The following is a 70,710-nucleotide window of genomic DNA, read 5'->3' as shown; positions in this document are numbered from 1 at the left end:
ACTCCACAAAAATTTCTGCGTTATGATGATATGCATAGTTATATTGCCAAAGCCAGTTCATGTTGATCAGTCCACTTGGTGCATAGCTGTGTGGATAGCCATCTTCAGGTCAATCATTACTGAGCACATTTTTCCCCAACGCTTCATCAAGAATTTGTGTTGAATAAATTTGGCAGTGAGTCCCTGTCATTGTTATCATTGGCCAAATAGCGGTCCTTCATGACATGTGGTCGGAACTGATTCACTGCCCCCCTCCTCTCTCTCTCTCTCTCTCTCTCTCTCTCTCTCTCTCTCTCTCTCTCTCTCTCTCTCTCTCTCTCTCTCTCTCTCTCTCTCTCTCTCTCTCTCTCTCTCTCTCTCTCTCTCTCTCTCTCTCTCTCCACAAAGATTCCTGTTCTCTTGTCTTCCGTGTGAGTTATGATAGTATTGTTCCCAGCACCATACGTACGTACCTCAGGCTTGGCCAAGCGTGAGGCGAGTGAGCCAAACGACTGAGTGAATGAGCAGAGGAGGGGGACAGGACAGGGTGTGCTATATTATTGTCTGGGTCGCGCTCAGGACAGAAACATCAGCAACAACAGCAGCAGTGGAATCGAGTGGAGTGGAGGGATTGCATAACATCAAGGAAGGCAGCCAGCCAGCCCAGCCCAGCTCAGCTCAGCATGACAATAACAGCAGCAACAGCCACACGAGCAGTCCCAGCTACAGCATCTGCTTCCAGCCTGCCTGTGCATATTCATGCATCTTAGATTATGCTGATTTAATTCTGCAGTGTGCGCTAATGAGTTTGTGGACAGGGACGGGACAGCGCAGTTGGGGTTGGGGTGGGGTGGGGTATGTGGGGGTGTCGGCTGTGGAGAAGTTTGGGCTGGGTTGGCAAGGAGAGGGGGGTTATGATGTAACAGGGGAGAGGACTACAGGGAGAGAGGGTGGGGGGTGGCGGATCTGTTTGGCTTTGAAGTATCCATTTTTAGAAAGAACAAAACAGAGTCCCCAAAAGCCCTGTGTGGTCAGAAATGCTGTGTTTCTTTGGTGGAGGACTGCTGGTGTTTTCTGCTTAGTCATGCACTTACTCCTTAGTACAATGCCTCTGGAAAAGAACTCTGGCCAGCCACTCTGAGGGCGAAACTAAACCCAATCCAGGGAAGGGGGCTGGCCTGTCTCTGGCACATACTGTATTGTCCTCGGGGTCTGTCAGCATCCATACAGTACACATGGCACAAAGTACTGTACCATGTGAAACTTGCATGTAACGTCTGTGTAACGTCACTGTTGGGCTTTTTGGACATCCTTCCAGTGGCACAATTACTCCGTGGGTCAATTAGGTTATTGTGGATGAATGCGGGACCACCGCAAATAGTTTAGTTCATGTTGCGTAACTCAATCGAATAACATCAAAAAAGCCATCACAAGTGATTATGCAGACGCAAGTGCACGTGTGTGTGTGTGCGTGCGTGCGTGTGTGTCATGATCGTGTCCAATTTGCATCAGTCAATAAGCCTAATTCACTCAAGGTTACCATAGCGGCATTGTTACCATAGAAACTGAAATTGGCAGACTGTTTTGTCCAGCTGCCACGGACGGGCTTGCTTGCGCTAATGATGAGTTGGCATAAGCGAAAGAGAGATGGAGAGATATTTGAAGACTCTTTTTCTGCTGGCTTTCATATAATGTGACTCCATGTCTGGTGCCAATGCACTCGATGTTCTGAACTCTATTTTTACACTGTCTAGGCTGAACAATGTTATAATTAATTATATTGGCCCATTACCAATTTAAAATGCTAATTTGCCAATTAACTGTAATTAGGCACTATAAATTGTACCTCTGATCAATAAGCTTGGAGCAAAGGAACTTTATTGTCTGATTATAATTCACTGTATTTTGTATACAATTTTATATAACCATCTTATAACTAATTATTATTAACCATTCCATATTCTATACTCAACTTTTTATATCTCACTTCTCAGTTGACAAACTTATTTTGCGGTGCAGACAATTAGCCATAAAGATATTGAGGTGTTGAAATGCCTTTACTGGTTATTTAATTACATCATAAATACCTCAGTGTTTAGCTAATATTTTACCTTTGCTTGTGCAACCAGTATCATGGTAACATACTGCTTTGTGCATCTTTATATGTTGCCGGAGCTAATGTTTTACCTTTGGCTGAGCCACCTGAATGCCTGCAGCACATGTATGCGTACATATGTGTTGCCTGGGTCCTCTAGCTAATGTTTTACCTATGCCTTGTAGCAAACCAGGGCAGTATTCCAAGAGCTTGGTTAACCAGGTTAAAAACCTTGAGGTAGTGGTAAATCATCCAATAGAGGAGCCTAGAGGAACCTAGAGTCCTCATTCTTGGGTAAATGACACCTGTGGATTGTAGTAGCAGCTTCACCACCTCCTGTTGGGTAGCCCCTGACCAGACACCGTCCGGCCACTGGGACGTTGTAATAGTCATTGAAAAAATGTAACTGCCATTGTAGCCTACTACACCACTGTGACAGTGCACAGGGCCTTCAGTAATACATTACGACTTGGTCATTGTTGTGGGTTGCAGGGGACTGGCTCCTCGGAAATGCGTATTAAGCTAATGTTTTACCTATAGGTGCCTTAGCAAACCTGTATGCTAACATGCAGCTGTTGTGTGTTGTGTGTTGCAGGGGCCTGGCTCCTCTGAATAAGCCGGAGCTGCAGAAGGTGATGGAGAAGAGGAAGAGGGACCAGGTGCTGAAGGCCCAGAAGGAGGAGCAGGAGGCCCACAAGAAGAGGTCCGACCTGGAGATCGAGCTCATGAAGAGGCAACAGAAACTTGAACAGGTCGGTAAATACGTAGTGTATCAACCATAAAAGTGGTGATAAGAATACTTAGTAAAAACAATGAAAACAGGTGGGATGCCTGCCATTGTAGGAAGCCTCCAAAATGTAATCAGTTCATGTAGACCCCCAAGATTTGGTACAAATCCTTCCGTCCATTCAAAACCTACAGTATAGCGCAAAGAAAAATCTTTGATGGACGCACGCACGCACCTGCGGCCAAACAAGTGGACAATAGTTTGCCGACAGCTGGCACCTCCATTCGGCAGAGGCATGAGGAGTACTCTGCACTGAATAGTATGATGAATTCAGGTAAATTGGGCCACTTTTGGCCATTCACTTATATGCAAAAAAGTGGCCCAATTTACCTGAATTCACTATAAATGTGTTCAGTTTCATCATGTTCTGTTTTGCTTGTTATTAATCTTTTCCCCGTTGTGTTGTAGCTGGAGCTGGATCAGCATAAGAACGAGGAGGAGCAGGAGAACACGCCCGAGTTTGTGAAGATGAAGAGCAACCTGCGGAGAACCAAACAGGAGGTGGAGGAGGAGGACCACACCCCTTAGGCAAGCTGCATGGAGACCACCACGGCCACGACAAGAGGAAGACACGACATAGGAGAAGTCCTTCAGGCACATGGCAACTAGGCATGGCAACTCGGACTGCAGTCTAGGGGGGATTTCCTGGTGTTCCTTTCCCCTGTGTGTCCCCTGTGAAACCAGTGACTCTTGATTGAAAGGTTCCTCCTCCTCCTCCTCCTCCTCCTCCACAAAGGGGTTTCACACCAGTATTCACTCTCTCACCTCTTTCACCAAAACACTGGCTACGAGGAAGGGGCAACCACAACACAAACACATGTGGGCACGCATGCACACATGCATGTACACACACACACACGCACACAAACACGCGCGCGCGCGCGCACACACACACACACACACACACACACACACACACACACACACACACACACACACACACACACACACACACACATACACGCACACACACCAGAGAAAACACAGGATATCTTGTTCACACACAGTTACAGACATTCATGCGTAGCTGTCACAGGCTGACTGGCTTTAGTGGACGTGTACAGTGGAACAGATCATTTTTCGTTTTCCTTGATGTTTATCTTTTAAGTTTTGGATTGCCACTGAGAAGCTTATTTTTTATGTTCTACCACGGAGAATTGAAAGAAGTGGACACTGGATGGACTTTTGAAGCTGCATTTGGCCAAAATATTGTACTTTTATTTATGTTCTGTATTGAAATGGCTTGAGTCAGTGAAACCTCTCTTTTTTTATTTGTTTATTTTTTAAATTTTATTTTAGTTTTCTTTTTCAACTGATGGCTTCCCCCCCCATTTTGTGACTGTTCAAAGCTTAGCCTGTGGCACACCCACGCTATTGTATTTTTTTAAGTATTGTGTACTTCCTTAGCTAAAGCTCTTTCAAGCAATATTAGATTTTTGGTGTGTGTGGGCGTGTATATTATTTTCTTTATACATATATATTTGTTGTTGTTTTTTATGACAGAACAAAAAATAATATCTTTTAGTTGTATGTGTTAATAGGTCAACAAGGTAAGATATTTTTCTCTCTGCCAGACCTCTTATTTTCCTGTGACTGAGCTTTGGGCATTTTGGGAAAACCTTTGTTAAGTATTGAAGGGAAACAAGCTCTTTGGCTCACCTAAACCCAGCCACATTATATAACCCCGTTTTTTTTCTTTTAATAAATGTTATTTTACCATGTTAACATTTGAACACCTGTGTTCCTCTTGTCTGATGTGTGCAGTCAGCATGCAGCCTACTGAATGGGCGTGTGTGTGTGTGAGAGAGAGAGAGAGAGAGAGAGAGAGAGAGAGAGAGAGAGAGAGAGAGAGAGAGAGAGAGAGAGAGAGAGAGAGAGAGAGAGAGAGAGAGAGAGAGAGAGATGAATAATTAGAGGCAAGGGTGCTGAAAGACGCAGACATAAACTAAGGCCAGATGACAAGATTGACATGTGATGAACAGATGAAGGAGAAAGAGGGCAAAGAGAGACCCAGACCACAGCAACTCTACAGTCACATTCCAATGATGTAACATGCTATAGCAGGGATTCCCAAACTTAACCATGACAAGGCTCCCCATATCCCAGAAGATAACAACCAAGCCCCCCCTTACATGGGTCAAGGCACATTGTTTTTTCTGTGCACGCCTCTCACAACTGGTCTGTGTCTGTGTGTCATTGCCCCACGTATAAAATAATAATGATAATAGTAGTCATTTTCAGAGATGCAGTTGATTACACTGTCATAATAATACCGTTCTTAACTAAAGGGAATATTGTTTCGCTTATTTTTGATTTATTTTGGCGTACTTGGATAATTAATTTACGTATTCAATTATTTATTCTGTTTCTTCCTGCCAAACCTGCCTTGGCCCCCCTTCGGGTCCCCTGCCCCGACTTAGAAAACCACTGTGCTACAGTATGCAAAGTGTGTGGGGAAAGGTGGGGCCTAGAATTGGGTTCTCATTACATTGTATGTCTTGAATGTGGGGCCCATTCAGATGAATTTGGTCCTGGGCCCGGAAAAAGCTGTCAGCGTCCCTGCGACATGGTATGCCTATCGGTGACTGACCACCATAGATGATTTTACCTCTATACTCAGGAGAATTGGAAGCAGCAGATGGCTAACCCTAATCACAGCACCCTGATGAAGTTGAGTGGGGCATGACGTAACGGGTCATTCAAATGTCCCTTGAAGTCAACTGATCGGGTGCAGGGACAGTTTATTCTTTCCTCTTTATAATTTCATTTAGAATTCATGTAAGTTTTACGTAAGAGGAAAAAGGATGACTTCAATTTTGTCATCTAACAACGTCTATGGATAAAAGCATTATGCAACTTGGTGAAATACTCCAAGTATGAGATGAGCAAAGTGAGCATAAAGATTAACTGTGTTGAAGAACAAGGTATCCAAGCACTAACCTGATTTACATCATCTGGCTGGATTCAGCTACAGTACTACACGCAGGGCGTTCCCTATGCGAAAGCGCATCAGAGGGCAATAGTCAGGTAATCCAACCACTGTATTGAGGACAAATGATAAGGCAGAGGTTCCTGACTGTCTGCAGACAGTGAAATGCCTCTCAAGCCCTGTTCTATACAGGCTTATCCTTTAATACTATTTCAACGTTTCGTTTTAATTATATTCACATACCTTGGATGTTTAAGCAATGGGATGTGCAAGACAACATCCCATTCATGTCCTCGAAATGACCTGAAACTTTGACCCAAATTTGATTTGTTTACCTTCAATACGAAGTTAAATGGCTTGTATCAAATTCAATCTGTGAACATCAAAGCGTCCTAAGATGACCTTGAATTTATATGGGATCGCTAAATCCAATCCATTCATCTCCAAGTCCTGTATTTAAAAAAACAAGTCTTGAGCTATCCCCTTTGTGTTGATGCATGTAAACAAAAATTGAAGAAATGTCAACACATTTTTAAAGGTAGCCATACAATAGGGTATAGGGTAACTACTGTAGATGACCAATAGCTCTGTGCATTGGGGTTCTGTTGTTCTGTGTGTTGACATGAGCACATCTAAATGCTAAGTACTAAAATAGTTAGCATGTTTACATCTAAATACCCTCCATGCAACATACAGAAGTACTTTATTCTTCTTCATGATGATGACTTCATTTGACTTTGACTTCCTTTGACTGTCCTTTGACATCCCTTGCACATGACTGGCCTCTTGGAAACCAGCAACTGAGCAAAACAACCACCATCTAAAGAACTCGATCAGGCATCAAATGACTTCAGAGAACTCTGTACCTACCCTGCATCAACATTTCCTCTGACCACACCCATAAAGATTTAGAATAGATTGCAACTTGCCAGTAAATATTGGCGGGAATGGGAATGGTTTGCTGTAAAAATGAGACAAACTGGGCTGCACTCTCTCGGGAAGTTTCGTTAGAAACACGCCTCCCATTTTAAAAAATTTGAAAAAATATGGGAAATATAGGTGTACAACCTTGTTGCACTTTTATTTGTGCATGTAAACATGGGGAAGTAGTTATGGGATACAGATGATACAGAATGTTAAACATAAAAAGGTGGCATATACGTATGCCTATTTATTTGTAATTACAGTATACATTAAAAATGATTTCAGGGCATCAGTTTGATTTTAGGCCCACCAACAATAGGCTACTGGCAATGAATGGAATAATTCACACAGGCTTGGGAACAACATGGGTGGCAGCCTTTTGAAGCTATGTTTAATGAATGCATTATTGACATTCCTGAGGTCCTCTGTGACCTGTGTGGTATGGCCTTATTGGCACAGGCGAATGGGCATGTTGTGAAGACCACACTGGTTATACTGTATCGAAGAGAGACATCGGCATATTGATCGGTTAGTAATTTATTCCAACCAATGCTGAGAAAATCTAAGATGTGAATAATCATTTCGAATGTATTATTCTTGACCAACCTCATTAGAAATGTCTACTTTATATACATAGGCTCAGGAAAGCCATCTTGCATTTTAAAATATTTATAGTATACATTTACATGATTTACAGGTGCTTTTATGTCTGCGCTTCTATCCAGAGGTGTTATACGTATACCCCCCACAATCCTCACTTTCCACAGCACACGTCAGGACAAAAACAGAGGCAGAGCTAAACAATTGCTGGAAGTCATGCATACAATGTGGAACACCGAAGCACATGGCACAAGAACACAAACAAACAAAAAGCGCATGGCCTAGGAATACAATGAGGCACCCACAGACCACAGCACACACACAAATCAGACAGACACACAATCTTGCAGTTAATTTTTGAATCTACTTACAGTATGTAACTATAATGTTATCTCATAACATTAATCCTAAACCTAACCTGATGCTAAGAACGCACTTGTCCAACATAAATGGTGTGACAAGCACAGCAAGTATAACCAATGTTTACAATTTCAGTCCGTACAGCTGATTTTTTTTCTGCATGTCATAAGAACATAGAACAAAGCTTTAATAAAGATAGTACATTATGATCTTTGGCTCCTGCCAGAATATCAAATTATATTGCATACTGTGTCCATCAATGGCAGCGGCAATTGTGCTGTACATACCAAACCAAATTCAATGTAATTGCTAATTACAGGTTTTTTGTGTGGTTTGTTTTTGTTGAGGCTGCACTGCCACAGAGACATCCACCGGTATGATCTTCAAGGGGCAGCGTTCACAGTAATTGCTGAAGTAGGGGAAGACTCTCTCTTTGAAGGCATGGCTGAAGGTGTGCAGAGGTACATTACCAATGGGGTCTGAAAACAACACATTTCCCCCATCCCTGTCTAGGTGCACTCTTATCCTCTGGAGTTTGGAGCTCACAGTGATGGGCGTTGGAGGGTCGACGGAAGAACTCGCCCCATATTCACCGTTGTAGTAGCCCACGCCCCAGACGCCACTCTTGAACAGCGTCTCACCCTTCCGCTGGACCGACTCGTTGGTCACCCCCAAGGCCCAGAGTGTGCTCTCGCCCACCTCCACTTCCCAGCCGTGTTGACCTGAGGTGTAGCCCTCGGAGCCCAGCACAAACTCCCAGTAGTTAAACCTCTCTGGGTTGTCGGGGATCTGCTGGCCTTTGTCGCTGTAGCTGATGGAGGTCAGATCCTCAGAGACGAACACGCAAGGGTTGGCCGTGTTTGGGTCCAGAGTCACAGGGCCTGAAACCACAGAAGAAGAGAGGTGAGAGCAGTGGATGGAAAAAAAGAAGAGAGAACATTTGCCCCAAGAACAAATATCACTTTCAGATATCATACCACATGCATCAGCTTTCTTTCTTTCAACTTCAGTTTTAAGGTGTTATCATTGAATTGTGATGGGATTGGAATAAAGAGTTGCACTGAATTGAATTAAAGATCAAAGGGAGAAATCTGTAATCTGTAATCTGCAACACAAAAAGTACCACAGTTAGGATACTCACTGTATTGGACTATGTCCTGCATCTTCTGCCAGATTCTAAACCTCAGATTTCCAAGATACTTTGCCACATTGACGAGGGCGCCAGGAATTGGTGTAGGAGCAGGAAGCGTGCACTGGATTCTGGAATGATAACGAAGGATTAAGCCTATAGCATTTTTTTTGCTTCAACCAAAGTCACCATGGAAATAACATCAGAAGGATACTCACTGCTTTGTTAGGCCCCTGTAGTTCTGGAAAACAAGCATTAGGGTTTCAATCAAAACAAAAAACTGCAACATATGTAATTGTAACTTTTGCATAGTTGTGTATCCATTGCAGTAGAGATGATATCCTTTACCTTCAACAATGTGATGTCTTCTCCATCCATTTCTTTTTCAATGGCTTTAATGGTTTCCGCCAGACTCAGTATGTCTTTGTTGATCTCCTCAGTTTTTTTCCTCATCATCTGACTTTTAAGCTCTTCCTCCTCCTTAAGCACAGCCATGTTGGCAGCCTCCTCATCCCGCAAAAACTGATGAAGGCTCTCAAACTCCTCCTTAATCTGCTTTTCCGCCTGCTTGGCCTGACACTTCAAGGACGAGAGGAATTTATGGGAGAAGCATGATATTACAGTGAGCTGACACTTTCATCCAAAGTGATGTACATTTACTTAGGTACAGGGTATTAGCTACAGTCCCTGCAGCAATGTGGGGTGTGGGGGCACTTCAGCTCCAGGGCACTGCAGCCATGGAGGGGGAGAAGGATTCATACAACCCTCTGATCCTAAATCCAACCCTCTAACCATCGTCCACAATTCATAACACAAGTGGCATATGCTGTTGCAACAACAGTTTTATAACTTGGTTTTATCTCACCTTTATGTGCTTTGCCGTTTGGTCAAACATCACCTTGGCATCTCTGTAGGTCTTCAGCTTGTCCTGCAGGGGCCTGAGTTTACTCTTGAGCTCCTCCTGAGGAGAGAGGAGAGCCACTATTTACTTCCAGCCCATTTTTTTTTATCGCCCGTGTCTCTTTTGTTTATATGTAAACAGAAGCACAGCCTCATTGGCCTCGATTCAGTCATGACCATCAACATCAACAAACACTTATCCAGGGCAATGGGCGTGACCATAGACGCTTTTAACACATGATTTTAACACATTTTTTATTTTTGGTCTTTTTCGACTTCATTTGATAGGACAGTGTCAAGTTCAAGTTCAAGTACTTTTATTTGTCACATACATGGTAATTGTAGTGAAATGATGATGGGGTCATCAGCTCTGCATCTTAAAAATTAAAAATTAAAGATTAAAGAAGTAAAGTAAAAAAGGAAATAAAAGGTGAGAAATAAGTTAAAGTGTGTGAGGTGGACAGGAAGCGAATTGGGAGAGAGACAGGGAGGGGTCGGCAAAGGACCCGGGCAGGGAATCGAACCCGGGTCAGCCGCATGGTAGGAGAGTGCCCTACCGGTTGGTCACGGCAGGGCCTTAACACATTATTTTAAGCATTTAGCTGATTCAAAATCATTGAATGGGCTTTGCACACAACCACATACACTCTGATCACATGATCATTCCATAATATTCTCTCACCTTGACATCCGTAGCTGCCTCATCAATGGGCTGAAAATCATGGTGGCTATGTTTTCTTGAGTCTCGACATACCACACACACAGGCTGCTGGTCCTGCAGACAAAACAGTTTGAGCTTCTCCCCGTGTATACTGCACTGCCCCTCCACATCTCCTGGAGTCTTCTTCCCACACGTGCTCTCCGCTCCCACTGGCAACTTGCATGAAGACTCTGTTGGACTCGGTGGCCCTACTACTGACTGACGTCTCTGATCTTTTTCCTTCAAGATTGTCTCACACAGGTTCCTCAAGACCAGGTTGGTGGCGGGGACATTCCTGGAGGATCTTCTCCGGCACACAGGGCACTCACGGATTCCTTTCTGCTTCCAGAACTGGTACAAGCAACCTCTGCAGAAGCTGTGGCTGCACAGGAGGATGACAGGGTCCCTGTAGATGTCACAGCACACAGGGCAGGAGAAATCCTCCTCTGAGATAGATGTTGGGGAGGCCATTTCCACCTCAAAGGCATGAAGCTGTGTGCTCTGATGGTGTCCTGGTATACGTCTGTGTCCAAGTGTTTTTGTATCCCGGTTACATAGAGCGGGTCACCAGATGAAGTCGACGGACAGGTTTGTTCCAAATGTTTACCCAAAATACAGGTGAGCGCTAACGAAGGTGGGGTATGATGGAAAGGGCTTCAGGTGCTTCCCCAAGCATGTGCATTATTCTGCACGTTTCAAGTTCAAATGTAGGCCACCCTTTCAAAAACAAGGGCAGCAGATCTGTGTGGAAATGTGGAAAATAAAGGCCTGCCAACAGGGGTATGTTGTCCCGGGCCCAGGGAGATAGGGGGACCCAGAATTGGGTCCCCATTACATTGTTTCAGATGACTCTGTCCTGGGCCCAGCGAAAGCTGTCAGCAGCCCTGAACATAAGATAGGCCTACAGATAATTACAATACAGACAGATAATACATACAGACAATTTAACTGTGGATAGTTGTTGGAAAAAGACGACAAGACATAATAAAAACAAGATATCAGTAATAAAAACAGCATAATAAAAGCAGATAAACACAGAAACAACAACAGCAACCTCAATGAACAAAGAACAGCAATAAAGTAGGCTATGTGAATCACCAAAGCTGTGATGGCAGCTTTGATTTAGTGGCCTACATTATGGGTGTTACAGTATTTCTCAATTGGTTTTGTACATTTCTCGAATCTCTCTCGCAATTTTCAAAACACAGTATTCATTCTCAAAACAGCTTTAACAAATGGCAAAACACCATGGATGACCTGCAAAACCAAGTCTCTTCCTCAAAATCCTTAGTTTGTCTTTCAAAACCAAGTTTTTGTGTCAATGAACGCGTCAGTGCCAGCAGAATGGTTAGTCATTGTGTCATAGTGTATGGACAAGCTAGTCAAATCGATTTGTCATGTTGTCAATTGACTAGTACACTCTTGAGGATGTTTTCTGAAGCGAAATGTTGTTTAGAATGGATGGAAAATGTTGTAAATTCGACTTTATATTACATAGATCAGGTAAGATTGTACTAGATATACATTTAGAGTATGACATATTTATTGAAAGGTTTTCTCATTGTGTTTTCTCATTTTTGTGTATTCAGTGACAATGCTTTTTGAGTGATATGACAAAAGCAATTGCTAATGTACAAAAAAGCTGAGAATTGTACACAACCATATGCATGGTGATGAAAGCATTTGCTAAATGCTGAAAACTATGAGAAACGTATTTTACCATGTGCACAGATAACAGCAGGAAGTCACAATTGAACAAGACGTTTTGAGAATGATTATTCTGTTGTGAGAAATGTACAAAACCAATTGAGAAATACTGTAAGTTAACAGAGGTAGGTGAACTTTGGCACCTGAACCTGAACCTGAACCTGAGCTGTATTTGGATCTTGAACATCTTGGCCGGGCCTAAGCAAAGTCATCTGAAAGGTCACCCCAATCAATATGTAAAGTACAACTACATCAACAAATGATTGAATTGATTGAATTGAATGTCTCCATTTCAGACATTTACAATGTAGCCTATGTGATTTGCACAGCAATATAGTCTAACAGTGGACAACAGAACTCAAGAGCCCTTTCCAGAACTTAGCTCACAGTGCCCTCTTATGGTGGATCTCTCTCATAGCCTGGCAGCTGATGGATTTGATCAGATAAACTCTATTATATGGTCTGTTTGCACAGAATTTTTTCTTGTATGACACTTCTCCACAATCCCCATATAAACGCACATTAAAAACACATAAAGCACAATATGGCCAGGCCAATAGCCTACAGTCTGGTCCTCTGGCAGAGCACCATAATTTTCGTCTGTTCAGAGTAGACCCAAGACTCTTCTGGCTGGCGGGCGCTTTGGGTTGCCAGATGTACAAAAATATTCGACGAGTTTCCGTTGAACAAGTGCTTTGAAAACAGCTCAAAATACTAAAAGATAAATCAACATATTATTATAGTTGGGTATCTACAATAATACACGCCTGACGTTTTGTCATGCGCAGAACAAATTATTGTGCAAAACGAGACAATTTGGCAACATCATCAAAAATGCTACGTGACACTACGTAAGACGTAAGCAGGAAGTATCCGAAGCACTAACACATGCGGACGTGAAATGTGTTTAATTTTGTGATAAAATGTTACCAGTGGATAAAATCACGCAACTTTGTTACGATCATTTCCGCGACTTGCCCAAACGAGGCAAACCAGAATTAGGCCGAGAATGGACACTTCTAGCTGCGGTTGTGGAAGTGCGACAAAAACTTAAAGAAAACATTGGTGTGTATCTCATTCTCTACCATACATTCAGCCCAAAAGCCTATACAGCCACAGCTGGTGTTTCCGTTGTGTTTCGGCAGGTCTTGTTCATCTTATATATTTCCCCTAACAGAGATGAAGGTTGTGTCTTTGGGAACTGGAACGAAATGCATCGGACGTGCTGCAATGAGTCCCAAGGGTAGGTAGGTGTGTGTGTGTGTGTGTGTGTGTGTGTGTGTGTGTGTGTGTGTGTGTGAAAGAGAGAGAGAGGGGGGGTGGGGGGTGGGGGGTCATCAGACTGTTATGCAGGGTGTTTATTGAATTTAATATGAACTTTATAATCATCATTAGCTATTATCTCCATTGACAACTATTTCATTTCATTCAGCTTTAAATAATTTCACAAATACCTGCCTTGTTCATCCATCTTTGGGATTTTTTTTTTTCAAGTCATTCCCAACTTTTCTCTAACCAACCCCATATATTAACAGATAAAAACAATTACCACACCATTCTTTTTGTTACATTGCATTGCCACACTACATTCCCCACCCCAGTCATTCCATCAATAGGAATGTCTCTCTGTTTAAAACAATTTCTGTTACGGTACAAAAGCACATCTGAAAAATAAATGTAGGCTATACACAGTCAACTGTTCATTGTGTCATTATGAATATAGTTTCATATTTTGGTGTATAGATTAAGGATAGACCGATATATATATCGGTATCGGTATCGGGCCGATATTTGCATTTTTTAAGTGTATCGTATCGGCCGATACGCGTGTGGTTTTGGCCGATACGCAATATTTATTATTTTATGTCATTCTGGGTTTTTTAAAAGCACCAAGACACTTTATTTTTTTATTACTTGATTGTTAGACATTACTTGATTGTTAGAGTGGGTGTTTAAATGTTACAAGTTCTACCTCAATTTGATAATGTTAAAGGAATGTTTACTTATTTTTAACTTGAGACCTGGAATATTTGCCATTTTTTAACCTTTTTTACCCATATCGGCCCCAAATATCAGGTATCGGAAATCGGGTATCGGCCAAGGGTAATGGAGAAAAAAAATCAGTATCGCATCGGCCATTAAAAAACCTGTATTGGTCAACCCCTAGTATAGATGCAAGGAAGTTAATGTCATGGCACATTGAGACCACAGTGTGGCACAGTGTTACAATTTTTGCATCTATTGGGCATTGATCTTGTCACCTAGCCACACACGTTCTCAGTTTTGGGTCATACTAACTTCCTTGCAAAAGTTAAAAAAGAAAGTTATATCCCACTCTGTCTGGGTGATACCACCTGCATCAGAGTTTTCTCATTTCTTTGAAATATTGATGCCAAACACCTGAATGGCCACTCGGTCACCACTCTTTATTTGGGAGGAAAGTGAAGAGTTGACAGGAAATGAGTGGGATAGAGAGGTGGACTTGGTTTGGGAAATGATTCGGACAAGATTCAAACCTGGATCCTCATGGGCCCGTATGGTGGCAGCCGTGCCCTTGTGGTTAAGAAGATGGGCTTTAGATCAGAGGGTTGTCGGTTCGAATCTCACCCTTCCACTTCCTCTCTCACTGCATGGCTGAGGTGCCCTTAAGCAAATCACCTAATCCCACACCGTTCCAGGGACTGTAATCAATGCCCTGTACTGATAATGATTGTAAATTGCTTTGGATGAAAGCATCAGCCAAGTATAATATAATCTGATGTGATATGGTCTGGGTGTATTAGGCTAATATAACCCACATGGCCTGACTTCTGAAACAGAGGATTTAAGACAATTTGCTTGTAACTGAAAGTGCAGTTTACGCTTCCTTTTTTGGCAGACAAAGACTCCGATGAAGCTGTTTACTTGAGCAGCATGTCATGACTCCAGCTTACTTCATGGATCCAGCTTACTTCACCATGAAATTGCCACAAAGCCAGAGTTTAGCCAAAGCTTGATGCATTTGCCAAATTCGCATTTTAAGTTAGGTTAGCTATGCTTGTGAGTAATGTATTGGTTAAAACATCATTCCTATTCTGTTGTTTTGTCCTTTGTGGTTTGGCTGGCGGACAAAAGCATGTTGGTGCAGGTGTGTGATGGCCACTCATTTTCAAGACAGCTGTCAGGGCATGTGTCAGTCACCTCTGAGCTTAATGATTGACTGTAATGACGATGGTGAGGGTGATGCAAAAACCTCGATCTTTTATGATATGATGCATCAAGCCTGCCATGTTTTCTATTCTACCCTACTGATGAATTAACAGGCATTGATGTTTAATTATAGTTGCTGGTTCAATGGTTCACACAGTAAAGCTAAAATACTATTCTTAATGATGTGAAAAGTGAGTGTGGGCAGACGTGGCCTAGTGGTTAGAGGATTGGTCTTTCAGCCTAGGGGTAACCGGTTCGAATCCCCCCTGACCTCTCCCTACATCTCCATCCATGGCTGAAGTGCCCTTGAGCAAGGCACCTAACGCCACATTGCTCCAGGGACTGTAACCAATACCCTCATTAATAATAGTTGTAAGTCGCTTTGAATAAATGAAAGTGTAATGTAATGTAATGTAATGAATCCAAAACGTCCTCAAAGCCACCTGATCGAATATCTTGGCTCTAGGACAGTGGTTGTCGACCTTATTTGAACAAGCCCTTGACCTCATCACAAGCCTGTCAACCTTTAGAGCCCCCAGTTGAGAAACACTGTTCTATGATAATGTATGAAGTGAACTCACATCTGGGATTAGATTTCTTTTAGTCAGACCAAGCTGGGCCACACTTGAGCACTGACCTCAGCCATCTTCTGGATGACATATACTGCTTCAGTTCACAAATCTAGGGTTGATAAAATCATGGCAATAGGATGCAGTAGTCACACACATCAAGGCATCCAGTAAATCCAACACACTTTCCATTGATGATGATGACCGATGACACTGTTTCCTTGTTTTGCAGGAGATGTCTTGAATGACAGCCATGCTGAAGTTATTGCCCGGAGAGGGGCTGTCAGGTGGGACTGTCAATCTATATTCACTCAGCCAAATGTTTGACAGTAAATAGATGGCCAGGTTAGCCAAACAAAAATTAGCAGTACATGTTTTTTAGCAAACAAAGGAAAGAGGTTGCTCCAGTTCAAGTACAAATATTTGATCACAAAACCGCAGACAACATTTTTAACAAAGCTGGACCTTGAATGTGTTATCTGTGGTCTACAGTAACCGGTAAACTGTTTTTGTTGCCACTGTACGATTCTGACACAATGACAGCTACTTACAGTAGTAGTGACACTTGTCTTTTATATGGAACAGGTCCCAGATTCTCCTGTGTCAAACAAACGAATATCATGTCACTCTTTGATGTCATATGGGTGAAGATTTTCATTCATCCAGGTCAAAAGAGGTCATCATTTTGGTCAAAAGAGTTTAGCTTAAAGCAACTTGACTTGTTTCTGGAGCTTGGCTCTTTGGAACATGGAAGTTCCAGCTCCAAAAAGAAGCCCAGCTGCCGCCTTTTAATCTCCATACTTGTGATGCGTTTTGTGTGAGACCCTGGTTTGTTGAATGTTTCCTGTTTTTTATATATATGTATATATTTGGGGGGGTTTCAACTTTATTTAGACAAGACAGTGAAGGCAGTGAGGGCAGGAAATTAGTGGGAGAGAGAGAAGTGGGAGGATCAGGAAATGAACCGGGTTGGGAATTGAACCCGGGTCGGGAATTGAACCCGGGTCGCCCGCGTAGCAATCCAGTGTCCAGCCGACAAAGCCACGGCTGGACCTTGAATGTGTCCTGTTAATGAAGTTTGATCCCTCTAACCCTCTTCAGGTACCTGGCTGAGCAGCTCCGGCTGGCCGTGAGTGGGGCCAACAGCTCCGTGTTCTGCCCCTCAGAGGAGATGGGCAAGTGGAGGCTGCAGCCAGAAGTGTCCTTTGTCTTCTTCACCAGCCACACGCCATGTGAGTTCAGAATCCGAAACAACATCTCTTTCATTGGCTAAGTGTACTTGTGAATTTTATTCTGGTCCATGCATCTAAGGCAGTAGTAGTATACAGATGTCATAGATATACAGATACACCATAAAATTAAAATAATTAAAAAAGACAATAATACAGATGAGGCACAGTGCCACACAGTCTAGTTGTGTGCCTTAAAGAAATTGGCCAATTTCTCACTGGCTAATAGTTTACGAAGCAGGCACTGTTCAATTATGCATCTTCTGGTTTATTTAGCCTTGTAACAGTCTACCAACCGTGTCATGCACTGTTTTTGGGTGGGGTGGGGGCCCTCAGATGGACCTCAACATTAAACCTCTAACATAACATTTAAAAGTATTTTAATTGTGTATTTGATAATCAACCAACTTGTGCAACCACACTCCTTTTTTCATTAGGTGGAGATGCCTCCATTATTCCCATGGACGGCAGCCCAGCCCAGGTCTGTCCCCCACTCAGGCCCGAGGGTAGCGGGGACAAAGACCGCAGTAGTATAGCACCAGAGATGGCCCTAAAACGCAGAGCAGAGGAGCCAGAGGACCAGGCCAGCAAACGCCTCAGGGTAGAGGGAGAACCACACCTGGATACAGCTGCACCCGACACAGAGGACACCACTGGTTCTGCTCCACAGCCAGAGAACAATCATCCTGTTGATGATGATGACCCATGTCAGCCATCAGCCACAGAGGCTCAGGACACGCCACAGGCTGACGGGGAGACCGGTGTCGATCAACAACAGGCCCGAGACATCCATCGCACCGGCGCCAAGTGCGTGCCGGGGGAGACGTGCGACCCGAAGGAGCCCGGCGCCGGGTACCACAGCACGGGGGTGCTGAGGGTGAAGCCGGGCCGCGGGGAGCCCACGCTCTCCCTCTCCTGCAGCGACAAGATGGCCCGCTGGACGGTGCTGGGCTTCCAGGGAGCCCTCCTCAGCCACTACCTGCAGGGGGCCGTCTACTTCAGGGCCGTGGTCACCGGGAAGTGCCCTTACAGCCATGGGGCCATGCAGCGGGCGCTATGCCATCGGTGAGCTACCCTAATAGATAGTAGTAGACTATCCCAAAATATCCTATGCACCCCCTATGCAGTGTTAATTGAAAATAGGTAGAACTCGGCGCTGTGACTCAGCGCGCTAAGCCCCACACATTTGGGTTTGCATGCCCACCGGGACCTTGGTTCGAGTCCCACCAGGGTTATTTCCCGATCCCACCCCCGTCTCTCTGTCCCACTTGCTCCCTGTCACCATCTCAGACTGTCATTATATAAAGGCATAAAAGCCCCTAAAAATATATTTAAAAAAGAAAGAAAGAAAATAGGTAGAACTCAATGCCAAATCTGATGCCTCCATCATGGTCATCCAAAAGGTAATCAGCTCATTTACCTTTTAGTGTACAATAGCTCACAAGATGTGGTTCAAATTCATCTATCCATTCAAAGGTTGTCACAAAATATATTCTGTGATTAACCCATTTACGTAAGGACACATGGGGAAGTATACATCTCTGGCACCTTCAGTAGGTGGAGGAGTAATGACATACATAGTGTTTGCTTTTAACCTAAGCCTTCATCCTTGTTGTAATATCTGTTCAAAAGTTATTACGCATTCAAATAAAGGTGTGACGCACGCATTTACAGGACGCGTGCAGAACAACATGCGTCTGGGACATTGACGTGCATTATACATCGTCAATGGTCTGGGACCACCAGGAGGTGGAGGAATACTGACGTAGAGAGTATGCTTCTAACCTAAACCTTCATCCTTGTTATAATGTCCTACATCCTTGAATTGGGTAAACAGTGGGAAAACTAAGGTTGATGGTTCATTTGATAGAAGGGATTTCGAGGGTTGGATATGGCGGTGACTAACAAAGACATTTGTTCAACATCAGGTTTTGTGTGGTTAACATCCTGCATGTCAGAAAATAATGGGTGTGGGTTGTGTTAGCTGTGTTCATAAGGGTTTAGCAGTGATCATAAAGATTGTGGATTTCAAAAAGAAAACACTCTCCCATGACTTTGCTGTTTTGTAGCTTGCTTAATGTTAATCTTGTTAATAATCCTGTCAATTATATACATAAAACTGAAGGAATTATCCATTCCGTACAAGTGACACTCAATACAATTCTACCATGTGGAAACATTGGAAAGGCCAGTTGTATGTATCCAATCTGATTTTCGAATGTAAGGGTGTGTGTGTTGTGCGTGTGCGTGTGTGTGTGTGTTTGACATCTCTGGCAGTGTGACAACTCAATATCCGAATAGGTACTGCACTTTGCCTTTGTATAGGATTCCTAACCAATATGATATAATATGGGATGATTTCTGACCAGTTCGGTCCAATCAAAAGAGTTAACGTAATTTAAAACTGCAGTTACGTGCAGGGAATATAGCAGTTTTAAACAGAATGCTGGTGAAATGTATTCAGTTGGTGCACGAGTCTTACTATCCGGGGCCTTAATTAGCAAAAATTTTGACCACCAGCCAAAATGACTGTTTGGCTGTTAAGATTAACATCTACCACACACTCACTAATCGTCAAATTGGCGAGTAAGTTGTTTTTTTCTACCAGGCAAACTGGAATTTTCCCATCAGTTGGATGGTTGGATGATGTTAATTTATAGCCCTGCATACAATACAACACAATACAACATGTATTTATATAGCGTAGTATCACACCTATGGATTTGACTCAAAGTGCTTTGTGCTTTGCTCTGTGTGTTTTTCTCAGGGTGTCCCATGTGAGTGGGCTCCCAGCAGGCTTCTCAGTGCACCCCCCGGAGCTGTTGCAGTCCAGCCTGGAGTTCAGCCACAGCCATCCCCAGACACAGAGCCAGCACGGCCACCAGACCAGCAAGGGACGAGTCTCGCCCTGTGGAGCAGGTGACATACTAGTAGACACATCCTGTCTGTCTCTCTGTCTGTCTGTCTGTCTCTCTGTCTGTATGCCTGTCTGTTGCTCACTCTCACTCTTAGAGTGCGTTTTAATATGTGACCTTGCCTCCTCCACTTGCCTCCTCCACTCGCTTTTCGTCATGATGACATCACTGACAACAGCATTATATTTCAATATCTTGCAAAAGCTCAATTGTAAAGTCTTTTTCTCATTTGCAATTGGGATGGTGAATGAAAAACAGTCCCTCAAAAGTTGTTGTGGCGAGGCTGACAGCTGGGAAACTTTATCGTTTTCTCCACGGAGGAGGGGCCAGGAGGCGGGACGAGGAGACAAGCACAAGTGGAGGAGGCAAGGTCACATATTGGGATGTACCCTTACTCTTTAATATACACACACACACACACACACACACACACACACAATGCCAAAGATTCATATCCAGTTATTGTTGTGTTTTCACTCTGCTGTGGCTCAACATTCATTTTGGCAGACATATGGTAGGCAGCATTATTTTCCATTTTGGTGATGTGGTGGGAATATTCCTTCTGATGGTAGATTATAAAAATGTCACAGAAGCGTTAAGGGTGGATAAGATTCCATACAGTGCAAGTTATATTAAATACTATAATGTTGGTGTGTGAGCTAGTGAAGTGGTGTTCTCACTAGATTTGGCAGGAGGCCACAAACCATTCAATCTCACACCATACATACACCAAAGAAACACCTCTTACCACTCACACAATAAAGCTATATCAATCATCCTGAAGTCGCAATAGTACAATGATTAATCCTTTAATCACTTAGAAAGAAATACTTTTCTCTTAATGTTTTGCTTCATTTCCTTTCCATAAACCCCTTAGCCTTGTGTCAATATCTCCATTGGACAACAAAGACGGTGTCACCATAGAGGTGACTTTGCGATGGCCTTTCAGTGGTTAATGTTTTAAAGGAGTCAGTCGACCCAGAGCTTTCTTTCTTCTAAGACAGCTGAGTGGCTGAAGAGGATGGGGACAATGGCAGATTTCCATGTCAAGGGTCAAGCTGATAATGATTTGCCCAACATGAAGTGTATAAGAGACAGACCTCTCCTCCAGTGACCAGGAAAATCTTGTGTGATATTATACAGGGTAATTCAAATTCAGAAGGTCTGAAGCTCGCACTCAGAAAGAACTAAGAGAGATGCCCATAAAAAAGTGGGTTTTTAATGATCTCACATATGCCGTGCTATTTACAAAAGTGCAAACGTTTCGGGTGACCCCATCCTCAGACCTTCTGAATTTGAATTACTCTATATGCAAAGCTCACGCACCACCACAAAACCACAGCCACCTTGAAAGGTGCTGGCCCTATCTTTGATTACATTGATATTATACTGGGGCATGAATGATTTCAGATTCAGCCAGGCAAGACAAGGATACAAGGATGTTTAGTCTTCATATACACAGAGACACTTTTTTGCAATGAATGGCCAGTGCAAAAAAGTGTGTGTGTGTGTGTGTGCGCGCGTGTGTGTTTTTTCAGTCAAATCATTAGATGGAGTTTAATAAACGGCTTGGAATAGAATGCTGTCAGGATAATTCTAATTTAGGTTGACTTTTCCTAATAATCACCACCTGCATTTCTTTATAATGTGTTGTGTGTTTTATGTCCATGTTAAGTCATTTGTGATGTGTAGGTATTTAAAGCTTTATACCCTCTCAATAGGTTGCTCGCAGACATGCTTACTGGCCATTTTGGCTGGTGATGAAAAAAATAATGTAGAGCCCTGCATGTGAATAATAACAGTCATCTCTTTGTTTCAGCTATTAGCTGGTGTGCCGTTCCCAACCTGCCGCTAGATGTCACTGCAAATGGTTACAAGCAAGGGATCACTAAGAAGGTCCTAGGCACGCCACAAGCAAGGTCACGACTCACACTCATTGTGGAAATGTCTGCATTTTGCATTTTCATTCACCTTTATTTAACTTTCTCAGAGTGAAATTAAGGGTAACCTTCGTTTTCAATTCAGCCAAGAACAAGTATGTATGGTAGACCATACCTGGCTAGCACAACAAAGTAATTAGTCCAAAACATTCATGTACGTACATAAATACCCACATAATACACATTTAATGTATCACACCCACGAACACACAAATCACATACTGTACAAAGATACCCGATTTTGAAACATCTACAACTACATCTACATGTTACGGTTGGTGCCTGTGCGTGCGTGCACGTACAGTGAGCGAGAGAGAGAGAGAGAGAGATTTGATCGAAATGTGCCCCTTTTGTATCTTTTCCGTGTTTGTGTGCAGGTCCCTTATCTGTAAAGTCGAGCTGTTTCGTGCCTTCCAGACTGTGGTGACCTCCACTCCAAACACGCACCTGCCAGCCTCTCTCAGGTGAGATCCTGCTTGAGCCCACACGTGCAAGGGTGTGTGTGTGTGCGTGTGTGCATGTGTGTCAGTGTGTGAGCACGTTTGAAAAATAGCCAAATTCTCAGCTTGTATAACAGAGTGCCTTTGTTGCACAAATCTCCCCCCACGCTCTCTCTATAATTTGATACTACCCCCCCCCCCCCCCCTCCTTCCACCCCAAACATCCCTACTCCCGTCTCTACTCTGCCTTATGGCCAAGGATTAAACCAGCCAGTAGCTGCCTGTTACACAATCCCATCTCAGTGCTTCGTGACGGCTGAATGCCATGACCCTTTCATTTCTTGAGGAGATAAAGAAGTTATTTTTCAAATGAATGTAGAGCCCAGATAACATAGTCAAATCCGATAGTTTAGTAAACTAGCCTAGGTATAGAGGGTTTTTGCCCGTTTTGCTGTTCGCAAGTTTCAAGTTTGGTACTCTCTTATTTAAAAATACTTTGGTCCCTCTTTCGAAAACATACTAGGCCTAGTAGAAGTAGTAATAGTTCAGGTCAGGTCAGGTTAGGTCAAACAGCGAAATGGTCAAATTGTCATTGTAATTCTGCAAAACACGACACCTCATCAATTAGCGAGAGGCTCAACAATGCGCGCCTCCTCCCCAGCCTAAACAAACCCTGAGGGAAGGGATCAGGACAGGGTGCCTATACTGCTAATTGCACCTTATAGCTACTGTCAGTCATGTGTTAATGCATAGCCACTCAATCGAAATATTCAAAGATATTTGTGAGTCAAAAGCAAACTAAATGTCATACAAAAAATGTCTCCTTCGTTTTAGTGCCCCCGCTGAGACAGCGCCCATATGCAACGCATATAGTGCATACATATACCCCCTTTTTGCACCCCTGGTAGTAGTAGCGGTAGTGGTGGTTGTAGTACATGTATAAGTGGTTAGCAGTAAATGTAGTAGTGATAGCAGTAGTAGTAGTAGTCGTCGTAGTAGTATCAGCAGAGAAGCCGACAGAGGGGACAAAGGGGTTACTTGTCCCGGGCCCAGGGAGAGAGGGGGCCCAGATTTGGATCCTCATTACATTGTATGGATTGTGTTTCGGGCCCTTTCATATGTTTTTGTCCTGTACCCAGCCAAAGCTGTCAGCGGCCCTGAGTATCAGTAGTACTGTGTAGTAATTGTATACCAGTAGAGTTAAGACACTGATCTGGAATGACATTAAGGAATAGTTATTGTACACGTCAATGGGCTGGCAGATGGAGGAAATGACAGTGCCGGTGTCCAGTGTCCAGTGCAGCCATGGCAGATGAGATGAATAACATTAAAAATTACAATGTGTTGAGGGAGACTTTCTCCACATGCATTCTGCACTCCCCTTATTTCCCTTTGGTCGCGTCTTCTCAGGGCGTGGTGATGACACTTCAAAGTGGGCCCACGAGGTTTAAAAGCTACCGGTATACAAAAGGATAAAAACAAGTCATCTGTTTAGTCTTTCTCTCTCTCTCTCTCTCTCTCTCTCTCTCTCTCTCTCTCTCTCTCTCTCTCTCTCTCTCTCTTTCTCTCTCTCTCTCTCTTCCCCGTGTCCCCATTGAACCTTGTCTCTCAGGGTGCTGTGACGCAGCGCGTTAACACACCGTACCATATGTGGGCGACCCGGGTTTGAGTCCGGCCTGGGTCAATTCCCAACCCTAGCCCGTCTCTCTCTCTCCTGCTTCCTGTCATCTCTTCTACTGTCCTATCTAAATAAAGGCTAAAAAGCCCCAAACATTTTTGTCTCTCAAAGATGTGCAATTTTGAACCACCTAAAGGCTGCATGGAAACATGAAGCAAAATCAACACTGTGTTTTGGCTCTCCTATCGCTACACAGTAACGTTGTCAATGCTGAGATGCTGCAAGGTTTACCTGTCCCCGATAGGCCTAGTAATCGAATCCAGACAAGGGAACACAAAGCTTATATTACGGTGCCATTGCGGTGGTTTACTCAGTTCGTCAAATCGAATTCCAAAAGCTAGTAAGATGGATTAAGTGCCGTAAAAAAAAAAATGACAAGATTTTTTGGAACCATCAGCATTTCATATCTGTAGGAAAATGGAAGAAATAAAACACCCATGTATTAAGCGTCTCCAGATCACCCCTCCACTCCACCAACCCCATTTCCCTATTGATCCCCTGGCCTGTCACCTGAGACCTGCCCTTGGAGACACTCCACCAGCTGGGAGGTGGAGACCTCACCCTCCCATGTTGGAGCAGATCCAGACAACCATGTTACATGGTCAAATGTTATCAAAAATACATGACTCGGCCCTACCGTGGCACAAATAGTGGGGCACCCTTCCCCATCTCTCTCTCCCCACTCGCTTCCTGTCATAACCTCCACTATCCTGTCAAAATAAAGGCAAAAATGCCCCCAATTTTTTTTTTTTTAAACATGACTCCACAACTTTGTATTTAAAATGTAATCTATGGTCAAGGCTGCTGGAGCTCTTGCATTTTCTTAGTATTGTTTCCTTCTATCCATCCAAATGCGATGACCTTTTCACCTTCAAAACTAACAGGGCTGAATGATTCCATACATGACACTTGAACAAGATTGACAAGATACACCAACACTCAATATCTTTTCTAAATTAGTTTTCAACCTTCAACATGGTCATGGTCATTATTACGTCCTCAACTGGTTCATCAACTTCTAGATCAGATTGACAGCCAATCATAGCTTAGTAAACCAGTGCCACCCGCATCCAGTCTCACATTTAGGCTGGTTTATCAGGCTAAGCCATTTTTGAATTTGCTTTGCAGCTTTGCCTGACCTGATCATAACCTCATAATAAGTAATGGGTTATATAACAACTTTGTAGGAGTGGAGTGGAACGCACTTCGAGTAAGAGTCAATTCCGCCTCCGACTTGTAGGGAGATTATTTATTGTATGTTGGCTTATGTAACTTTTGTCGGCACTGTATACTTAAACTTATCCACATTAACACGTTGTCTCGCCCAACTAGATATTGTTCCTCCATCCTCCTGACTGCCACCTCCATTCACTCATTACAATAGAGAGCAGTTGGGTCACGGCTCTGGAACTCTCTCTGGAACTCTATTTGGACCACTTATACTTGGACCACTTGTATTTCACTGGCATTTGATAAGTGTCCTTGGGGTTGCTTAGAAATGTGCTTCTAAATAAAACAAGAGCAATCAATTTGTTAGGCGTGTATTCGCACATTCCTTGTTCATTGTCAATAAAGCCTTTATTGATATAGCCATGAGAAGGACCTGGTAGGCTCTTGATTTTGCTTATGTCTATATATATATATATATATATATATATATATATATATATATATATATATATATATATGTGTGTGTGTGTATATATATGTATGTGTATATATATATATATATATATATATATATATGTGTGTGTGTGTGTGTGTGTGTGTGTGTGTATATATATATATATATATATATATATATATATATATATATATATATATATATATATATATATATATATTATATTTATACATTACTATTACCATTGTCCCCCAGGGAGGGGGATCTGCAGACGTATTGGGACTACAAGCAGGCGTCCGGAGCGTACCAGCAGGCCTGGCAGCAGCTGCGACAGCAAGCCTTCCCGTCCTGGCTCCGCAGCCCACGAGACCTGCTGGGGTTCCACTGACACTACACTGCACATGAGGAGATTTCCCCTGGACGTGTCTGTGTCTGTGTGTGCACGTGCGTGCGTGTGTGCACGTGAGTGCGCGCAGGCTGCTAACAGCCTTGGCCGGGCCTGAGACAAAGTCCCCTGCAAATACATACATTGTAATAAGGACTCATTTCTGGGCCCACTCTCTCTCTGTGGGCCCGGGACAACTGTCGTCCCAACCCCCCCTCCCTCGTCATCTTCCTTGTTAGTGTGTGTAAGGGGTGATGGGGCCAGTGACCCTTCACAGTTGGACTGGGGGGGTTGATGTTGGGGCTGGAAGCTGAGCCTGAGAGGGGACGCGAGGACACGGCCAAACACAGATGTGCGAGAGAGGGGGCATTGGAGGTCCACGTCAGATAAGGCCAACCTCAGATGTGACACGAGGACACGGCTGGCTGAGCTAAGAGCCAGGAAAAGAGCTGAGGATAACGTCAAAAATATCAGCACTACTACTACTAGTACTGTACAGTATCCCTCCTACTTAGACATTTTCATAACTCTGTGGACAGGGTCACTCCTTCAACATACAGCGGTGTTTTCCCTAAAAAGACCCTATTTGCTTTTACGTCTACTCCAAATATGGAGGGATTATATATGGATATTGCCTGCAAACAACACATCCCTTACAAGACATTGACAAAGTTTACCTTTTAAATGGTTAAGTTTACTTAGAGGCAATCAAGACCAGGGGCATTCCAGGGGCATTCCAGACTGTAGGTTTAGTCACTCACTGGTGACGGTATTTGACGCAGAGGGCATACCACCAATCGTGTTTCATGTAATATGTTGACGTGGTCATCTAGACCTAGACGCTCCCCTTAAATCTAACCATCAGGTAGCCCCGTAATGCATGCCGCACCACGTGTGGAACGCTGTAATAGTCCTCATTAATAATAATAATAATAATACTTTCGTTTTATATAGCGCCTTTCAAAACACCCAAGGACGCTTCACAGTGTTGATCATTACCATAGTATTACTAATTACTCTACTATGACATAACAGAGGACCTCAAGTAATGCACTATGACTCGGTCATTGCCATTCTGTTAACAGCTCATTTATAGGCCATCTTTTAATGAGTTAAGTCCTGTTGCCCCAAGGGTGTGGGTTTGTGTGCCGTTATATGCCAAGGACATACTTGTGACGTCAAATATTGCTGCCATGTCGTGATGTGACGTGTGGGGATGGTACTATGTTATTTTAACACTAATAGAGTGCCCAGTAGTTTTCTTTTAACTGCAAAAAACTTTGAAGGAAATTTTTGGAATAGGCCCGTGGTAGAATGAGGATGGCAACCGTGTGGAATGCCTTTGGAATTCTTGCCTACGTTTGGAACAAATAAGGTTCTGTTCCATGCTCCGCCTCCGTCTGGCTTACCTGTCATCCCAACACTCTTCAGCTCTCCCTCCCAACTCCAGACATTTGCTTGCTCTATTTTTGTATTATGGATTATTGTATTACACATTAAAGAGCCCAGCATAGTGTGTTGTGTACTGTCTGTTTTTGATCAATTCTGTTTGTTGCAGCTTTTGAACTAAGGATGCAGCAGAGAATAAGGCCATTCAACAAATGCACTGGACACACAATGGTGGGGATTATTTTTATGTCGCTTTTTTATTGGTTAGGTCATCCAGCTACCTCCCATTTTTATACTTTTTTTAAATATACTATTCAAAGCAATAACAACAACAAAAGAAAACGAAAATTGATTCATAAATTAATATATTTAAAACAGTTTATATATGAAATGGCTGTAAAGGATGTTAACGACCTTATTGAATACTAGGTTGATGCCATTCACACAACAAAAAGTTTTTGATTTCTTCTGTCAGATTTGAACAGACTATTCGTTTTCACTCTAACTCATGTTTTTTTTTGTCTCCATGATACAATAAGATACACATGACACTAATGACAAACAGACAAACCCATGACATGGCTAATGCAAGGTAAGGTGTGTGTGTGTGTGTGTGTGTGTGTGTGTGTGTGTGTGTGTGTGTGTGTGTGTGTGTGTGTGTGTGTGTGTGTGTGTGTGTGTGTGTGTGTGTGTGTGTGTGTGTGTGTGGTGGCTGTGAAGTATTGGGAGAGTTTCCACTTCCCGTTACAACCACCTTCTCAGCAGCACAATCAAGCTCTCAGAAAATATAGTGAAGAATGGATAGGTGTGTGGATGAAGATGTATGTGTGGGGGGTGTGGGTGACATGTTTGTGGTGGAAAGTGGAAAGGTGCGTGTGATCAGATGGTGGTGTGTGTTGTGTGAGTGTGACAGTAATGTAAAGCGAAGGCCTTTTATGATCCAAATGTGTTCTCTCCACTGTAGGCCACGTACAAAAAGCCATCCTCGTCCTTCTCCTTCTCGTACAGCTGTCCCATTGTCAGGCTGTAGGGGGCGACAGTGAGAGAGAGAGAGAGAGAGAGAGAGAGATGGGACAAATCATCATCATTGTCATCATCATATACAGCTCCTTTCCAAAAAAATAATTATAATAGCATGGAAAAGTGCATTTATTTAAATAATTCCATTAAAACCTTCATAGATTATAGATTCATTACCCACAATGTAAGCCATTTCAAGTAACCTATTTCAAGTATTTGATTACTTGTACATAATTTACATATACACTCACGGCCACTTTATTAGGAACACCTGATACAAGTGTTCATTTAGACAAAATTATAATCAGCCAATCACATGGTGGCAACCCCATGCATTTATGCATGTAGACATGGTCAAGCCGATTTGATGCAGTTCATACCGAGCATCATAATGGGTAAGAAAGGCTATTTAAATAACTTTGAACAAGGCATGGCTGTTGGTGCCGAAAGGGCTTGATTTGAGTATTTCAGAAAAGACTGATCTGCTGGGACATTCACACACAACCATCTCTATGGTTTACAAAGAATGGTCCAAAAAAGAAAAAAAATACAGGGAGCGGCGATTCTATGGGCAAAAATGCCTTGCTGATGGCAGAGGAGAATGGGCAAATTTCTGTACAGACAGACAATGAAAGTTTATCTTATCTTATCAGACTGGTTTGAGCTGATACAAAGGCAACATTAAGTCAAATAACCACTCATTACAACCGGGGTATGCATAAGAGAATCTATGACTAGTGTCCTACCCTAATATGTAAACCTTTGCTAGTCTGTTTCTCCCTTAATATTGGTGTCAGATTCACACAAATGCAGTTCTGGGGTGCTACCTTGCTACTAAACAGGCACACCAAGTATGATTGAAATCTGTGTCGGTCGGGTCCCAACGTGTCTGATTTCACGTGAAATGACCCATTTTCTTAGCACAATTTGGGCCCATTAGTACCAATTTATCTTTGTTGGATTGCCACAGCCTCCCCTAGTATTGTTGCAGGCAGTTCAGGCAGTTCTGATTGAAAAAAGCGAGTCCAACCCAGCACTAGAGGTGTTCCTAATAAAGTGGCCGGTGACTGTACATATCCAGCTCAGAAAAAACATGACAAACGTATTTCTGAAATTAGAATACTGTATAGAAGTCACTGGCCATTTTCTTCTATTACCAAACCTGGTTTCATGCTTAAAACTTGACTGTGGCAGATTGCCTGTGTGGTATTGCATGGGACTTACGGAAGCCCAGATTACCGGTCAGCTTTTGGTTGCTGTCAGCTCTTCTTTATTTTTGAGTTTGGTGTCCCTCTCAAATTCATCTTGACAATAACCTAACCCCACTGATTCTCGATTGGGGTCTGGTGAGTTAGATTGCCCATACCCCCAAAGCACCAAAATCTGTTATGCCAATCTACAGCTCCAGGCCATTTTATTAGAATAGCATGAAAAAGTTTATTTATTTCCATAATTCCATCAATAATGTTAAACTGCCATGGATTATAGATTCATGGGCTTCCATAACTCCCATGCACAGTTTCTGCCATTGACTTCAATGTTAAACGCATCATGGCCGTTATTCAGACAGAGAGAGTTCTAACCCAGTATTGAACATTGCATGTTATGTAGAAAGTACCAAATTTCAACTGATTTGATGTGAAACGAATTTTGATGAAGAAAATTGTGATTTTATTACAATATTCTAATGATGCGAATTCCCCAATTCATGTTTTTTTTTAGCTGGAAGGCCAAAATATGTAAAAAGAAAAAATTGAATGATTGGAATAGTTGAACAACTGGGTCATGAATCTACAATCCATGACAGTTTAACATTATTGATGGAATTATGGAAATTAATCAACTTTTTCATGCTATTCTAATAAAGTGGCCTGGAGCCTGGAGTATGGGGTATAATCAAGAGGGGGATGAGGGTCACTCACCAGACCCCAAAACAAGTAAGAGCTGACTAAAAGCATCAAGGATGTTCAGGCCTCCACAGCTCCATGGAATGCCACTGCCATTGGCCTCAATGTTATGCCGCATCATGGAAGGGATTCAGGCAGACATTCATAACCAAGTATTGAGCATTGGCATGTAGTTTAGACAGTACAATATTTTTATAATGAAAAAAAAAATGTGATAATCACAGTATAATTGTAATCCTGTTTTCATGGTGTTGATTAAGCTAGAAGCTTAAGTGGAGTTATCAAAATAACCTTCTCCATGATATTACAGTGGTATCGATACAGCGGCAACATGATACCCAAACATCTGCACACATGTCCACTGTTTTTGAGATTCAGACTGAAACATTTCTGATGTTGATTTCTGTGCTATACTGCATTCAAAGCAAGCTTGTCAGAAGCTGACAGTGAGACCTAGTAAACATCCAGCCCAGCAGCATTTTTGCCGTGTCAATAGAAATAGTTTCCTCATATTTGGCTGAATGTTGCCAGTGGTGTGGTGCCCGTGTCAGTGAAAGTTTCTGCATTGTTAAGTACACAGTGATCTACTGTGCAAGAAGATGCAGGAAACAGTTGCATGAAAGTGAAAATATGCCTTCTGAAATCTTCCCTGTTTAATCCCTATTTCTCATTTGGCTGTGTTTGGCATGTGTCCACAAACACACCCTCAAAGCAAACTGCACTTTCTTGGGGCTGTATTTCAAACGCATCTCTTCTCCACTCACAAACGGTCCAACTATAAAGGTGGAACACTTGATCCACCTCGATCCTTCAGGTCAGTCAGTCAGGATTCCACAAACAGACCTCTTTCCACATGTCCTGCATAAAAGAGCCTTAATCATATCAATCTTGCCTGGCTGCAGCAACCCCCGTGCATTTACGCTCAACAACCATCTGTGCAAGAGCCAGGTAATCCTTAATCAAGACAGAGTCCCGTTTAAGCCTGTCACGATATCCGATAAGTCAATAAATCGGACGGTAACTTTTTACAAGGACGATCACTTTTCTGGCCCCGATAAGTAACGATAAGTTATTTGCGTGGTGTTTTGTTTCCCCTCTCTCCCTTTCTCTACCGTAGCCGTAAGACTAGGCTGGCGCGTTATAGGCCAACGCAGCGCAATGACGCTTAAATGTTGGTGTAATTTTAAGTTTCAGTGCAATTCTGGTTGAAAAGGGTGCATTGATCTGGCTACTTGCGTCTTTAAAAAAGAACGCTGGTGTTCCCGCGCGTCGCTTATAAGCCTCGACAAAGAATCAGCGCTAGAGACTAGGAGCGCAATATTCTTCCAGTCTCTGTCAGCGCATCTGCAACGTTCCTCAGAGAGGGGAATGAACAGCTCCAACACGGAGGCAAATGTTCATTTTGAAACATGCGCAGCAACCCAATATCCACGACGAAGACGTGTTTGTGCAAACATGAAATAGTGGTACCGTCGCGACAAACTTGCTCTGAGGCTGTTATTTTAAACCTCGCCGAGTTTCCCCTATTATTTCAATGCGCCTCCTACCCCGACGGTCGTTGTCTGTTCTTTTTGTGATTTTCGCTATATTTCTTGTTTATTTAGACCTAACAATATGAGTAGGCAGTCCGCAAGCAAATAATGAAGATAAGATTTGTGGATTTAAATCAGCCACACCAGGAGAATGTGAACGCTTGAGCGCGCTACAGGGGAAAACAGAGGCATGGCGACTCATAACTCATAAGATTCAATGTATGGGCGTTCATAAAGGACTTTAAAGTGCGCAGAATTGCAACTTGTTCCAGTCGAGGGTATCCGGGAGGGAGAGAGCGAGAGAGAGAGAGCGCTGCCTGCACCTGGAACTTGTGCATCTGTTCATGCTCTTTTGCTTTTTGCTGATGTTGAAATGCCTTTAACAGGGCTGATTTGGGTTTTGACTGACAATTAGCTAGTAACAACGTGCATTTTGGTGAAATAAGCTGTCTAAGTAATAATTTGTGAATTAACAATACCCCACCAGTAGGTTATTTTACATCACCCCATGGATAGGCCTATAAGCCATTCAGTGTGCTTGAGAAAGATAAATAACAGAAAATATTAAAGTAAGACTATAACTTACCCTAATAATAAATACAAAAAAGCCTATTTAGAGCCTATTGTGCTCCATGAGGATGTAGGCTAATTAAAAACACATATATACATCCCGCCGTGATGCTTTACAAATGTGAAGGGGTGTAGGCACATTTTTATTGCATTTTTACGTCATTATATTGTTTGACACATTTCTTCTTGGAGCAGGCGTCAATCTTAATTAGGCCTATTTAAACCTCTGAGGGTGCTGGCCCAAATGTTAAATTCAATGTTTCAAGAAGGAGGCCGCACCTTGCATAGCAGTGTTTTTTATTGCACATTATATTGTTTGAAAATGGCGAGAGAGACAATATTATCGATTATCGCAATAATTTCTTGTTATCGTTATCGTCTGGCAAAAATTGTTATCGTGACAGGCCTAGTCCCGTTCTTATCATCACTCCGAGTGATATTTACACTGATGGGTTTTATAAAGTGATTACGTGTGTGTTAGGTTGCTGGGAGCAAGTCTGGGTATTAGATGCCTATTATGAGATTGGTGAAACTGAATCATCACATCAAGATTAGTAATATATTCTTTGAAAGAAAGACTTAAGGATCACCTCTGATATTCACCCTTCCGATATTATTTTATTCAACATTTATTTGAGGGGTGTATGTAAATAGTGTTTCTCAACAGGGGCGGTACAGCACCCCCAGGGGGTGTAGGAGAGCTCGGGGGGGGTGTTGAGAAGGATACAGCTGAGAGGGGGCGGTTCTTAGCTACCAATCGGGGCATTAGTCCATTATTTAATTTTGTAATACTAAGGGGAGTGTTGTCAGTCTTATGATGATGTCAAGGGGGCGTTGGGAAGCTTGAGATAAGGCCAAGGGGGCATTTCTTAAAAAAAGATTGAGAACCACTTATCTAAAAGATTCTGAAACAAAACAGCTACTACAGATGTGTGATACGTGAGGTCCCCTTCAATATACTGCAAGTTCTGAAATAAGCAGTTCTTCAGCTATTCCTGACATTATTCTTAGATCAACAATGCTGTGTTTTGTATATAAAATGTCAATATAATTTCAAATGGAAGTCCTCCATAATAAAGGAATCCTCTTTCATGCAGAGGGGGGAAAATGTGACTCACATGGTCATCCACACAGAGCTACTCTTCCAGAAAAGAACAATGTGTACAGAGAGTTGAGAGAGAGAGAGAGAGAGAGAGAGAGGAGGGAGAGGGGGATGCCTTCCAGGGCGAGTCTAGACATGTGCAGACTTCCGCGAGCAGTGGGGGGCATCCAAATGAGATGAGAACCTGACCGGGGCCTGTAGCCATGACCGGGGACTGTGGCAATGTACATGGATTTCCGATGTTGTCACACAATTCGTGCGCACGCAGACAAGAATCCCAAGGTGGCTAGGTGTTTAACATTGGAAGTCCCATTGGAGCAGTGTAGTGCGTGGTTAGAACCGGTTTTCTAGTCGCCTGGATGTTGTAGACGTTTCAGTGTTTTTTTCCTCCATGACCTTACCGTGTGTACATCAGAATCGTTTTATATGCTCTGTCAATTAAGTTATATTGTATCAAGCCAATCACATGTGAGCGCTGCGTTTGAGTGACAGCAGCTTCCAAACAATCAGAGGCTGTGCCTGATCCCAACAACTTGCCTTGTCACCAGTGGCTACCGCTTGGACAATATAGGCCCTCGATACGCTTGCTGCAGGATACGCGTGCGCAGGCACGTTTGGTGCATGAACGCGTTGCCATGTGTATATAATGTCAATTTTGCTAGCGTTAGATACCACACATGTGCGTGTGTTCGATCTCATCAAAATCGCTAGGAGCGATCGCAAGAAAGGGTGGCTTTGTCCCGATGGCTTTGTCCCGGGCCCAGTAAAGGCTGTCAGCGACCCTGTGGATGTGTGTATGAACTGTATGTGTGTAGGTGATTTTTGTCATTGTCTTATATGTATTTAACTGCACATTGGAGACTGGTCAAGCGCAATTTCAAACTTCTATGCAAACCTTGTTACATAGATTTTTGACAATAAATTACACCTGATTTGACATAGTCCTATACCAGTGGTCTACAAATGGCAGCGTGTGGGCCCGATCCGGCCCAGGCATGGCAAACATTTGGCCCGTCGGGTTGGAACAAATGAAAACATATATGTGTGTTGTAGGGATGTTAACCGGTAACCGGTTAACCGATAATCGACCGGATCAACTTTAACCGGTTAAAATTTTCTGCCATCGGTTAACCGGTTGTAGGGATGCACCGATACCGACACTGGTACTGACACCAGCTACGAGTACTACTATTACTCAAAACAATGCAAAATCTTGTCATGTTCTGTGGACTTGAAATCAGCATGGAAAAAAGTGCCACCTCATACATTTACTAACATTTAAATCTACATGGAAATGGACAATAAAAATATCACAGGTGGAAAAAAACAAGGCCATGCATTTATTTTCATTGTATTTTGGTGGTAAAAGGTATCGGTATTGGTACTCGGTATCGGCAAGTACACACATTAATGTATCGGTGGTATCGGTGCATCCCTAACCGGTTGTAATAATATTAATAATTATAATAATAATTTCCTCCCAAAAAACGATAATTTTGAGATTCAATTGATAATTCAGCACTTTCCATCTGGCAACAATGGCTGGACATGGCAGGTCCTGTCTGCGCAGCAAAAAAAAAGGCTTATGTGAAAAATAAAAATGAAAAAAATCAGTGCTGTGCATATCAGGCACGCGAACGTTTTAAAATTTAAGATTACCGGTTAACCACCGGTTAATGAGTCTCAGTAACCGGTTAAGAGTTTTTTCAATTTTCGCCATCCCTAGTGTGTTATAATGGGACCAAACGGTGGGGTGATTTGTTTAGCCCCCAGCCTCATTTGCACTTCATAATTTTGCCCTTGGGGAAAAGAAATTGGAGGCCACTGTCCTATACAGTACATAGACAGATAGCACGGCTTCCTGACTGAAACCGATAGTCATATACTATAACAGCTTCGCTTCAAACCGGAACTTGTCTGTCTTCATGGTGAAAAAGGCTAATTAGAGCTGTATAAGCTGCCCCATTCATTCAGCCCAGGGTTCCTGGATTAGAGCAGTAGATAGAGATTTGCTGTTTTCTAGGACTAGCCAGGAGGAAGGAGTGTTGTGGAGTGGAGCGCAGCACACGGATGATGACTGATGGCAAGGGAGTGGCCCAGCATTGTGTGTGTGTGTGTGTGTGTGTGTGTGTGTGTGTGTGTGTGTGTGTGTGTGTGTGTGTGTGTGTGTGTGTGTGCAAGGTGCATATGGAGCAAGTGGTCATTTTCTCAGGAGAATTCCCTTTCAGCTGAGCAGAGTGTGTACAGGGGCACAGTGGGCTCTCAGGTTACCGGAATGGCCAAGTACACGTTGCACAGAAGGAAGCGTTTAGGACAACGTAACGGTGCCAGAAAATAGCCTGATTATCATCTACGTTCAAATTTCTTTGAGACTTGGTCTGACCAAGACCAGAACAAAAAACATTTCCCAAACGGCATGGTTGACCCGTCTCCCTTGATTTGCTTATGGTTGTTTGCTTACCGACAAAGTGGGAGTAGTTCCCGTATTTTCAGGAACTCAGAAAGTACTTGCATTTGCTCTTGACCTGACTGGTTGCAACACTGAAAGTGTTGCGTCACTAGGAGGGCACAGCCTGACTAGCCAGAAAAGGGACTGGCAGGTGGAAATACAGTATAAGCAAAGCAAATACCAATTGTGAGTCATTTTCATGAAGAGCTTTGAAGAAATCATGAATGGATCACAGCATCGCTAACACATTTTCACAATGTCACTGCCTCAGACTGAGATATAAATTAAGCTACCGGTAATTACTTTATCATTCTGCGATCCTACAATGCGATAAGATACAAAAGCGATGTTGACAGTGATTATTACAGGAATATATTGTACAAGCTGAAGCCACCCTTTTATGACAAAATTTTGCAAGACATGTATACAGAACTTTTCCTACTACGTGCTTGTGCGGCACCTTTTTTTTACCAGTTATGGCTTTGTAATGGCTAGGGGCGGTGCAATGAACCTGCTCTAATGGCAAATAAAGGCTTTTACAACTTCCTTCCGCTAAATGTGAACAATGTTTCTCCTTTGGTTTTTACTGTCCTTACCTACAGATAGAATAACCTTAACAGCCGTCAATAGCCTGCATGCATGTTTGTGACACTTCTCATTCATTAATTCAAAAGTAGGCTGTGTGCAACTTGAAATAGAAGTGGGACTGCAGATGGGTCAAAGACGTCCAAAAAGGAACTGTCATTCAGTGTAACGGATACCTTCTGCTGACTGTAACTGTAAAAAAACATGCTTTTTAAATTGTTTCAAGTGAATGGATGACAGCCAAGGCTTTCATGAATTCACTGGAAAAAAATAAAATAAAAAGAGTCATGTTTCTTACAGTTACAGTCAGTAGAAGGTATCCATTACACTGAATGACAATTCCTTTTTGCACGTCTTTGACCCAGATGTAAAATTAGCCTGAGGCTAACTCTGGTACATCAGAGAGAAATGAAGAGTCTTCGTCACCCGCTTATGCACCCCAGAGGACAAAAGGGCTCAGGTCAAATAAGTCAAGTGAATGGTACAATACATGAACATTTGTGTTCATTGAAATGTAAAAGAAAGTAATAGGTGTGGTTGCCTTCCACATAGCATTCAGGTGTCCACTATGTGACAGATCATGAAATGATGCGTGGCCATACGTACGTACCTGGACTGCGGCACTGTTTTGTCAACAAAGAGGAAGATGGCTTTCTCCGAGGGCAGCTGGATGCGCTTCCTGATGATCCACATGAACTGCGCCACCGTGATGTCGGAAGGCACCAGGTACTTCCTCTTATCGATATCCACAATCTGTGAGCCCGACACCTTCTCCACGATGACCTGAAAAGAACACGGCACACAATACACCTTAAGCACACTTACCTAAACTAACCTAACCCCACTAAAGACAGCATTGTACAGGGAATGAAAGAGGAACAGACAATGAATGCACACACCCTTGGCGAGAAGAAAACAAAAGAGGGGGGCCAGCATTGTCGCAACACTATTCGTTTCAATAATGCATCTGTGACTTGTAGGTCAGCTTACATCCTATTCTGCAGATGACAAAAGCACTGATATCTATAAGCGTTGCCAATTATGTGACCTCGGAGTCGCACAAAAGGGATCAGAGTACTTAAGGTCTCCGTGGAAGAATGTGTCAGGTATTCACCCTTTTGCATCCCCCTCACCCACCTCTGACCTCCTCTGCTTGTGGGGGGAGGGTTGGGGGATGATGCTACATTAAGAGAGGCAGAGCGCCGGCAAGAATCTTGCACCAGTGCCGACAGGTTGAGGCCCACGGGGCGTCAAAGGAAAAGAATTCGGAGCTCAAGAGTCGGCACATGAAGTAAGGGAAGTAAGAAAGACAGACATGGGCGCGGTGTTGTTGTTGTTGTTGTAGTACAGTGGTTCTCAAGCTTTTTTGAACAAACGCCCCCTTGGCCTCATCACAAGCCTCCCAATGCCCCCTTGACCTCATCACAAGCATGACAACACCCCCCTTAGGATTAAACAATTAAATAGACGAATGCCCCCCAATGGCAACTAGGCACCACCCCTTTCAGCTGTATCCTTCTCAATGCCCCCCTAGAGTTCCCTAACGCCCCCTGGGGGGCTGTATCGACCCCGTTGAGAAACACTATTGTAGAACGACATGCCCCATAACACAGAACATAAAGTCTGTCAGACTTCGAGCCGCAGATACTTACCGGAACTCTGTCGGGGTATTTGTTGCGGATTTTGGCAGACTCCACACATCGGTGCTCTGTGTATGCGCAGCAGGAGAGATAAGAGAAGGAAAACAAGAGATAGATTTAATATTGTTAGTTTGGTCACCTGTGGAATGCGCCCACAGACCAAAACAAATCCTATCACATTTTGTGACAGTGAAAGGTATGTGTGTGAAAGGTGGCAAATGCATATTCCATAAATCCAGAGAAATTTTGTGGTGGCTCTTTTATTTGACATCCACACTCTGCTCAGCAAGCACGCGGTGATGATGGTACACTTTCCCTGCTTAGCCAAACCATGTTAATAGCTGTTAGTGCAGTAATGTAGTATACAGTGCCCAGATGTGAACACCTGCATTATTTGAATTTGTAGGGGGATCGTTGAGTTTTAGGTGACATGCATTCATTTTTTTCTTCTAGCTCGCTCGCTCGCTCACTCATGGCTAATAATTCTCCTCAGCGCTAATCATCACTGAGGTTAGATGTTGGAACACTTCCCTAATTAACCCACATAGGGGTGCTACTTTTGGAAACAGCGTCAGGCAGCAGCAAGTAAGCGCTGTACTGCACGTACGAGACACAGACACAGGCACTGCGCTCACTGTGCTGTTTAACAAAAAAAAGTGATGATTTTCCTTAAATGACAAATATTTATGTGCCTGTTTATAGTCCAGCTGTAAAATCTTAATTCCTAATCCCATTGTTGTCCTTAATTACTCTGGAATTTCTGGGTCTTGTAAAGCACTGTGCACATGATGTAAGGGTACTCTCCTGCTCAGATGCAGAGCAGACAGACAGCGACCAGGCACTTAGCCATTACCAACATTATGCGATCAATAAGGAGATCTCTGCAATGGTGTTCCCCACTGCAGCATGCGCTTTAAAACTATGACAAGTTTGGCTAGCACAGAGGGACATGCAGTAAATAAGCAAGCACCCTTGGCTCACTTGAGAGATTTTATGGCACTGTGTTACTGACGTTATGCATTTGAGGAGGGGCAGGATATTGCAATCTTCAACGAGAAGTGACAGCTCTCTTCATGGTTAACTGTTGCAGACTGTGATTAAGCAATGAACATACATCAGTTGCATCACCACTAGTTTATAAAATACAGGATAATGCATGTGCAGGAGAGCTAAATTTCTAGTTGTACCCTATGTCAGATGGTGGCTAGCAGCATAACAAAAGATGTTGCAATGCTATGATTACAATAACCTAGTCTACTAACCATAGCATATCCCTGCTATAAACAAGTTCACTACTTTTACTTGACCACAACATGCTAGGGAACCACGACATGACGTGTGCTCATAGCAGAAGGGAAGGGTTAAAACAGGGTGTCCTTCGGCATATTTTTGTACCAGTAAAACTGCGGCTGCTGTCGGGCGTTAGTTAGCAGCTATCTTGTTGTCACCATTGTCGATGCAAAATCGATTCTAGTGAATGCTAGCATGTAGAGCTACTAGGGAAGCCCAAAGCAAACCTAACGTAGCTGCCAGCGTTCCCAACATGTAAACATCAGGCTCAGGCTATGGCTAGCAGCAGCAGCACACTCCTCAAAAGGTCAAAGTGTGTGGTTGCAAATCACTTACATTTAATGGCAAGACCTCAGACTTGTAAACATGTAAATGGTATGCGGAGGGAAAACCCCAAAGAGAACACAATGTTAACTGCTATAACTAGATGGACTGCATCTAGCCGCTAATGTTAGCTCAATGACTAGGGAAAGCTAGCTAGGAACCATTAGCCAGCAGTTTTACAGTAGTACAAAACCTATGACATAACCATCAAATTTCCCTTTACCTAAGGAATGGTCTTCTTTGAACATCCATTTCATTTTGGCAAACTGCTTGAGCTGTCAGCGTGTCCAAATGACTAAATATTTGCTAGTGCACCGAGCACAGCAACGGAGCGTTAGCGATGTGATCTAATATTACTCAGTACAATGAAAATAAAACTGAAACGTCAACAATGTACGAGTAGTTCCGAGCTGGCTAGCACAAGACATCCAAGTCCTTCGGTTCAGCCCAACGATGACGTCAGTCCTTTGAACATTTGGATATGGGGGACTAGCAATTGAATTCTTATTTTGCAGACATAATTTAATTTGGGTGCAATTCAAATAAATACGCATGTGATATTGTATTTGCAGGTGGACCGATGGTGGTGGGTTGATTTTCATTTTCATTTGTGAAAATGTAATAATTTGCCTGCCTCGCCTTGCACATACTTTTGCATTTCAATGTAAATGCTTTGGAACACGATGTTACTATACCATACCTTGGCATTATAATTTATAATCATTTTCATGTGCAAAAGGGACACGCTCCTGTGGTGTGATGATGGAGGAGGAGGAGGAGGAGGAGGGAAATAGCTTGTTGCTATGGATAATCGCAGCCATGGTAACGTTAAGACGCCAGTCTACACAGGAAGTTGGGGATAAACGCGGCTGGATCTTTGGAAGACAGAAAGTTAGCTGAGTAACCAGACCTTTTCGCGTTCCTTCATGGCACATTTTAAACTATGTTCGTGTCGAAAGGGTAAAGTAACGATAGAGTACAAAGTAAATGTTTGCCTGGGTGTATTTGGATTGCCCTGAGATAGTGCTGCTGGCTGGATGCAACGTGACAGTTGACTGAGCTATCTACCTTGTTAGCCTAGCAGTAGTTAGCTGCTGTCTCTACAGTTCTGTTGTCAAGCACAGGTCATCAGAGTAATACCCCCAAGCCGTACTTTTGCAGTTATGGGATTTTTCGAAGTATACTCTCACCCTGCGTTGATTCGTTACAAAACGAGCGTGTGTACAAAAGCGACACTGTTTGCCATAGCTGTTCTGTGTCTTACCTACATTCCCCCTCTCCTGGTTGCATACAGAAGCCAAGGTAAAGCATCACATCGGCTGGTGTGAAACATTGTCTTTTATATAAACGCATTTCTTTCAGAAACTAGCCACGGATCACGTCAGGTCATGTGCATCATCAGACAGCCAAGTCACAGTCTTGCTGTGTTTGTTCTGTGCAGGATTCTGGCTGAAACGTAGTACCTATGAAGAACAGCCCGTTATCAGGTTTCAGTATCAGATGCTTCTGGTGGCTGCAACCAGCTCAAGAGGCGACTACGTCGCGTGGAGCACATACCCCAATTTGAATAATTTATTAGGAAGCAACCTGCGAATCCCCATGGTCTCGGTAAGGTCAGATCCATGCACATGGAACAGCTAAGTTCACTGTTTTACACACAGATATAATTGCCCCTTTCATTCGCAGTGGCATATTGAATATGAATAAATGTACTCCTTGTGTATATGTTTTGCTGCTTCATTAGGCAAGAGAAGAGGATCAGAATCAGGATGGGAAGATGGACCTGTTGAACCTCCAACTGGAGATTCCTCTCTTGGCCGAGGAGCAAGTCTACAGCGTCCAGCTGCTGCTCACTTTTTCATACCAGCTCTTTGTAAGACCTGAGACCACACATCAACACATTCAGATCTTTTCATCAATCTGAGCCAGTGATGGGCAACCTGAATAGAGCTCTTCCAGAGAACGTTTTCTTTATTACCGGAAAAGAACTTTGGCTCTTCAGCGTTGACGTCAACTTGTATGCGGCGTTTGGACTACCGGTTCCATGGCGATTTTTTACATTGCAAAACGCCATAGAGATTCAGGTTTGGCAAAAATATAAGTTGCACGGCAACAACGAACATTAGCGTGTCCCCGCATCCCTTTCTCATTAGTGGAAGGGATCGTATCACCATGTTGGTGTATTCACATGTTAGATCACGACGATTATAATTCAATATTGCTAACCCCTTTCTGATCATTAAAACTTCCGAACTACATACTTTCCTTTGGTTGCCATGGGTACAACCTTCCGCACATACATGCCGTTAGATACAGGCGCCGCTTCTGTAGTCACCAAAAGCTTCCGGGTTTAGCATATGGACGCAACATCGTATTTATGTCGAAGTTTGACACAAAATGATCAACCATGTCATACCTACAGCCTATTTTTAACACCCTCGACAGTTTGCGGGGGTTCGCTAAGCGCGTGCTTGCACTCGGAGCTTATTTGAAATTTACCCCTATTCATTCCCAATGGAGGCCGGAAGCCGATAGGAACCAGGACGTCCTTAAATGCTAACATGAAAGACTACAATCTACTACATGCTTCCGCTTCCGCTGAAGAACTCTATTCATATTCTATAATCCACTGCCACTTATTCCAAATGATTTACCTGTGCAAATGAATAAATGGCTCTGGATTGTAGAGTCTCCATCATGGTTGCCCATCACTGTCTGAGACTGCATAATACCCACTGAGGTTCAGTCATTGGGTGCTTTCCGATATACGGACCCCCGTCCTCCCTTGCATGTTTGTTCCCTTGCAATGACGTCACTGACGGCAGAGGTCTGTTTCAATATTTAGCAAAAGCGCAATTCTATGTCATTTTCTCATTTGCAATCGGTATAATGAATGAAGAATAGCCCACCAATAGTTGTTGTGGCTAGGCTGACAGCGGGGAAACTTTTGTTATCTCCCCGGGTCAGGGCGTCAGCAAAACACGAGGCCACAAGCACAGGCCGAGGACAGGAGTCTACATATTGGAAAGCACTCATTGTGTGTTTTTTTATATGCTTGTGCCAATCTCTTCCTTTTAGAGGATGTCTACTGTGGTGATGCAGAATCTGGCGTTTGTGCAGCACTCATCTGCTGTTCCGGGGTCTCAGCTTTTTGTGAGCGGAGACCTGCGCCTGGAGCAGCGAAGCCCCCTCCCGCACCGAGGCCTCCACACCACGTACAATGTGAGCTTTCACGAAGACAGAGGAGTCAGGACCAACGGCATTCCTTCAGTGGCACACCGACACAGGGCACACTCACTGACTGATACCACAGCACAAGCTTGCCTAACATTGTTAGGATTTTGCCAGTGTTGAGTTACAATATACAAATTCAGGGCCGGCCCGAGACATAGGCGAACTATGCGGTGGCTTAGGGCCCTGTGAGAGCACCGAAGTTCCAGGATGAAATGAATGTTCCTCTAGTTTCCCTAGTCATATTTTTATGTGCCATTTACTACAATGAATGAAAGAGGAGCCTCTATATATCAGGTATGGGGGATCCCGGATGAAATTTTGCTTAGGTCCCCGTAAAGGCTTGGGCCAGCCCTGTACAAAGTTGACGACGTGTTGCTGTTGTATAGAAACCAATGACTGTGTACGTGTATGTACTGTGCACAGCTTGGATTCATGGTACACTGATGCAGTGGTCTGTTATTTAAACAACTACAGTATAGGCTGTGGGCCTGTAAGATGTAGGGATTTTTCTCTTCTAGGGGTATTGCAGTGCCTGTCACTGCTCATTTATGAACATTTACATTATCTCTGCTGGTTTCTCTAAAACTTGCGTGTGCCTGTACGTGTGCGTGTGTGTGTGTATAGTGTGTGTGTGTGTTTTAACTATATAAACAGAACACCCTTTTGTGTCCCTCTGTTTCTCTTGTAGGTGTCCGTTATAGATGGCAGCAGTCCTTTTGCTAGCAGCTATGATCTGGCCAACATCATTGGAGAATACCAAAAAAGAAACCGTAAGAAAACATTGTTATTTTTAGGGGCCAAGCAGCGAAGCTGGCGAAGGCCCCTAGAGTATTAGTAGGTTTTCTTATTATTCCGAAACGTCTTTCTTCACCTTAGTAAGTCTATGGCAGCCCATAGAACCGTGCGTAGGAAAATGCTGTAAATCGGCACACATATTTGGGCCACCAGTCTCAGCATTACCCACAGCGATTTATAGGACCCACTCCCAACCCTCTAGCGCCACCAGCAGGTCAAATTTGCAGGTAAATTTCTGCTAGTAACTTGAACTGCTGGTCCAGTTTTCAAAATCCCTGGAATCCTTGGGCCAAGACGAATCCAACACACACTATGACGTAATTTTCCACCAGGATAGTTTTCCCGCCATTTTGAATTTTGTGAAAATGCTACTTGTCAGACAATTTTTTACATTTTTTTCTGAAAATCGGTATATAGCTTCTGTGGACTGAGTCTCACAAAAGTTGTCAAGGAATTTAAATCGCTTGGACCTGCCAGCCAATCAAAAAAACAAAACTGTTTCCTGACAACGTTTTTCAACTTTTTTGGGTACATTAGAGTGTGGAGTGATTAAGTTTATTATTTTCTGTTCAGAAAATAGTAAGCAACATGCATTTTTACCCCATTTTTACCCATAAAATGTCATTCAGTGTAATACGGTATAATACAGTTGGTAATGCAAAAAAATATGGATGACGTTAAAAAACTGAAATAAGCTACATAACATAGTAAAGGGCTATATTTAAGGTCTTCATCAAACCTAAAATTTTGTAGTTAGAGGCATTTGGAAATATTTTTTACAGTGTTGGTAGTCTTTCACCAAGTGCATTTTACCCATTTGGCTGTAAGAAGTTTTTCCACCGAAGAGAAAATCAGTTTAAAATACACAATTATTCATTTGTTGTATGCCCCCGCATGTGTTGTGCCAAACAAATACGTTTCGTAAGAATTTTTACTTTATTTTCACATTAAAATGTGTATTTCACTGAATGACCACAAATATTACACTGAATGACGCTTTGGTAAAAAAGCCTATATAAACAGCTACTATTCATTACTATCATATTGTTACCATCATACTACAGTACTCAACGTCTTGAATGAGTGACAACAGAAATAAATATTGTCAAATAATTGGTATTTTACTTCATATTGGGGCATTAAAGCATGTTTTGAAGAACTTCCAAGATTACAAGCTTAGAGGTAGGCTACTACTTAGGCCTAAAACAATAAAAAAGAAAATATTGGCTTACTAAGGATGTTCTGATAATTCATGTACAACTTCCAAAATCCCAGAATCGAACCAGTAGTATGGTTGCTACATGGTAATAACAATGTTGTAATGGTAATAACAATAAAAGTCATAATTTCAAGTAGTATCATCATTATTATTAAGCAGGATTGCAGAGCAAATCCCGATTCTAGTAATCTCTAAGTACAGTTTATTATTATTATGCTTGCTTGATTCTCTTGTGCAGGACAGTAAAACTAGAAAATGGATCACCTCCTGACCTAGGCCTTTCGAGATAGAGACACCGTTCAAACACTAAAACGACCGGCTCGGCTTGGAGATCATTTGTTCTGATATAGCGTGTCCATGTCTCTTGTCGTTTTTCCGTTTTTTGCGATTTTGTGCAAGTTTGAAAACAATGGTAGAACCCTCAGGAGACAGTGCTCCGTCACTACAGATCAGAGTGAGGCTTTTTCGGTCATAAAACATCAACACTTTCACCTAGAAATTTAGTTGACGCGTTGTTAGCGAGCTCTATGAGATGATTCCAAACTGTGAAAGTATCATGTCCCAACTCCCATTACTTTTTAAATGGCAGGTGTGTGAAAACTGCAGCACTGGCCCAATGGCTTTTCCCATTGACTCTTGAAGTGCCTTTCTGAAGAGGTCAGCACATCTTCCACAAGAGGTCCATTTGTGACTGAACCGTTTAACCTATAAACTTCATTCAAAGACTGTTAGAAAGATCACATGTATGACTCCAATCTGTGAGCAAGACTAGCCAATTCTTTTTAGTTTTTTTAACAACTGCAATCTAAGAAACTAGAAACTGTTTTTGATTCTGCCCTTTGCCTTAGAGCAGTGTTTCTCAACCAGGGTGCCGGGGCACCCTGGGGTGCCGCAGGCCCCTCTCAGGGGTGCCGTGGAAACGTGACTGATAAATAAATTGTGTAAATTAATATATATTTGTCTAAATTAATAAGCTAGTGGGATCTTTCGTCTGCCATTTACGCACGATAAAGTAAATTTAGGTTGCCCCAATAAGCTGCAACTTCAATCGTAGGTTGTGTGACGTTACGTCTGCAAATGTGTTACTTTTCTAAGCTTGTGTGGTATCGGATGCTTGTTAGTTTGGGGTGCCTTGACATTTTTCATGAATTGAAAGGGTGCCTCGCCTAAAAAAAGGTTGAGAAACACTGCCTTAGAGCACCATACTAACTGCCATACAGTCAATCAGAACAGGTGCTGCCAATAAAAGGTTCCATCTCAACTGTCACTTTCTCTCAACATTCTATTCTTAACGAGCACCTGCAACTACCATTCTAGAAGTCTATTGTTCAGCTCTTCAATGCAATCTGATATTGTCTTGCTGGAATGTTTATGACAGCCAGCTGCTTGGCTCAATGGTAAAGGTGCTGGATTAGAGATATGGAGGTTGTGAGTTCGAATCCCACTCGGACCCATGTTGATTTTCAAAATTATATCATATGCAGTGTTCCTTGGCCAACTTAAAATACCATGTATGTCATTTAGTATCAATGGCAAAGGTGCTGGATTAGAAATATGGAGGTTGTGAGTTCGAATCCCACTCGGACCCATGTTGATTTTCAAAATTATATCATATGCAGTGTTCCTTAGCCAACTTAAAATACCATGTATGTCATTTAGTTTATCCCCAAAACGCGGAGCTACAACACTTTCAAGATGGCTGAATCCAAGATGGCTGAATTGTTTGGCACATAACTTCTGACTGGGTGGATGGATGATTTTTTCCAACATTTCTTTTAGCTCTGTTTTCTCAATAGTAGTTTGTTTTTAATTTAGGGATAGAGATATCAAAAATAAAACTGCTCATCTCTGCCCCAAAAGGCAAGCCCACTTCCAGCATTTTCTGTGAGAATGCAATCTAGTTATTATCATCATTCTACTTCCTTCATGTTATATTTCTGTTATTTTCATTAATTTACTTTATTTAATTAATTATCATTTTTGTATTATTATTACTTCAGACTGAATACTGTAATGGAGAGTCAACTGGTTCACTTCAAAAAAGACTAGGCCAGGGATGACTGGAGCACTCAGATACTTTTTAGTTATTTTATTGTGGTGCAAACATAATGACTGACGTTTCGACGCAGTGTGCGTCTTCTTCAGAGGCACTCTGAACTTTAAGCATTTAAAATGACGGAGAGAATCAATCAAACTGAAATATCCAAATTCCATGACTTGCTCATGAATTCACCTTCAGAGATATAGATGAATAGATATAGGTGGCTCTAAATCACCCACTCTAAAGGAAAAAGGAACTAGAATTGGAATCCTAAAAGAGGTTTATGTGACTTCCAAAGGTCAGTCCATGGTTAAATGGTGTTGAAACAGGAAATAAAAGGCAAGACCAGGAGGTACGTTTAAACACACCGGTTTTGTTGGGTGAGCTGTCGTCAGCTGGCCTGTAAAATGTAGAGTTCATCCTACAGCAGCCATTTTTAACGAATTTGGTTTAAACTTCTACACTGTTGCCTATTATACAGTATCTAACACCCACAACTGACCGTATTTAACTTTGAACTTATCTATCTTTTTGATGCCTTATTTTTTTTTCTCACACCCAAAATGCTTTCTGGTTTCCCTCCACTCTTGACATTTGACCTGCTGTGTCTTTGTCCAATGCTCTCCACAGTGACAACGGTGTTCTCTTGCCCGAGCCCGGTGTGGACTGTGGGGCGGGCTGCTGAAGCTCCCTTCAAGATAAGTGCAGTGGTGCGCTACCCCGTGGAGCTCATCAGATATCCTTTTGTGTGTGTGTCTGTCTGTCTGTCTGTCTGTCTGTCTGTCTGTGGCTGTATCTGTGTGTGTGTGTGTGTGTGTGTGTGTGTGTGTGAGAGAGAGATGGCGGAGCAGATGGTATGCAAGCATGAACATTGGCACACATGTTAATTAGAATGCACTCTTGCAGCACAGGGCGTTTGCCACGTATAAATCCAAGATGGCCGCCATTTTTTCAAGATCGTGCCGCGGCGCCCTCTCTCTCCTCTGCTCACCCACTCAGTCACACGCAAACACAGGAAACTATAGACCAGAAGTTGCTCTGTTCGGTTTTGTTTCACAGTGCCTCAAGGTAAGCCTCAAAAGAATAGGCCTATTGTGCTTTAAAATTAGGCTAATGTATGAAGAAATTAGTTACCATTGTAACATGTAGGTAAGGAGCTTCCGAACCTTTTTGACACTTCATGTTTTCTATTCGAATTTCTCGACTGTCAAGAGACCGCACGCCTATGTGAGGGATTTTTTCCCTCGCTGCACGAAAGGGAGGAAAGGACTTGCCTCTTCTGTGGTTTGCTAGATTGAAATATGACAAAAATATCAACTGACGCGGTTTGAAATTGTAACCAAGGTGGTGGAAAGTGTTGCCACAGTGACGGCTTGCAACCTGTGAACCAATGGTCTTGGCACAATGTGTTGAGAGTGCGTTTAACACCTAATAACGGACTCTTCTAATAGACCTGTGCAAGGTGCATAACTTTGTCATGAATGAACTCAAAGATGAAAGATTTCAATGAATGAATGAATCCGACTTCTTATGAGAGAGAGAGAGAGAGAGAGAGAGAGAGATTGCGTGCCGGTCTGCATGAGTGACTTTTTTTCGCCTCGCTGCAGGTAGGGAAGGGAACAGTGGAATGCAGCGTCCTTTACTTTCAAGTGTCACAGTGGGTTATTTTTTCAGTAATAAGTCAATATTCAAAATAGAGAGACAGAGATGTAGAGTGAATGTGTGGGTTTGCACATTAGAACACTATTGTTAAAGTGATACTGTGCCATTTTTGGAAATAGGCTCATATTACACCTCCCCTTCAGTTAAATAATTGAGTTATACCTTTCTCTTGTACTTTCAACCGTTCTCTGAGTATGGCAGTGCAAATTTTACCTCCATGCTAGCAGTTAACATTGAGTCCTATGAGACCAGCTGGCGGCTAACTGGTCTCATAGGACTCAATGTTAACTGCTAGCTTGGGAGTAAAATGTGCACTACCGTACTCAAAAACGGCAGGAAGTACAGGAGAAAGGTAAAAGTTTTAAGCTTAATTATTTAGCTAAAGGGGAGGTGTAATATGAGCTCATTTCCAAAAATGGGACAGTATCACTTTAAGTGACCATATTCTTGTCATTATTTGGTCACACCAAGATACCAATGTGTGTCAATCTATTACACATTAAGTTATACAACTCATTGAGTGAAAATGGGCCAGATATTGTTCTCTTTCGGTGTAGGAGTTACTACAAAAGCACTGTTGTTACATGATTAAAGACCTGTGTCTTTTTCTCTCCCTCAGTTATGTTATCCATACCGGCATGCTGCGACATTGTGCTCAACAACAGCTCTCATAATGCATCTTTTTTAGCTTTTTTTCTCTCTCAACGCTGAAGACACAACACAACAGGTGGAAGGAGAAACCAAATTCTTCCCACCTCTTGTAACGTGATAGTGTAGCTTGTCTACTTCAAGCCACCTGATACTTCCCAGCTGGGAGTCGAGCAGTATGTGAGAATGGATGGATGGATGGATGCTTGTATGAATTTGTGCTGCCTGAATGTAAAGCTTTATAGCTGTTGATGATGAGCTACACTAGGGAACTTTTTTCAGCAATGTTTTGAAGCACTTATACTACAATGAACAATGAAGAGGACGGCAGCAAACAACCGGTCTTAACCCACTTTAGCCTGGAGCGACATATACGCTGCATTCAAGCTCTTGAGATTCGAGTTTTTAAAATTAAGAATGTGGGTGTTAGAGCTGACTGAATACATTCTAATGCAAAATGAGGGCCCTAGCTTTTAAATGCAACTAATTTCATATTTTTATGTGCTTCGGAGGCTGATATTTAGGTCTTAATAGACAGAGAGCACCCTTTCTCAAAAAGGGCTTAGGCTAAAATGGGTTAATCATTCCATCAAAAATGTTAGGACTCGTGCCAATTATGTTGTTCCCTTGCAACCAATTGCTAAAAAGTATCATCACCTTTTTAGTTTTTAAAAAAGTAGGAATAAAAGTGTGTATGGATGTGGATGAAGGTAGAACTTTACGGCTGTTGTGTTTCTAAATGTTATTATTGTTTATTTATATTCCTTGACGTTGAGCTCACTTACCGGCCGGGCTTCTGGGAGATGATCAAGTTTGCGTGGATCCAGTACGTCAGCGTCTTGCTCATCTTCTTATGGGTCTTCCGTCGCATCCAGGACTTTGTCTACGAGAACCAGGTCTTGCCCACCGTGCCTCTGCTGCCCTTTAAACAGCACAAGACTTGAGACTGTCTGCTGCACATCATCAAACATAAAACGACCCAAATGATCATGTGTGGAGGGATGTCCTGTAAATGGGACAGGAACTGACATTGTTTCATCAAGGATCAATGTGTTTAGTTTCAATGAGCACTGGAGTTATCACATTTTCACTATTTGTATAGGTTTGTTTGTTTGAGCTGTACTTTTGATACATTAAAATCGGTTTGTATAAATGACTGTATTCATTTAATTGCTTTTTTTATATCTTTTGTTTTTGTGTTATGTTGCCATTTCCAGGACAATGTACCCTCATACAACTTAGTTGAAGGTGAAGATTGTGCACATCCCAGGAAAAGGTGCAGGACAAAGGCTGACTGTAGCTTCGAAGTGAAAGGTCCGCACACTTGAAATCCTTTTTGTTTTCTTTAATTATTTCATGGCTATATTACGTTTCGACTTCACAGTCTTCATCAGATTCTTCTGAAAACTGAAGTCGAAACGTAATACAGCCATGAAATAATAAAAGAAAACAAAAAGGATTTTTTGCGGATCCCTCATACAACTTAACCATTGCCGTTCTGGTAATAGCTCAGTTATAACAGGTACCGTGTTTTTTTTTTTTTAAAAAGAAAGAAAGAAAAATTGCATACCGGTAAGTATACTCAGCAAGTTTTTTTCAAGATCATAGTGATAGCTTCTGAAATGGTATGATGAGATCTTGACAGCTCATCATAATCAGTACCAGTATAGTTTTAGATTTTTGTGTCCAGTCATCCAAATAGTGTGACCAGATGGAAGGAGATTGCATGAAGGTATGAAGAAATGTAACACCGCTTGACTTTCAGTACAGTACAATACAATACAATATGTGTTTACTATATTGCGCAGTATCACAACAAGGAAGTTGTCTCAGAGTGCTTTCCAAATTCATATGCACTTATCATATGCACATATCAGCTTTGATGGGTGCTGCATGGCGCCAATTGGCCAGAGTTCATGTGAGAAAGTCATCCAAATAGCGTGCACAGACTTAGGAAGGAGATTGCATCAATGTATGAGGAAATGTACCACTGCTTGAGTTCATAAGGTCGAGCTGAATATATTATTTTGCTCCCTATATGTAGTTTCAACGCTCTTCTGTTTGTCCATTTTCATGAACAATGAACCCATCTTTCACAACACTATTAAGTGTCATTAATGACAGATACAAAGATTAGAGACGTGATTTTTGGCTCTTTGACAGGATCTGGATCATAGTGGCTCGTTCCTTCCAAAGGGCCGTTCAAAACACTGGCTCTTTTGAACGATTTTTAATTATTTATTCAGTGTTAGGAAAATAGCATTTTTGACTATACCTCAGGTCATGTTGTCTAAACAACAGATTGTCCTCTCCTTCTAAAGACTGTTTCTGCCACTCTCCGAGGCAGACATTGAAGTGCTCATGTGAAGGTTACATGTTTAAAATGAATGAAAAATGAACAAAAACATTGTATAGTGGTTCCCCCAGCTGTGATTCGGTTCCCATTGTTCACCTCTAGGCGCCGTTCAAAAGAACCAACACTGGGGTTCTTTATGTGGCTGTATGTGTGCTATCTGAGGCCATACATCCGGGCGATTTTTTTTTGGCCCTCCGCCTCATTTCTGCGACATAATTTGGCCCTTGGGGAAAATATTTGGAGACCATGGTGTACGTTTTTGCCCCCAAGGCTTGAGGGTTCCTATGACCCCTCAAGATCACTGCGGTCCTCCTCCAAGGGCGAGCTGGTCATCCCCCGCACTAAACTCAAGGTCACCAGTGACAGAGCCTTTCATGTGACTGTCCATGGAACAACCTACCCAGCCACATTCAAAATGCCTCTTCACTGGCCATCTTTAAACAACTCCTTAAAACCCATCTCTTTTTGGAGGCCTTTGACTTCTAGTGTCCACAAGCACACACCCACACACACTTACACTGATACTATGTAAAGCGACCTTGGAAGTTTTGAAAGGCGCCATGTAAAATGAAGCTATTATTATAATTATTATTATTATTATTATTATTATTATTATTAGGTTTATTGATGGTAGCCAATGAAACCTTTATTTCATTTATTCATATTAATAAGTTTACATTTCAAAAATATTATTTTGGTTTGTTATTCTGTCCACTTGTTGCTCATTTCATGTTAGTGGGGTTCCTAGACCCTCAGTCATTAACCATTAATGCAAAAGTTTGTTTTTCTTCGGAAAAATCGGAATTATGCATTTTTCTGAAATAGGACATATTGTCTTACATTTACAATGTCCCTTTTATAAATTGATGCCAAATTGTTGTTTTCTTTTTTTTCAATTGAAGATAAAGGTCTATAGAATAATTGTGGCCTGAGATCTTGTTTCAAGAAAGTTGTTTTTTTAGCCCAATTTCTAAAATTACCAAAATTGAAAATTTCTTTAAACTTTCTTCTGTAACTATCTTACATCTGCATGGTAATATTGTTTTATTGTTACTTCCAACCAGACTTGTATATGGAGTCAACTATTTCTCAAAAGCAGAAGTGAACTGAAAACTATGATATGGCAGAAATATACAGCGGCCCCTAATTTTAATTTAATTTAATACATTTTTCATACAGTGGTTTGATGTGCAGCAGTTAACCCCTTAGCGCAGAGCCCATGTTATAACCTTACTGTCTCCAAAATTGTAATGGCTATGTCTTAATATGTTACTTAAGACTCTCTGTACTGTCATAGCAATGTTGTTATGATGTAGTTGAGTATTTTCAGTAAATAGTGAATAGGCCCGCCGGCCCCCCCCATCTGCAGTAAGAGGCTACTCATCTTGATGCGGTTCATACCATACATAATGTGCAATCAATCACACACACAGATCTACACCAAAATGTCTCTGCCGTTTCACCACAAAAGGATCCAGACCTATCTGTACTGCAAGATTCGGTGTGAGTCTGTAGTGTGTGTCGCTTTTAAAAATATATCAGTGAGAGAAATACAATATACACTTTCTTTTGTTCGAATCAAGATCTGCTCAATCTACTCAAGATTTGTTCAATCAAGATCTACACACATGCACGCGAGTACACACAGAAACACAACCACAGACACACATATCAGAGTTCAAAAAAGGTGCACATTTAACTGTTGCATCTCAGGACTCCCGGACCCTCCACCACCAGCTCCATCGGACCTATCTATCTCAGTCTCTGATGGGGACATACACAAACAGGCTCCTGGACCCCTGCACTCTCCTAACTCCCTTTACCCTGAAACCTCAATAAACTGTGTGAAACGTGACACATTTGTGGTCCTCCTCTGTCTGGTCCTGACAATGTGATATTCCGAGCACCCATAGTCCATTTGTGGTCACTGCTTGTTTGATGATACCCCCCCACACACACACACACATTACCATGATAACCAGTAAAATGTAATTGATAAGTTGTCAATGACATGACAAAGTAAGAGTTCAGAACATCATATTGTCACTATGGCATTAACATTTGTAGTGTTGGAAAGTGTACTCTCACAACAAGCCCCTGGTTCGTGTGCCCCTTTCTCTTCTCTTTTGTGAAAATGCACCCTCTCTTTTTCTTTTTGGTTGGCTTTCTCTGTTTTTTCTCTTCTAAACTCACACTCTCGGCTGTATTGTGCTTCCATTTTCCGCCCAGACTATTGCCATTGAGGAAGCAGCACTGACTCACAGATGCAGTCTTTGTTCCCCTCTCTCTCCCCCTCTCTCTCTGTCTCAGTCCACACACACAATTACAAGGTGGCAATCAGCCACACACACACCAGCAAAAAAAAAAAAAAGTCGAATGCAGACTCACTCACTCACTACACACAAATGTTCTAGGCCCGGTACCAAGCCAGCCACAGACGCACACTGTCCCTCTCTTTTCCCTTGGAGAGGAATGACCTCATGCAGCCAGGCCCTGGCAGACAGTCGCTTGGTTCAGTCCAGCTCACAAACAGTCACCTGCATCCATTGCAGGCCAGTCAAGAAGAAGCCTTATTCCAAAACGAAGGATGGGAGGGAAAAAGAGAAGACTAAACGTGAAATGTGGAGTAGACTACTCTTACACTTGTTTTGCTGCTGTCAGATCATTTGGTTTTGCAGTGGTTCTTCTCTGTGATTCCAGCTACATTAGCAAACACAGGAAATGAGAAACAATGAACAGGATGCACAGTTGCAAAAAATTTCCTGTGACACTGGCCTGTTTTTGGTATAGAACAGTTGTGATGATCTGTGATGGAACGTGCCATATGATAAAGCTGTAACTGGGTTAAGTTGTGTGCATCGTCTGGCCTCTGGGTGTGCTTAACCCCTTAGCGCAGAGAGTCTTTGTTAGGCCTATAACCTCACTATCACCAAAATTGTACTGGCTATGTCTTAATCTGTTAAGACATAGCAATGTTGTTATGATGTAGTTGAGTATTTTCAGCAAAAAGTAAATGGCGATGGCAATGGTGACCCCATCTGCACTAAGAGCTGCAGGACCTTTAAAAAAATAAAAAAATCAGGAGGATGGTGTTACTTTTATTACATTACACTAAGATGACACTTTCTCTATCCAAAGCGGCTTACCATTATTTAAGTACAGGGTATTGGTTACAGGCCCTGGAGCAATGTGGGGTTGAGGGCGCAGGTAAGGATGGGATTTGAACCTGCAACCCTGTAGCGAAGGGGAATAGAGTTGCCCAGCTGGGACTCAAACCCAGACCTTCTGGGGTGGTAAACTGGGACTCTGACCACTACACCAAAGAGCCAGGCTTGTTGGTGGGACAGTTAGAATACACCCACAACCCTAGTGATGGTCACTCCATCACAAACCCTCTGATTTTAAGGCCAGTGCTCTAACTATTGAGCCACAGCTGCCCATAGTTTGCAGTCATGAGTTTCACTCTTTCACTTTGAGACAGATCCATTGAAACCTAGATTGAAACCCTTTTCGCCATTCTACCTTTGCCTTGAAACTGTCTATGTGTTGGCTGAAAATCCTACATGCTCTTTTTGAAGAACAGTCTGAGAGCGTGGCGTCCATTTCCAATATCCAGTGCATGTATTTGTCTGATACAGAAGTAGCCAGGCTGCGCCCCTCCTAGTGACGCAACACCTTTGAATCGCGGTTGCAAGTCTATGATAATCAGGCAAATACAGAAGTGCCATAGAGTCAGGGCCGGATTAAGATGGCCTGGGGCCCCTAGGCTACAGGTTGCCGTGGGGCCCACCGTGAGGCAAATTTTGCGACAATTTTACATAGGCAATGTCATAATTAGGAGCTAGGAATTAATGATAACATGTCTACCAACTGTATTTAACATGAAAGATGAATATTACCATATTGCATCTTGTCACAATTCTGCAATTTTTCACTTTTGGCCAATCTAGGCCCCCCTGGCAGGTGGGGCCCCTTAGGCTTTAGCCATATCTAGCCTGTGCATTAATCCGGCCCTGCAGAGAGTAGATAAAGCATTTTACAGAGCTCTGGGTTCTGGGTTCATCTGGCCTTGACCAAGAAGCAGGCTGTCAGAAGCAGGCTGACCAGAACTAAAATACTTATTCATACGACAGGTTTTTATACAGGCTAACAAAGGCTGTGTTTATTTAGTGACGCAAACAAGTAATGTCACGTACATACACTGACACACAAGCAACAGAAGGGAAGGAAAGAATTGTATGACTCCATAATTTGAACACACAAAAAGGAGAAGGGAAAGGACTATCTGACGCTATTCAACAACCACACTCGATCCTCCCCAAAAAAGACTACCTATAATGATAGAAAGAAGATGCAATGTACACAGTTATTGTCTTTCATGAAACTTGAGTCAACATTATTATTATTATTATTATTTATTTATTTATCTTTATTATTATTATAAAAGGGTAATAATTGCTGATGATTAAAACTTCTTGTAGTGCTAGTTTGTAACTCAGAAATTCAGTCTAAAAATGTGGCCCACCGAGGTTGGAACAAATGAAAACACTGGAGCATGTGTGCTATCTGCTGCCATACATTCAGGCGATTTGTTTGGCCCTCAGCCTCATTTGGGGAAAATATTTGGAGACCACTGTATATGTTTTTTGCCCTCAAGTAGGTGTTTAGGTTTATTGATGGTAGCCAAACATAAAACTTTATTTCTTCATATTAATAAATGTAATTTTCAAAAATATTCTTTTGGTTTGTTATTCTGTCACTAGTTGCTGACATTTCATCATGTAGGCCCTAGTGCTAGTTGAATTCCACATGTGACAATCAAGGTTTCTAGGGGGCTCATCATTAAAACACCCTAAAAATTCATTTGTTCCGGGTATTCAAAAGGACAGATTAATACAGTTGGCATTACTTGCTCCTGTCTATTCCAACGGCAGTTTCCCCCCTTCACCAACCAACACACTGCCCCCTCCCTTCACATTTCACTTGTAGGCTACGTCCCCCGCCCACTCCGCTACCAGTCCCAGCTAATGGCCACGTCTCAAAGCCATTCTTTGTCCACTTTAGTGTCACTATGAAAATGTGTATTTGAGAAGTGTGTATAGTTACTTAGTCATACAACAGCTATTTTGTTTCCGTTCCATGGTACCCCCATAAAGGACTGCGCAATAACCAAGGTAAGCCATGGACGCAGCAGGCTACTTCACCGTTGTCATCGGACCGCTAAGCGCACGGTCTTTTACATCGAGGGTTAGTTTGATGAAGTAGCCTAAAACTTGGCAACATCGGCGACACGAATTCCCACCAAAGGTAGGGGGAACTACTGGAAGTCACGGATGAGCGTTACTGAGTGGGAAATAGAGAAGAGAGAAATAGTGAACCAAAGCTTATTTTGTAAACTGTTCTTGTAGGTTATATGATATGTTATGTGATGTTATTGACCTGAAAAGTATAGTCTACTGTGAAGTTGGGTGCCCATGTAATGCATTCAGTAGAGCTAGTTTTTAAATTGACTGGCTAACTGGTTAATTCAATCTTTACACTAATCATCCAACATAAGTCTACCTCTCTTGGCATCATTGGTTATTCAGCTACACTAGCAGGACGCAGAACGTAGGCTATACCATACAGTGTTATTTCCTTTTAAACCGTTTTCTTTTTTGATAAACAAGTTTCTAAAACTGTGAAAAACGATGGGCCCCAATAGTGTTGGTGATGTATTATCTCCGTTCAGTTTGAGCGCGTGAGATAACTTGAATAGGCATGCACAGATGAGGTGACTCATTTAATAAGGGGAAAAAAATGTTGGGCCACTTTCAAAATAAGAGGTGAAAATCAAGTTTTAATTTTCCAATAGTTACCAAAGGAAATGTATTGGAAATGACTTGCTTAATGACCTCAGCTGTTTTTATTATTATTGGGCTATTATTACAAAACCCAGGATGTTTCCCCTAAACTCCATTATTTGATTTCAAACTGTATCAGGCATCTTTACCAGCTGGGGCTGCCTTATAGATCCATTTCACTGGGTCTTATAACGCATTAGGAAGCACATCCTAAATGGTGACTAAGTAGTTGGTCAACCCTTTGAAGAACTGAAGCAAACAGTGAAGTGTGCCACTATAAAATGGTCTGACAAGGGCATTATTGGCATGATGATAGGCTACAGCCTGGGCGCATTGTAGTTTAGAAATCAGACATAAGTTACCAATTGCCACACATTGACAAGACATTTCCAGAATGCTGTGAGGGAAATTGTTGTTTGCTGTTTGAATTGGAAAGTAATTTGTTGAGCTGGTTGTTTTGTTTGTTTTAGATAGTTTGTATAGCAGGGGGGAATGAAGCTAATGACCTGTTGCTCTGTGCACACACACAACAGAAATACTGAAGTAGAGGGAACAGTCAGATACGGTCTAAGAATCTTTGGAACAGTCTGTCTGGAGTCGGAAAGGGGATAATGTAGTCATATATCTTCAGAGACTTCCATCAGATGGTTACAAGACACTGGGGGATGAGAGAGAAGTCCTCCAAAATGTACAGTAGTTGAAATGATTATTTATTGATCCTCTTTTGTTAATGAATCCCTGAGAGCATTTTTTTGTTTTATTTTATTTTAAATCCTGGTGTCTGGCAGAAGACAGGCACAGGAGAACATACTGTCCTGTTCTGTCTCACACTGAAACTTGGAGCGCTTCTTAAATTCTCTGGAGGCTCAGAGAAACTTGTGTGGACTTGCTCTGATTAGCAAGCACATTACAGTATGGTTGATAAACTAACGTCGACACTCACTGTCTAAAAGCTTCTCCTGGCGCTGTCACGGTCATTATTAGGACTGTTTGTTGTGGCTTATGCAAAATGCAGACAGGCATAACTGTTCCGCTGAACTAACCAAGGTCCGTGCTGGGAATTTGAGGCGCTTGGACTGTACATGTTCCTTTCCAGTTCACTTCCCTTCTTTCTTGTTACACTCTTGTGCTTTTGTTAATTTTTTTTTGCAATATTTTTTGTCTGTCGGTTACCTACCAATCTATCTCTTTACAAGAGGTGTTTAATGAATGCAGATGTATGCAGCAGTTTAAAATAGAGAACTAGCTGTCAAAACTTCTGTTTCTCACCACCTCTTCAGACATTCACCTCTTTTGGAGATGGGGAATGATCATCTGGATTGTGTCGCTGCCATCTGCTGGTAGCAAAGATGCTAGAAGGTTTTTTTTCTGACTTTCTTTTACTGACCAATGCACACAGCACAGACCAAAGTTTTAGAGTTTAGGAAAAGCTTTGTCAGAAAATAAAGCGAGAAAAGGAGAAAACTTTCTTGGCTAGAGAGTGGGAAGGCTGTTTAGAGTTTCCTATAGCACGTTTGGCAGCGGTTTGTGCGTCAGAGGAACTATAAATCAAGCGGCTCCGTGTTGGATGGCTTAGCCATATGCAGCCGTTCTATAGGGCTTGGGAAGGAGAGGGAATTCCAGTGCACATGTGTAATCTATTTAGTACAGAAAGTACAGTTCCCCTCTTTTCCCTTCTCCTTTGCCCATATCCCCCCACTCCGCTCCCACTCGCACATGCTCGGTTTTCACCCCTTCCCCCTCTTCCCCATCTTTTTCTTTGCCTTTTTTCTTTTCGTCCTCAGTCTTCTATATAGCTTTTCTCTGGCCTGTGCATTGTCTTCCATACTTTACTCATTGCTCATTCTCCATTTTTGTTTTGTTTCCTTTTTTTTGCCAACACACCCAGTGTGCCGACCACTGTCTCCCATTATCTTTTTCCTATATATTTTTTGGGCTTAGTGCCTTGATTGGGATAAGATAGTGAAGATATGGCAGGGAGGTGGTGGGGGAGAGACATACATTAGGTTTGGGAACTAATCCATGCCAGAATCGAACCTTGGTCCCCCATGTACATGGTCTGGGTGCTCTACGCAGTGTGCCACAGCAACCCCTACAGTATGTCTCATTATCTTCTACAGTTGTCTTGCAGTATTTCTATTCTGAATGTGCACACACACGCCCTTGACTTTCACATTTCTTCTTTGTGTCCTAAACACACAGGAGGTCGGCCCTTTTTCTTCATCATGATCCGTCGCCTGAGACTGGCCTCGCCGACCTTGGTCACCCTGCTTGTGCTGCAGGCCATCACCATGCTGCTGATGTTCGGCTGGTACCACCACCACCACCACCCCACATCCTCCTCCTCCTCCTCCTCCTCCTCCTCGACGTCCTCGCAGGGGAAGGTCCACGTTCTGCTGCTGTCCTCTTGGAGGTCCGGCTCCTCCTTCCTGGGCCAGGTCAGAGATTCTTTAAGTATAGAGATATGCCAACATAATAGGTTTCTATGGGCACCTAATGTGACCAGGTTCTGGTCTGCCTAAAGGGGCGTGTCATAATGCTCCTAGCATTGAATAGAACAGTCCTCAGGTCTGCCTAGGTCTGCCTAAAGGGGGATTTCCCCCCAATAATAGAACCAGGAAACAATGGGCCAATGGAACCTCTCTCTCTCTACTCTCTCTGGCCAGGTCTTCAGCCAGCACCCGTCCGTCTTCTACCTCATGGAGCCGGCGTGGCACGTGTGGATGACGCTGCGCATGTCTGGGGCGCGGGAGCTGCGCATGGCCGTGCGGGACACCCTGCGCCAGGTCCTGAAGTGCGACCTGTCCGTCATGGACTCGTACATGCCGCCGCATCCCAACGTGTCGCAGCTGTTCATGTGGAGCCACAGCCGGGCGTTGTGCTCGGCGCCGGCCTGCGCGCTCACCCCCCGCGGGGCCTTCAGCAACGAGACAGACTGCAAGAAGCGCTGCGACGCGCGGGGCCTGGGCGGCGCCGAGGCGGCCTGCAAGAGCTACTCCCACGTGGTGCTGAAGGAGGTGCGCATCTTCGAGCTGGAGTCGCTCTACCCGCTGCTGCACGACCCCGAGCTGGACCTGCGCATCGTGCACCTGGTGCGGGACCCGCGGGCCGTCTGGCGCTCCCGGGAGCAGTCGGCCAAGGCCCTGGCGCAGGACAGCGCCGTGGTGCTGGAGCAGAAGATGAGCGAGGCCAAAGGGGCCGAGGCGCAGTACCGCGTCATGCAGGAGGTGTGCCGCAGCCACGTGCGCCTGCACGAGACGGCGCTGCTCAAGCCGCCCCACTTCCTGCGCGGCCGCTACAAGATGGTACGCTTCGAGGACTTGGTGCGCGACCCCCTGGGACAGATCAACGGCATCTACCAGTTCACGGGCCTGGACATGACGCCGCGGCTGCAGAACTGGGTCTACAACATCACGCACGGCAAGGGCAAGGGCACCAAGAAGGAGGCCTTCTCGATCACCTCGCGCAATGCCGAGGACGTGTCCCGGGCCTGGCGCACCTCTCTGCCCTACGAGAAGGTGCGGCGCATCCAGGAGGTTTGCAAAGGCGCCATGTCTCTCCTAGGCTACCGCGCGGTCAATAGTGACAAGGAGCAGAGGCAGCTGGATATAGACGTGCTGTCACCACGGGAACCCTACCAGTTCAGCTGGCTGCCCTCCAAACAGACCAGTAAAGCATAGCATAACATAACAAGCCCTCGAACAACAACACCTGGACTAGGAGCTGGGGGATCCTGAAGGGGGTTTACACCGTTAGTTTGCCAGACTTTTTAAAATCACATTGAACAATGAGTACACATGTGAAAATGAATAACTCTGTGGGAATTGGTTTATTCCATATGGAAAGACTACATACGTACGTACAGTCCCTTTATCCTAACATCCCTGGAGTGGTTCAGGCATGTGATGGATATGTTGGTCGAAAAGGATAGCATGCTTGATTTCCATGACTGTATACACATTGTCTGCGGCCACTCCGTTTTTCTTAACGGTGGTCCCAAGGCAAAATGCTTTTTAGATGATGGAAAAAGTGAACTTTGCACCTAGTGTGTGATTGAGGAACCAGAGGAACCAGTGTGATAGCATGTGTGCCATTTGAAAGAGGACATTCTCATCATGCATGACACTCGAGAAAATCTATTGTGAATTTACCTTTAAAATATTACAGTTACAGTTGAGAAGATAATTATGCGTGCATGCCTGAAAACACATAAACGTCACACACTGAGTGTGTGGATAGGGCAAAAACGAGGGACACACAGCACACACAACGAAACTCAACTGATGCCGAACCCAGTTTCAAGGGGGCCAGTGCAGGTGGGGTCACAGGGGAGCAGTGCTCAGGAACAGTAGCACGCTCAGGGTACCTCACAAGGGAAAACTGCTGGCCCTTCACTCCTCTCATCCATATCGAATATTGAATCAGAAACTCCGGGGCTATACAGTAAGCCCAACTCTGTAACCACTAACCTGTGACTGTCCAACGATGACTTGCTTGTACAAAGTAGCCATGTCAGCATGTGCCTTGAGTGCCGTTGCATTGTATGGCCCTGTGTATGTTTGAGTGTGTATGTCCAGCGTAATTTATTGCCATGTTGTGGATGTGACTGAGAGACATAGAGGCTGGATGAGACAGCTGGATGAATGTTTGAGTGCATTGCAAAACAAAAGTGTGGGAGATGCCTTACTGCTGGCAGAGGGAGTTATTATCGAAGGGAAAACCCTGCGAGCAGAAGTTCATGGAGGTTTTGACCAAATGCATTTTCACTTGTTTACAAAAGCCACAGAGAGTTCGAAGAAACGAGCCGCCAGAGCTCACTGTTTTGGAGTCAAAATACTATAGATGAAGAACCACTCTGACGCTAACCAAGCTTGTACAAGTTGAATATTACTAAGTAGGACTAGAAAGAACCATAGCCAATGATATCATTAGCAGAATCATCATTGTCCTGTCAGTAGTGTGTAAGAAGTGAACAATAATATGTGAAATGACTGAACTATAGTGTTATACCATTAGCCATCAGCTGTATTTCACAAATCCTTTTTTGATTGTTTTATTATTTGAAAGATGCTCTCTACTTGCATGTGTTATGTATGTGGAAATCCATGTGTGGGGAGCTAAAAGCTGTCACTGAACAGACCTGGGGTGAGTTTCTCAAAAGGGAAGTTGTTAGCCTGTTAGCAACTTCGGTAGTTGCCAATGGGAAAATGCATTGAAAACAACAAAGTTGCTTACTACATTAGCTACTTTGGTTTTGAGAAATCCACCCCTGATATGAAGTACTAGCAGATCACTTTTTTTCCAGAGACCACAGCATCATTGTTTTGCCCATTACCCTGTCTCCTTTGCCAAATCAATTTGAATTCCTTGTACGTAGTATGAATAGCAAATATTGTCAGAGTCTCTTCATGGCTCTGTATCTGATCGTTGTTTGGCTCACAGGCTGGCAGTCAATTAAATTGTTTTGCTCTGATCTCAGGTCTGTGACCCGCAACCAATAAGAACCATCTGGTTGTGACGTGATTCGGCTTTTAAAAGGCTTGCGAGGCTTTCCGCGGCTGTCCAGATTCCGGGATGACAATAGGGGCATGTTGGGATCCTCGGGGCATAACTCTGACGCCTCCCATTCTGGCCTGTTGCAATTTCGCTCTAGACCCATTGCCACTCCCTCTTCAAGTTCAGAAAGTTCACAAGTTTGAACTGGGTGTGCTTGCAGATTTTCACAGGTTTTTTATTGTTAGTGTGAACTTAAAAAAAATTCATCCAAGCTTATTCTCATTATTTATTCAACTACCATGCCCACAGCAAACTCATGTTTTTGTGAGTTTGATAAGGGAGATTGGGACTTAAAAGTGACTAAGAGTTTGGGTGGGTAGGCGTAATGAATTCAGGGGGATTTCATCATTGTTGCTAAAGCTTTGGCTTTAGTTGCATATCTTCGGAAAGCAGTTACAAGTCTATTATTTTTTTTGCAAATGTGTATTCAGGCCATGGTTTCCCCTTCAACATAATGGTGGTGATGATTATTGGTGTATTTGTTCAATCTGTCCTAATCTTATTTTGTTGTTTTTGTTTCTATGTGGTGGGTGGTTGGTGTTGGATGTCTTTGCAGGGAGTGACAGGGATGGCTCCGATTCTGTGGTTGTTCTAAATCACGAGAGTGAATGAGCAGTCTGTCTGTCCCAGTGTGTTCCTCCATGGAGGCAGGGTGGAGAGACTGCTTTAGACATGACCAACACGTTAATACTGACAAACCACTGCTATAGTGGAGCACAGACCGTGTGTGTGTGTGTGTCTGTGTGTGTGTGTGTGTGTGTATGTGTGTGTGTGTGTGTGTGTGTGTGTGTGTGTGTATGTGTGTGTGCGTAAGAATGGATACATGAGAATAATTCCATTGACAGGGTATAACGAGGTACAAAGCCCTGGCAAAATCGAATAGGGAATAAAGAGATGTTTAATATTTGTGTATCGCAATTATATTTAGGCATACAGACTGATGAAGGCATCTTTATTCTTTCTGCCAAAGTTGTGGAAGTCAATTGGGGCTGCTAGGGGGAACTTTTGAGGACTGTTGTCTGCCTCAAAATCCTGACATGCCTTCTTTCATTTTAATATCGGCTTTCTTATTCTGACAATATCCAGAAAGCCTGCAAACTGAGGAGATCAATGCAACAAATTTGAAGTTAAAATCTCAAGACCAAAACTCAAAAGCACTCAAAAACAAACAACCTTAATCCACTTCTGAACAAACAGAATTGTTTTTATTGTTTTGTATTTTTTAAAAGGTCTTACACAACAGTGTTTGTGTCACTGTCTGTCAAGGGAATGCTTACATTACAAACGATTTAACATGTTTTTATTACGTCGTAAAAGTTGGAGTTGCCCATGTCTCGGCCTTGAAATGAACAAACAGTCTTGAAATGAAACTGGTACTTGTGATTCATGAGACATTTGTTACAGACTGTTGAAGGGTGCAAAATGGTGAGTCATTTTGTGGGAGACATCTCAGTTCAGCTGAGGTGGACAGGCACTGTGAAGATGTGAATGTGAACATGTATTATGGGAGCAGGAAGGCAAGAGAAGTCGTCTGTTGTTCCACAACTGACTACATGGTGTCTTGTGTTTGTGCCTTTTCCCGTGGTTTGTGTTGGGTGGAAATGGCTGAACAATTCTCTATAAAGTACAGTGTACTGTTGCATTGGGTTTTACAGTAATAAAACCCAGTCAGATTCTAAATAATCAATGGGTGGATGGTGGTACAGATTTCTTTATTTTATTTTTAACTGTCAGATGATTTCATGTTACATTTTCAATAATAAAATATATTACCTCCATAATATGTTTGCTCATACTGTCTTCATTGAAAACATGATTAGAGAGACATTGTATGAATAAGAATTATTGTTGTTATTAATTAGGATGCCATGATGTTGTGCAGGGTAGATTCACATCTTATTTTTTCTCTCTAATTTGGACAAAAAAGGTTATATTTAAATGATATAACAATCTGAGGGAACAGTGTAAATTTCAATGAATCTAAATTTTAGGTGTATGTTGAAATGAATCACCATAACCAGTCCTGTAACGATAAGCCATTGTTTTGGGGTTTTTTTTGTTTATAGGCTGTATATGTTTATATATATTATTATAGATATAGGTTTTTGCCTTTATTTGATAGGTCAGTTGGAGATGGTGACAGGAAGTGAGTAGGAGAGAAAGATGGGTGAGGATCATTAAATGACCTGATGAAATCAAGCCTTAGTCGCCAGCGTAGTAACCCAGTGCCCTTCCTGTTAGCCCATGGCAAGGCCCAGATAAGTCATTTTTGAGTATAATGCTGCCCTCAAGTGGTATGGGTAAGATGATGCTGTCCACTTTAAAAGTGGAAATTGCCAGAGTGCTGTTTTCAAGTGCCTTTGTTGTTGTAGTGAAGTGAAACACAATGGAGCCTGATATTTGACAAATTATTGAGAAAATGGAAGTTTCAGTATATTGTCAGTGTGCCTTTTGCAATTCCTATTTGGTGGCCTGTACATTTTAGCATTGCACAATACAGTGTTAGGCTGCCATTCGCAATATTTTTTCTGCATACGAAAAATAAGTGCTGTTTTTAAGAGAAATAAACTAGGCCATTTTTCTCTCCACTGTGTTAAAAAGGCCAAAGGCTTTCTCATCTTTGCAATTGTATTAAAAATTATACGAGATGGCCATGGAAAGTACCACATGGGTGGGTCTTCATGCATGATGTCTTTCATGTTGGTGATTGGTATATTTTACCATAACATTCTCCCATAGCATGTGAACGGTGAAGGAAGCTTGGCAATGTACTACTGAGTCAGACCAGATGCAAGACACAGCATGAGCATGATTATGCACATCCCATGTTAAGGAGCAGGAAAAAAAACCCTCAGTGACCCAATAAGGATAAACATGTCGTGTGGCGATATGATGTTGGAATGGCACAAAATGATACGATTTTAGGACCTTAATTGCTTTGTATTTGAAGTGAATGTTAGCGAGAGAGAACCTGGCCTGGTCAAAATGTCTTCTTGTGCCACGAGACTGTAAATGATGCAGTGTTAATTCAACCCAAATGTTCAACACTCATTGTTGGTCTTACCTGCTTCACCTACTTTTCCTACTTTACCCCCCCAAAAAAAGATTTCAAGTGTGTGGCCTTTATTCCTTATTGGACTTCAGACCAGGCATAATGCACTCCAAACAGGACACAAGAGGTCACGATAAAACTACATAACAGGTAGGTCCATGTAGATCAAGGGTGGGGAACCTTTTTCATTCTAGGGCCACTTCAAATTCCTTCAAAGGCCGTAAAAGTCCTCCGAGGGCCGTACTATGAACACAAACCAGGATTTCCCCATGCACCTTAGGCCTATATTGAAGGCAGTCACCTTTAAAACGGACCCCACCTTCTGTAGGTCCCCTGAATATAACTTAATTGTATTGCAAATGTAATTTCTAAGATTCCTTTACAAAATGTGTCATATTTCATGTGAAGCTGCATTAAAATTGTCTCGGGGGCCGGATAAAACAGACATAGGTGTCGTTCCCCCCCCACCCCCACCCCCCCTTTGTAGATACTCCAGTGTAAGCAGGGCCGGCCCTTGTCGATTTGCTGCCCTAGGCGAGCATGAGTTCAGCGCCCCCTAAGCACTATTTTTTTTTTCAGTTTGCTGCCACCCTTGCCCTGCTCAACACATTGGTTGTTTGCAGTTGTTTTGTTGTTTTTAATGTTGGTTTACTTCAATTCTGTTCATTGTGATGGATGTATTAGACTCCTACAATTAGATTAGATTAGATTTGTTAGATTTTTTCCATCCCTGATTACCTGGTGCGGCGCCCCCTACTGGAGTGGCGCCCTTAGCATTTGCCTATACTGCCTATGCCAAGGGCCGGCCCTGAGTATAAGACCGTCTCTGGTGTAAGTCAGTGGACTACTCCTGCAGTAAAGAATGCCTTCCCTATTGCATCACTAACTTCCACACACCTCTCTGCGTGAAGGGTATTTATAGCTCAGGACATTCTTCCTCCATATGCTGTCGTGATGAGGGACATATACGTTTTAAGTTTTTATGCTTAGATTTTCTTCATGCCAGTTGCGTCTAATGGTGTGTGCATGTGTGTGTTTGTGTGTGTGCATGCTGCACAAGTGCATGTGTTTATATACATGCAGTATATTACGTAAAAATACTGTATATAATTGCAGTATTACATGCAATATATTACGTAAAAATACTGTATATAATTGCATTTATACCTGAAAATTAGTGGCTATGACAATGTAGCAACACTTTTTATCGCCTAGCCTGTCAGTGATGTACAGCACAAAAAGAAGCTGCAGTACTTCGCAATCACTAGCTTTTTTTATAAACTCTGTACTGTTTGCCACTTTCCCTCGATATCCTGTCACTGCATTTCCACCCACACTGTCACCATCCCACCCCAACTGTGCTTGCCGCTTGCTGCCGACGGAAAGGAAGGCAAATATACTCTCTCCCTCCTCCTCCATGCCTTCTCTGCTCCCCTCTTCTTTTCACGGACGTGGGAGTAGTGCATAACAGCTGCCTGTGACATGTTAAGAAAGAGACTTGGGTTTCCACTAATTATCCAGAGGCTCCAGCTCATATGTGTTTACTTACTTCCTTTGCTTTTTTACCTGTTTGTTTGTCTATGTCTTTGGTAATTTGCTCGGGGTGGCTTAGCACGGTGAAAAGTGTGCCTGCTTTCCTCATCATTTGGAGACCTCTGCTCATCTCTTTATTTCCTTTGCTTGTTTACTTGTGTGTGTGTGTGTGTGTGTGTGTGTGTGTGTGTGTGTGTGTGTGTGTGTGTGTGTGTGTGTGTGTGCGTGTGCGTGTGTGCGTGCGTGCGTGTGTGTGCGTAGAGTAGTAGAGTAGAGTAGAGTATCGTTTATTGATCCCAGAGGGAAATTAAGGTGCCAAGTAGCATACACACATAAATAAAGACATTACCCACAAGACATAATACACATATTTACACATAAAATAATCATATATAGCTTACTGTTGCATACATTTTGCCAAGGCATCTCTCTCTAACACACACACACACACACACACACACACACACACACACACACACACACACACACACACACACACACACACACACACACACACCAAATATAAAGTGTAAAAGTCCACAGTGTTAACATGTGCCTTAGCCAAGTGGCACATAGAAGCCAAGACAAAGTGTTCATAAAGTGTCCAGGAGTGTCCATAGTCTCTCTGCCTAGTACAATGTCCATAGTATTCCCTGGAAAAAGGATGGGGGGGGGGGTGTCGCCCCCTGTGTCACTACACACACACTCTCTCTCACACACACACACACACACACACACACACACACACACACACACACACACACACACACACACACACACACACGCGCGCACACACACACACACACACACACACACACCAAAGATAAAGTGTACATAGTGTCACCTGTGCTGGGTGGCCAAGACAAAGTTACCATCAAAGTGTCCAGGAGTATCAGTAGTCCAAGGGGTTACACACGTCAACTGTGTCTCTCCACACACACACACACACACACACACACACACACACACACACACACACACACACACACACACACACACACACACACACACACACACCACACACACACACACACACACACACACACACAAACAGCTGTGCATTCCAATGAAAGAGGAGGAGTCATAGGGTAAAGAGTCCAGGTAGATAAAGTGTGCAGGAGAGGGATCTGTTATGCAGTCCAGTCCCCTATGACGATCTCTCTTTGTGTGTCCTTCTGTGCAATGTTGAATAGCTGGATGGCCCTGGGTACAAAGGACTTTCGCAGCCTGTCTGTCTTGCAGGAGATGGCGCGCAGTCTGTGGCTGAACAGGCTTCTCTGGTTGTCGAAGACTGGGTACAGGGGGTGCTTGTAGTTGTCCAGGATAGAGTCTAATCTGCTAAGTGTCCTCTTGTCAGCTGTGGTTGTGAGGGCGTCCAGTTCTGTGCCTACCACAGACCCTGCTTTCCTCACCAGCCTGTCAAGCCGTCCAGCATCTCTCTTCCTAATGCTGCCACCCCAGCATGCCACAGCATAGGAGAGCACACTGGCCATGGCAGACTGGTAGAACATCTGCAGGAGTCTGTTGCACACATTGAAAGATCTCAGCTTTCTCAGAAAGTAGAGTCTGCTCTGTCCTTTCTTGTACAGTGCGTGTGAGTTAGCAGACCAGTCCAGTTTAGAGTCCAGGTGAACACCCAGGTACTTGTATGTGGAGACTGTCTCCACAGTCTCCCCCTCAATGGAGACAGGCACCAGGGGTGGGGTGGTTCGCCTGAAGTCGATCACCATTTCTTTGGTTTTGGTGGTGTTCAGCCGCAACTGGTTGGTTCTGCACCATTTCACAAAGTTCTCCACCAGTCCCCTGTACTCCCCCTCCTGCCCATCTTTGATGCATCCAACAATGGCTGTGTCATCCGAGAACTTTTGCATGTGGCAGGTCTTCGTGTTGTAGTTGAAGTCAGTGGTGTACAGGGTGAACAGCACGGGGGAAAGCACCGTTCCTTGTGGAGCTCCAGTGCTGCTGATTACAGTCTCTGATGTGAGGTCGCCTAGTCTGACAAACTGGGGCCTTCCTGTGAGGTAGTCTGTGATCCAGTTCACCAGCCCCGTCTCCACTCCCATCTGCAGTAGTTTGTTTCTCAACAGGAGTGGCTGTATTGTGTTGAAGGCGCTGGAGAAATCAAAGAACATGATTCTAACAGCACTGCTTCCTTTGTCCAGGTGAGAATGCACTCTGTGCAGCAGATACAGAATAGCATCCTCAACTCCCACCTTCTCCTGGTAGGCAAATTGTAGTGGGTCTAGGGCGTGGTGAACGAGCGTGCATGCGTGCGTGCGTGCTACGTGCGTGTGTCTTTGTTTGTTTGTTTGTTTGTTTGTGTTTCTGTTTATTTGTTTGTGTTTTTGTTTAGGGTGTCTTCATGGTTGAAAGTAGCTGGTTTCCTCAGGGGAGGCATGTAAGAAGGGGAGGCCTGTGTAGTCCACTATGTATACACCCCGCTCACCCCCTCAGCTATTAGCCTACTTTTCAACAGCAAGCTTGTTAGGGCTTGTTAGGTCTCGTTAGCGTATGCAGACAAACTCACATGCACGTACGCACGCACACATGCAAGCATGCGCACGCTCGCACGCACACACACACACACACACACACACACACACGCACGCACGCACGCACGCACGCACGCACGCACGCACGCACGCACACACACACACACACACACACACACACACACAGATATGCATATCTGTCCACACATGCATTCACACCCACTCACATACTACCTTCAAAAAATGATGACTCACTGCAACAGTTAAGCATAGGACTAATCCATTTTATTCTCACTATCATAACGGAATACATCAAATGATAATTTGTCTGTCTTTTTCTATGGCTAATGGTTTGTATTTTAGTTATAGTAGCAGCCAAACGGAATGAAGAA

General features: G+C 43.0%; 6 protein-coding genes across 9 annotated transcripts in view; 4 read left to right on the top strand and 2 right to left on the bottom strand.

The window, feature by feature from the left end:
- The window catches only part of fam107b (family with sequence similarity 107 member B), a 37,511-nt gene extending 32,925 nt beyond the window's left edge, over positions 1-4,586 (top strand). For both annotated transcript variants that reach the window (XM_063197283.1, XM_063197282.1), the window contains exons 3-4: positions 2,670-2,826; positions 3,270-4,586. In XM_063197283.1, the coding sequence (XP_063053353.1) occupies positions 2,670-2,826; positions 3,270-3,389 (277 nt within the window). In that variant the 3' untranslated portion in view covers positions 3,390-4,586. The remainder of the gene's footprint in view (positions 1-2,669; positions 2,827-3,269) is intronic.
- A 2,355-nt stretch (positions 4,587-6,941) lies between these two features.
- On the bottom strand, positions 6,942-11,107 carry LOC134448066 (zinc-binding protein A33-like). The gene is made up of 5 exons (XM_063197827.1): positions 10,386-11,107; positions 9,669-9,764; positions 9,078-9,382; positions 8,816-8,976; positions 6,942-8,555 (listed from the first exon to the last, which is right to left on the bottom strand). Exons 1-5 carry the CDS (start codon positions 10,872-10,874, stop codon positions 7,984-7,986), a joined length of 1,623 nt encoding a protein of 540 aa, XP_063053897.1. The 5' UTR covers positions 10,875-11,107; the 3' UTR covers positions 6,942-7,983.
- A 1,880-nt stretch (positions 11,108-12,987) lies between these two features.
- Positions 12,988-27,595, top strand: adat1 (adenosine deaminase tRNA specific 1). Its single transcript, XM_063197280.1, has 9 exons — positions 12,988-13,175; positions 13,288-13,353; positions 16,101-16,155; positions 16,970-17,100; positions 17,535-18,162; positions 19,865-20,016; positions 21,832-21,931; positions 22,330-22,416; positions 25,950-27,595. Exons 1-9 carry the CDS (start codon positions 13,034-13,036, stop codon positions 26,080-26,082), a joined length of 1,494 nt encoding a protein of 497 aa, XP_063053350.1. The 5' UTR covers positions 12,988-13,033; the 3' UTR covers positions 26,083-27,595.
- Positions 27,596-27,697: 102 nt separating this feature from the next.
- Positions 27,698-40,342, bottom strand: gabarapl2 (GABA(A) receptor-associated protein like 2). The gene is made up of 4 exons (XM_063197281.1): positions 40,111-40,342; positions 38,286-38,341; positions 37,244-37,416; positions 27,698-28,492 (listed from the first exon to the last, which is right to left on the bottom strand). Exons 1-4 carry the CDS (start codon positions 40,142-40,144, stop codon positions 28,402-28,404), a joined length of 354 nt encoding a protein of 117 aa, XP_063053351.1. The 5' UTR covers positions 40,145-40,342; the 3' UTR covers positions 27,698-28,401.
- Positions 40,343-40,724: 382 nt separating this feature from the next.
- On the top strand, positions 40,725-50,647 carry tmem231 (transmembrane protein 231). The gene is made up of 7 exons (XM_063196150.1): positions 40,725-41,189; positions 41,329-41,495; positions 41,632-41,760; positions 42,966-43,109; positions 43,810-43,891; positions 47,807-47,912; positions 50,268-50,647. The coding sequence occupies exons 1-7, from the start codon at positions 41,051-41,053 to the stop codon at positions 50,428-50,430; spliced, it is 930 nt and encodes a 309-aa protein (XP_063052220.1). The 5' UTR covers positions 40,725-41,050; the 3' UTR covers positions 50,431-50,647.
- Positions 50,648-56,856: 6,209 nt separating this feature from the next.
- Positions 56,857-65,016, top strand: chst6 (carbohydrate sulfotransferase 6). 3 transcript variants are annotated; one of them, XM_063197278.1, is made up of 3 exons: positions 56,857-57,016; positions 59,888-60,123; positions 60,352-65,016. In XM_063197278.1, the coding sequence occupies exons 2-3, from the start codon at positions 59,911-59,913 to the stop codon at positions 61,363-61,365; spliced, it is 1,227 nt and encodes a 408-aa protein (XP_063053348.1). In that variant the 5' UTR covers positions 56,857-57,016; positions 59,888-59,910; the 3' UTR covers positions 61,366-65,016. The 3 variants fall into 3 exon arrangements, with proteins under 3 accessions (XP_063053348.1, XP_063053349.1, XP_063053347.1); XM_063197279.1 differs by lacking the exon at positions 56,857-57,016 and adding an exon at positions 57,037-57,149; XM_063197277.1 differs by lacking the exon at positions 56,857-57,016 and adding an exon at positions 59,376-59,782.
- Positions 65,017-70,710: the final 5,694 nt, after the last annotated feature.

Source organism: Engraulis encrasicolus, chromosome 4 (genome assembly GCF_034702125.1).
Source record: "Engraulis encrasicolus isolate BLACKSEA-1 chromosome 4, IST_EnEncr_1.0, whole genome shotgun sequence".
Classification (NCBI taxonomy): Eukaryota; Metazoa; Chordata; class Actinopteri; order Clupeiformes; family Engraulidae; genus Engraulis; species Engraulis encrasicolus.
Note: the sequence above shows the minus strand (reverse complement) of the source record. Positions and strands in the feature narration are given on the sequence as shown.

Bases quoted from the DNA above. Each gene is read 5' to 3' on its own strand.
- LOC134448066 (XM_063197827.1), bottom strand. From the start codon at position 10,874: ATGGCCTCCCCAACATCTATCTCAGAGGAGGATTTCTCCTGCCCTGTG. The intron at 8,977-9,077 runs GTTTTGATTGAA...CTTTGGTTGAAG, and splicing joins TACATATGTTGCAGTTTTTT to CAAAAAAAATGCTATAGGCT. The intron at 8,556-8,815 runs GTGAGTATCCTA...CTGTGGTTTCAG, and splicing joins GCAGGACATAGTCCAATACA to GCCCTGTGACTCTGGACCCA.
- adat1 (XM_063197280.1), top strand. From the start codon at position 13,034: ATGTTACCAGTGGATAAAATCACGCAACTTTGTTACGATCATTTCCGC. The intron at 17,101-17,534 runs GTGAGTTCAGAA...TTTTTTCATTAG, and splicing joins CTTCACCAGCCACACGCCAT to GTGGAGATGCCTCCATTATT. The intron at 18,163-19,864 runs GTGAGCTACCCT...TGTTTTTCTCAG, and splicing joins CAGCGGGCGCTATGCCATCG to GGTGTCCCATGTGAGTGGGC.
- gabarapl2 (XM_063197281.1), bottom strand. From the start codon at position 40,144: ATGAAATGGATGTTCAAAGAAGACCATTCCTTAG. The intron at 38,342-40,110 runs GTAAAGGGAAAT...GCGCATACACAG, and splicing joins CAAAGAAGACCATTCCTTAG to AGCACCGATGTGTGGAGTCT. The intron at 28,493-37,243 runs GTACGTACGTAT...CGCCCCCTACAG, and splicing joins AAAACAGTGCCGCAGTCCAG to CCTGACAATGGGACAGCTGT.
- tmem231 (XM_063196150.1), top strand. From the start codon at position 41,051: ATGGGATTTTTCGAAGTATACTCTCACCCTGCGTTGATTCGTTACAAA. The intron at 43,892-47,806 runs GTAAGAAAACAT...TGCTCTCCACAG, and splicing joins AGAATACCAAAAAAGAAACC to TGACAACGGTGTTCTCTTGC. The intron at 47,913-50,267 runs ATATCCTTTTGT...CGTTGAGCTCAC, and splicing joins TACCCCGTGGAGCTCATCAG to TTACCGGCCGGGCTTCTGGG.
- chst6 (XM_063197277.1), top strand. From the start codon at position 59,734: ATGTACATGGTCTGGGTGCTCTACGCAGTGTGCCACAGCAACCCCTAC. The intron at 59,783-59,887 runs GTATGTCTCATT...CTAAACACACAG, and splicing joins GTGCCACAGCAACCCCTACA to GAGGTCGGCCCTTTTTCTTC. The intron at 60,124-60,351 runs GTCAGAGATTCT...CTCTCTGGCCAG, and splicing joins GCTCCTCCTTCCTGGGCCAG to GTCTTCAGCCAGCACCCGTC.